This window comes from Aegilops tauschii, chromosome 5 (assembly GCF_002575655.3).
Source record: "Aegilops tauschii subsp. strangulata cultivar AL8/78 chromosome 5, Aet v6.0, whole genome shotgun sequence".
In the NCBI taxonomy this organism is placed as follows: domain Eukaryota; kingdom Viridiplantae; phylum Streptophyta; class Magnoliopsida; order Poales; family Poaceae; genus Aegilops; species Aegilops tauschii.
In genome coordinates this window covers 297,867,809-297,939,897 of record NC_053039.3, presented here as the reverse complement: position 1 = coordinate 297,939,897, position 72,089 = coordinate 297,867,809, and the positions used below count along the sequence as shown (strand labels likewise).

The 72,089-nt window shown below is 43.0% G+C and overlaps 1 protein-coding gene and 1 non-coding gene across 4 annotated transcripts; one reads left to right on the top strand and one right to left on the bottom strand.

The window, feature by feature from the left end:
- The first annotated feature begins 39,504 nt into the window (after positions 1-39,504).
- On the top strand, positions 39,505-45,011 carry LOC109779001 (E3 ubiquitin-protein ligase WAV3). Its single transcript, XR_005757197.3, has 3 exons — positions 39,505-39,812; positions 41,072-41,164; positions 43,317-45,011. It is a non-coding gene; the product is annotated as an E3 ubiquitin-protein ligase WAV3 (transcript).
- Positions 45,012-45,670: 659 nt separating this feature from the next.
- Positions 45,671-53,669, bottom strand: LOC109779000 (THO complex subunit 3). 3 transcript variants are annotated; one of them, XM_020337581.4, is made up of 11 exons: positions 53,428-53,669; positions 52,710-52,805; positions 51,578-51,707; positions 50,331-50,419; positions 49,526-49,594; positions 49,024-49,081; positions 48,770-48,869; positions 47,614-47,700; positions 46,877-46,955; positions 46,652-46,784; positions 45,671-46,102 (listed from the first exon to the last, which is right to left on the bottom strand). In XM_020337581.4, exons 1-11 carry the CDS (start codon positions 53,539-53,541, stop codon positions 46,068-46,070), a joined length of 990 nt encoding a protein of 329 aa, XP_020193170.1. In that variant the 5' UTR covers positions 53,542-53,669; the 3' UTR covers positions 45,671-46,067. The 3 variants fall into 3 exon arrangements, with proteins under 3 accessions (XP_020193170.1, XP_040246047.1, XP_020193169.1); XM_040390113.3 differs by having other exon boundaries at positions 50,310-50,419; positions 53,428-53,668; XM_020337580.4 differs by lacking the exon at positions 45,671-46,102 and having other exon boundaries at positions 46,459-46,784; positions 53,428-53,668.
- Positions 53,670-72,089: the final 18,420 nt, after the last annotated feature.

Below are 72,089 nucleotides of genomic sequence, written 5' to 3'. Positions count from 1 at the left end.
TTCTTGCTTGCAATGATAGGAGTGATCTTAAGAAATTAGTAGCTAAGCTGAAACAAAAAACTCTGAATGCTAGAATGAAATATGATCCTGCTTATGCTACTTCAACTATCTTTGTTACCGATAAGGATTATGAATTCTCTGTCGACCCTGATATAATTACTTTGGTTGAATCTGATCCTTTTTATGGCTATGAATCTGAAACTGTTGTGGCACATCTTACTAAATTAAATGATATAGCCACCCTGTTCACTAATGATGAGAAGTCTCGCTACTATTATATCCTTAAGATATTTCCGTTCTCATTAAAGGGTGATGCTAAGATATGGTTTAATTCTCTTGATCCTAGTTGTGTGCGTAGTCCCTAGGATATGATTTATTACTTCTCTGCTAAATATTTCCCTGCTCATAAGAAACAAGTTGCTTTAAGGGAAATATATAATTTTGTGCAAATTGAAGAAGAGAGTCTCCCACAAGCTTGGGGGAGGCTTCTCCAATTACTTAATGCTTTGCCTGATCATCCTCTCAAGAAAAATTAAATACTTGATATCTTTTATAATGGACTAACCGATGCTTCCAGAGACCACCTGGATAGTTGTGCTGGTTGTGTTTTCAGGGAAAGAACACCAGATGAAGCTGAAATTTTATTGAATAATATGTTGACCAAAGAAAATAATTGGACACTTCCTGAACCAACTCCTAAGCCAACTCTGAAGAAAAGGGGTGTTCTATTTCTCAGTCCTGAAGATATGCAAGAGGCAAAGAAATCTATGAAAGAAAAGGGTATTAAGGCTGAAGATGTTAAGAATTTACCGCCTGTTGAAGAAAGACATGATTTTAATTCATCACCTATTGAAGAAACACAAGGTCTTGATAACCCGACACGGGTAGTAAAGGTAAATTCTCTTTATAGATTTGATGAAGGTGATATTCCTCGTTATAAGTCTGCTAGCCAATGCTTAGATGAGTTTGATAATTTTATTGTCAAACAAGAAAACTTCAATGCTTATGTTGGTTGACAATTAAAACACAATGCTTATATGATAGAACACTTGAGTGATTATATGTCTAGAGTTAAAGGTGAACTTAAACTCATTAGTAAACATGCTTATATGGTTACCACTCAAGTAGAACAAGTACTTAAAGCTCAGAATGATTTTCTCAATGAATTAAATAGTAAGAATAATGATTTTGCTGTTAGAGTGGCTACTAGAACTGGTAAAATGACTCAAGAACCTTTGTATCCTGAAGGCCATCCTAAGAGAATTGAGCAAGATTCTCAGAGAAATAATTTAGATGCACCTAGTCCTTCTAAAAAGAAGAAAAAGAAAAATGATAGGACTTTGCATGCTTCTAGTGAACCTGTTGTAGACACACCTGAGAATCCCAATGATATTTCTATTTCTAATGCTGAAACACAATCTGGTGATGAACATGAACCTAGTAATAATGTTAATGACAATGTTCATGTTGATGCTCAACCTAGCAATGATAATGATTTAGAAATTGAACCTGCTGTTGATCTTGATAACCCACAATCAAAGAATCAACGTCATGATAAGAGAGACTTTGTTGCTAGGAAACACGGTAAAGAAAGGGAACCATGGGTTCAGAAACCCATGCCTTTTCCTCCTAAACCATCCAAGAAAAATGATGATGAGGATTTTGAGCGCTTTGCTGAAATGATTAGACCTATCTTTTTGCGTATGCATTTGACTGATATGCTCAAAATGAATCCTTATGCTAAGTATATGAAAGAAATTGTTACTAATAAAAGAAAGATACCGGAAGTTGAAATTTCCACCATGCTTGCTAATTATATTTTTAAGGGTGGAATACCAAAGAAGTTAGGAGATCCAGGAGTACCCACTATACCATGCTCCATTAAAAGAAACTATGTTAAAACTGCCTTATGTGATCTTGGAGCCGGTGTTATTGTTATGCCTCTCTCTTTATATCGTAGACTTGATTTGAATAAGTTGACACCTACTGAAATATCTTTGCAAATGGCTGATAAATCAACTGCTATACCTGTCGGCATTTCTGAGGATGTGCCTGTTGTGGCTGCAAATGTAACTATTTTAACGGACTTTGTTATTCTTGATATTCCCGAGGATGATAGTATGTCTATTATTCTTGGAAGACCCTTTTTGAATACTGCAGGGGCTGTTATTGATTGCAACAAAGGCAATGTCACTTTTCATGTTAATGGCAATGAGCATACGGTACACTTTCCGAGGAAACAACCTCAAGTTCATAGTATAAATTCTATTGGAAAAATTCCATCGATTATTTTTGGAGGTTTTGAATTTCCTCTACCTACTGTCAAGAAGAAATATGATATTCTTATTATTGGGGACGGGCATATCCCCGTTGAGGTAACATAGTGTTATTCAAAATTTCTCCGGTTCCATGTTATTCGGAATGAGTTTGTTAACAAGACCTGATCAACCTTGTTAATGGATTCCTTTTAATGAGCATGAGATGGATGAAGTTAGAAAGCACAACCTTTTGTACCCTCCTTTTACTTTCTGTTATTTAGAATAAATAAAGCAAAAATAGTATTTCCTGCTAGTTTTCTGAATTATCCGTGCAATAAAAAATACCCCGAAAATAAAAGTTCTCCAAATGCCCCGAAAATGATATCTGTTTTTTTCTAGAATATTTGAGAATATCTGGCACTGAGAACACATTAGGGGGAGCAAGCACCTGGGCACGAGGGTCCAGGGTGCACCCCCTGCCTCGTGGACCCATGGTGGCTCCCCTCCACTTATTCCTGCACCCACACACTCCTTCTTCCTCCCAAAAAAATCACCAACCAGCTCAAGCACGAGTTCTAGCTCATTTTGCTGCGATTTTCGATCTCCTTGCTCAAAGCACCTCTCACAAAACTGCTTTGGGGTATTGTTCCTTGGTATGTGACTCCTCCAATGGTCCAATTAGTTTTTGTTCTAGTGCTTTATTCATTGCAAATTTGTGCTGCCTAGGTGACCATGTTCTTGAGCTTGCATGTCAAATTTATATGGTTCCAAGTAGTTCTAATGCATGATATAGTCTCTAGGCACTTGTGGGAGTAGTTGCTATCAATTTTGTTGAGCTTGGTTCACTTTTATTTGAAGTTACTAAAATTTTCAGAAATTTTTCAGAGGAAGAAATATGTTTAGGAAAATGTACCAAGGTGGCCCTTCAAGAAAGCAAGGACCCAGGCTCGCAATGCGCGATGCCGACGATGAACCACCAAGGGAAGCCCTAGTGCGGGCTTGTGAATGGCCTTCGGAGGAATTTATGGATCGAGCAGGAATCAAGGAACGCATATGTGCGTAACGCTGATCTTGTGAGCTTCGAGGCAGAGAAATGCCATCAGTACCACTATCTCACCAATTCCTTTGTGAGGAGGTTTGAATTTTCATCGTCACACAATTCTCAAACTGTCCTGTTTGATCTTTATGAAAATTCTTATACTATGGACTTAGAGGATTTTAACACTGCTTGCACACTTCCACAATGGGGTAGTCCTAGTGAACCTCGCAAATCTGAATTTAGAGATTTTCTTGCTAGTATAACTGTGGGGGAATCTAGAGACATAGCACAAGCTACCATAGGGAGCATTCATTTTCCTGCTATACATTATTTTACTCTCTTCATAGGTAGGTGCATAAATGGTAAGGATGAAGCATGTCACATGTGTGTCCCCGACCTCAGTGTTCTCAGGAGTGCTGTATTAGGAGATAAACATTATAATTTGGGAGCCATTGTTGCACGTAGGTTGCATAATAATAGATTTAATGGAGATTTCTTTGGTGGAATTTATGCAACCCGTTTAGCTAATTTTCTTAATATACCCATACGGGAGTATGATGTTGAGTTGCCTCCTGTTTATTTAGATTATGAAGCTATGGTTCGTCATCAGTTTGTTGAGAGGAACGATCAGTTCCTCCAATATCGACTAATCTTTGACAGACGACGCACCTATCACGTTGCTCTCCCTGCACGTACTCTCTTTGACTTTCAGGCAAAGGGGAGATATTTTATAACCAGAGAGGAGGCGGACGAGTATAAGAGGAGGACGGAGACAGCCCGCCTCCAAGCTGCAGCCCACGACGCAATAGCCGCTGCATCTCAGTACGACCCTAGTTACAACTTCGGGTATCCGCCAGGCCAGCCGTGGCAATAGACCAACTTAGGCTAAAAGCCTAAGTTTGGGGGAGTACGTATCTCTCACCGACATTACATTCATGTTCACACACTCATGCTAGTTGTCGGTGCTCATACTTTTTCATTGTAATATCCATGCTAGTTTATTTTCCTTTTTATGCTTTCTTCTTGTGTGTTTGAAAAACCTTAAGAAAAACCCAAAAAAATAGTAGTAGCTTTTAGCTAGTTTAGTTTCTTGCTGTAGTAGTAATAATTAAAAGAAAGCCCAAAAATATTTCCTGTTCTTCTTTTGCTTGTTGGGAGCTTTCCCGTGTATATAGTTTTATTTCCTTTCTTTTCTTTGGGGGTCGATAGGAGAAGACCATAATAAAATTGTTGAAGTGGCTCTTATGTGCATTATTGTTTATTTAACCAAGAGCCCATATTGCCTTGTCTTCTCCTGTTTATTGAATGCCTACAGATTCTGGCTTAGTCCAATGCACGTGCACTATTATTATTATTCACATCGTTCAGTCGTGCAAGTGAAAGGCAATTATGACGATATATGATTGACTGATTGAGATGAGAGAAGCTGGTATGAACTCGACCTCTCTTGTTTTTGTAAATATGATTAGTTCATCGTTCCTGATTCAGCTTATTATGAATAAACATGTTTGCAATGACAATTAGAGATTATAGTTGCTTATGCCATGCTTAATTAGCTAGGAGTTTATAATGGTTTACCTTGCGTGCCAACATGATATTAAAATGGTTGTGATGTGGTATGATGGGGTGGTATCCTCCTTTGAATGATTCGAGTGACTTGACTTGGCACATGTTCACACATGTAGTTGAAACAAATAAACATAGCCTTCACGATATTTATGTTCATGGTGGATTATATCCTACTCATGCTTGCACTCAATGTTCATTAATTTTAATGCATGTTCATGACTGTTGTCGCTCTCTAGTTGGTCGCTTCCCAGTCTTTTGCTAGCCTTCACTTGTACTAAGCGGGAATAGTGCTTGTGCATCCAATCCCTTAAACCCCAAAGTTATTCCATATGAGTCCACTATGCCTTCCTATATGCGGTATCTACCTGCCGTTCCAAGGAAATTTGTATGTGCCAAACTCCAAACCTTCAAATGAAATTCTGTTTTGTATGCTCGAATAGCTCATGTATCAACTAGGGTTGTCCGTATCTTCCATGTTAGGTGGGTTATTCTCAAGAGGGGTGGACTCCACTCCTCACTCACGAGAAAATGGCTGGTCACCGGGATGCCCAGTCCCATGCTTCATGCAAATCAAATCAAAATAATTGCAAACAAAACTCCCCCGGGACTGTTGTTAGTTGGAGGCACTCGTTGTTTCGAGCAAGCCATGGATTGATGCTTGTTGGTGGAGGGGAGTAAAAACTTTACCATTCTGTTTGGGAACCGCCTATAATGTGTGTAGCATGGAAGATATCGCCATCTCTTGGTTGTTATGTTGACAATGAAAGTATACCGCTCAAAATATTATTTACCTCTGCTTTAAAACCGAGCTCTGGCACCTCTACAAATCCCTGCTTCCCTCTGCGAAGGGCCTATCTATTTACTTTTATGTTGAGTCATCACCCTCTTATTAAAAGGCACCAGCTGGAGAGCACTGTTGTCATTTACATCCATTACTGTTAATTTATATTGGGTATGACTATGGATGGATCTCTTTTACCATGAATTACAATGTCTAGTCAGTCCTTGATCTTTAATGGTGCTCTGCATTTATGTTTTGCGGTCTCAGAAAGGGCTAGCGAGATACCATCTTGTTATATCATATCATGATTGTCTTGAGAAAGTGTTGTCATCCGAGATTTATTATTATTGCTTGCTAGTTGATTATGCCATTGATATGAGTAAACATGAGACCTAAGAGTTATTGAGAATATGGTTAGTTCATAATCTTTGTTGAAAACATGAATGCTGGCTTTACATATTTACAACAACAAGAGCAAACAGAGTTTGTAAAAGTTTTTCTTTATCACTTTCAGTTTGTCAACTGAATTGCTTGAGGACAAGCAAAGGTTTAAGCTTGGGGGAGTTGATACGTCTCCGTCGTATCTACTTTTCCAAACACTTTTGCCCTTGTTTTGGACTCTAACTTGCATGATTTGAATGGAACTAACCCGGACTGGCGCTGTTTTCAGCAGAATTGCCATGGTGTTATTTTTGTGCAGAAACAGAATGACCTGAAAATCAACGGAGATTATTTTTGGAAAATATAAAAAATACTGGCGAAAGAATCAAGGCCAGGGGGCCCACACCCTTTCCACAAGGGTGGGGGGCGCGCCCCCTGCCTCGTGGGCCCCCTGGAGCTCCACCGACCTCAACTCCAACTTCATATATTGTGTTCGGGGAGAAAAAAATCAGAGAGAAAGATTCATCGCGTTTTACGATACGGAGCCGCCACCAAGCCCTAAACTCTCTCGGGAGGGCTGATCTGGAGTCCGTTCGGGGCTCCGGAGAGGGGAATCCGTCGCCGTCGTCATCATCAACCATCCTCCATCACCAATTTCATGATGCTCACCGCCGTGCGTGAGTAATTCCATCGTACGCTTGCTGGACGGTGATGGGTTGGATGAGATTTATCATGTAATCGAGTTAGTTTTGTTAGGGTTTGATCCCTAGTATCCACTATGTCGTTCTGAGATTGATGTTGCTATGACTTTGCTATGCTTAATGCTTGTCACTAGGGCCCGAGTGCCATGATTTCAAATCTGAACCTATTATGTTTTCATGAATATATGTGAGTTCTTGATCCTATCTTGCAAGTCTATAGTCACCTACTATGTGTTATGATCCGGCAACCCCGAAGTGACAATAATCGGGACCACTCCCGGTGATGACCGTAGTTTGAGGAGTTCATGTATTCACTATGTGTTAATGCTTTGGTCCGGTACTCTATTAAAAGGATGCCTTAATATCCCTTAGTTTCCATTAGGACCCCGCTGCCACGGGAGGATAGGACAAAAGATGTCATGCAAGTTCTTTTCCATAAGCACGTATGACTATATTCGGAATACATGCCTACATTACATTGATGAATTGGAGCTAGTTCTGTGTCACCCTATGTTATGATTGTTACATGATGAACATCATCCGGCATAATTCTCCATCACCGATCCAATGCCTACGAGCTTTTCCTATATTGTTCTTCGCTTATTTACTTTTCTGCTGCTATTGTTACAATCACTACAAAACCCAAAAATATTACTTTTGCTACCGTTACCGTTACTATCATATTACTTTGCTACTAAATACTTTGCTGCAGATACTAAGTTACCCAGGTGTGGTTGAATTGACAACTCAACTGCTAATACTTGAGAATATTCTTTGGCTCCCCTTGTGTTGAATCAATAAATTTGGGTTGAATACTCTACCCTCGAAAACTGTTGCGATCCCCTATACTTGTGGGTTATCAGCATGTATGTCTCATAAATCGGAAATGAGGGAGTAACACATATTTCGTTACTCCCTCCAGATGGGTATATAAATCTGGCATGAAAACTTAGGTCGTCAATCTAACTAGCAAAATATACATAATATGTGAAAATATGAGTTCAAAAACTACATTCGATGGTGAATCTAAAAATATAATTTTACAAACTTCATTCGACGATGAATCTAAAAATCTATTTTTTTATGACAAACAACACGCTAATCAAATCGAAGACCTAAAAACATGTGCCCGACTTATATTTCCATCTAGAGGGACCACTCAAAATGAAGACGTGAAAACTCGTGCCTGACTTATAACCCTGGATTGAGGTTTTGTTATAAAGTCAATGATTCATTTGATGTCGTGGGTTAAGAGCATCTCCAGCCGTTCGGCCCCCCAGGGGCTGGAAATAGCGCCGCCCTGGGGGTGAACCGGCGATAATTTGGGCGTGGGGGCGATCAGGTTCCCAGCCGCCGCCCCCAGGCGACGTTTTCTAAATGGTTTTAGAAACATACTCGGCCAAAATTCAGGAAAGCACGACATTGATTCAGCGATATTTAGGCGTTCCATCGTATTTATACATATTGAAAACATAATCTAAAAGAAAAAAAGAAAAAACTACTGTTGTCGCGCCGCCGCCGGCCGCGCGCTCCTATAGGCCGAAGAGCTTGCTGAAGGCATCGTAGTCGCCGCCATCGTCGTCCTCCTTCTCCTTCTTCACACCGCGACCGTCCTTGCTGGACCCCTGCCCGAGGTCGCCCTGGCGGACTGGTTTGGCCGGCGGCGGCGCGTCGTCATCGCTGTCCTCGAGGACGATGATGCCTCCCTCGTCGTGGCCACGGCGGCGAGCGGCGATCTCCTCTAGGGCGCGGTGCTGGTGCTCCATCTCCAACCGGGCCAATCCTCCTGCGCACACTTCATGGCAGCCTCATCATCGAGTGCGGCCATGTCATCGTGCTCGCTCTTCACGGCGGCGAGCCCCGGCTCCGTCTTAGTCTTGACGAGGCGAGAGGTAGGAGTCGAGGAGGCACGGCCGCCCTCGTTGATGACGAGGGCGGCGCCGGGGGTGCGCCGGCCGAGCGGCGTTTCCACGGGCTCGGCCTTGACGCTGACAAGCGCCGGCGACCCGGAGGAGTGGGAGGAGGAACTGGAAGAGGAGGAGGAGGAGGACCCGCCCAGCATGCGCTCGGCAGCCACGGGCCGCCACTCCGGCAGGGGGCCGGGGCCCGGGCCGCCGAGTACTCGAGCGGCGGATCGTTGCCACCCTCGAGGTACTCGAGGACGACGTGCAGCGTGCAGCCGGGGGCTGATACGTCTCCAATGTATCTATAATTTCTTATTGTTCCATGCTATTATATTATCTGTTTTGGATGTTTAGTGGGCTTTATTATGCACGTTTATATTATTTTTGGGACTAACCTACTAACCGGAGGCCCAGTGCAAATTGCTATTTTTTTTGCCTATTTCAGTGTTTCGCAGAAAAGGAATATCAAACGGAGTCCAAACGGAATGAAACCTTCGCGAGGATCGTTTTTGAAACAAATGCAATCTAGGAGACTTGGAGTGGACGTCAAGGAAGCAACGAGGCGGCCACGAGGTAGGACGGCGCGCCCAGGGGGGTAGGCGCGCCCCCCACCCTCGTGGCCCCTCGTGGCTCCACCAACCTACTTCCTTCGGCTATATATACTCTTATACCCTGAAAACATCCAGGAGCACCACAAAACCCTATTTCCACCGCCGCAACCTTCTGTACCTGTGAGATCCCATCTTGGGGCCTTTTCCGGCGCTCTGCTGGATGGGGAGTCGATCATAGAGGGCTTCTACATCAACACCATGGCCTCTCCGATGATGTGTGAGTAGTTTACCACAGACCTTCGGGTCCATAGTTATTAGCTAGATGGCTTCTTCTCTCTCTTTGGATCTCAATACAAAGTTCTCCTCGATTCTCTTGGAGATCTATTCAATGTAATTCTTTTTGCGGTGTGTTTGTCGAGATCCGATGAATTGTGGGTTTATGATCAAGATTATCTATGAACAATATTTGATTCTTCTCTGAATTCTTATATGCATTATTTAATAACTTTTCAAGTCTCTTCGAATTATCAGTTTGGTTTGGCCTACTATATTGATCTTTCTTGCAATGGGAGAAGTGCTTAGCTTTGGGTTCAATCTTGTGGTGTCCTTTCCCAGTGACAGTAGTGGTAGCAAGGCACGTATTGTATTGTTGCCATCGAGGATAAAAAGATGGGGTTTATATCATATTGCTTGAGTTTATCCCTCTACATCATGTCATCTTGCTTAATGCATTACTCTTTTCTTACTCTAGATGCATGATGTATAGCGGTCGATATGTGGAGTAATAGTAGTAGATGCAGAATCGTTTCGGTATACTTGTCACGGACGTGATGCCTATATTCATGATCATGCCTAGATATTGTCATAACTATGCACTTTTCTATCAATTGCTCGACAGTAATTCGTTCACCCACCGTAGAATTTGCTATCTTGAGAGAAGCCACTAGTGAAACCTATGGCCCCCGGGTCTATCTTCCATCATATTAATCTCCCGCCAACTAGCTATTTCTGTCGCCGTTTATTTTGCAATCTTTACTTTTCAATCTATACAACAAAAATACCAAAATTATTTATCTTATTATCTCTATCAGATCTCTTTTTGCAAGTGGCTGTGAAGGGATTGACAACCCCTTTATCGCGTTGGTTGAAAGGTTCTTAATTGTTTATGCAGGTACGAGGGATTTGCGTGTAGTCTCCTGCTGGATTGATACCTTGGTTCTCAGAAACTGAGGGAAATACTTACGCTACTTTGCTGCATCACCCTTTTCCCTTCAAGGGAAAACCAACGCATGCTCAAGAGGTAGCAAGAAGGATTTCTGGCGCCGTTGCCGGGGAGGTTTACGCCAAGTCAAGTCAAGATTTGATCTCCTGCCAACGTGCGGATTTCTGGCGCCGTTGCCGGGGGGATCTACGCACAAGTCAAGACATACCAAGTACCCATCACACACTCTTATCCCTCGCATTACATTTTTTGCCATTTGCCTCTCGTTTTCCTCTCCCCCACTCCACCCTTGCCGTTTTATTCGCCTTTTTCCGTTCATCTCTTTTCGCTTGCTTCTTGTGTGCTTGTGTGTTGGATTGTTTGTCACGATGGCTCAAGACAATACTAAATTGTGTGATTTTTTCAATACCAACAACAATGATTTTCGCACTCGGATTGCTCCTATTACCGATGCTGAATCTTGTGAAAATAATGCTGCTTTGTTGAATCTTGTCATGAAAGATCAATTCTCCGGCCTTCCTAGTGAAGATGCCGCTACCCATCTAAACAACTTTGTTGATTTGTGCGATATGCAAAAGAAGAAAGATGTGGATAATGATATTGTTAAATTGAAGCTATTTCCGTTTTCGCTTAGAGATCGTGCTAAAACTTGGTTTTCGTCTTTGCCTAAAAATAGTATTCATTCTTGGAATAAGTACAAAGATGCTTTTATCTCTAAGTATTTCCCTCCCGCTAAGATCATCTCTCTTAGAAACGATATTATGAATTTTAAGCAACTTGATCATGAGCATGTTGCACAAGCTTGGGAGAGGATGAAATTAATGATACGTAATTGCCCTACTCATGGTTTGAATTTATGGATGATTATACAAAAATATTATGCTGGATTGAATTTTTCTTCTAGAAATCTTTTAGATTTGGCCGCGGGAGGTAGTTTTATGGAAATCACTTTAGGAGAAGCTACTAAACTCCTAGATAATATTATGGTTAATTATTCTCAATGGCACACCGAAAGATCTACTAGTAAAAAGGTTCATGCAATTGAAGAGATTAATGTTTTGAGTGGAAAGATGGATGAACTTATGAAATTGTTTGATAATAAGAGTGTTTCTTCTGATCCTAATGATATGGCTTTGTCCACTTTGATTGAGAATAATAATGAATCTATGGATGTGAATTTTGTTGGTAGAAACAATTTTGGTAACAACACGTATAGTGGAAATTTTAATTCTAGGCCGTTCCCTAGTAATTCCTCTAACAATTATGGTAATTCCTACAACAACTCTTATGGAAATTTTAATAAGATGCCCTCTGATTTTGAGACTAGTGTTAAAGAATTTATGATCTCGCAAAAGAATTTCAATGCTTTGCTTGAAGAAAAATTGCCTAAGATTGATGAGTTGGCTAGGAATGTGGATAGAATTTCTCTTGATGTTGATTCTTTGAAACTTAGATCTATTCCACCTAAGCATGATATCAATGAGTCTCTCAAAGGCATGAGAATTTCCATTGATGAGTGCAAAGAAAGAACCGCTAGGATGCGTGCTAAAAAAGATTGCTTCATGAAAGCGTGTTCTTCTAGTTTTCATGATAATAATGATGAAGATCTAAAAGTGATTGATGTGTCTCCTATTAAATCCTTGTTTTTCAATATGAATCTTCATAAATATGGGACTGGAGATGAGTCAACTTTAGTTAAAAGGCGTCCCAATGATTCGGAGTTTTTAGATCTTGATGCAAAAATTAGTAAAAGTGGGATTGAAGAGGTCAAAATTTTACATAGCAATGAACCCACTATTTTGAATTTCAAGGAATTTAATTATGATAATTGCTCTTTGATATATTGTATTTCCTTGTTTCAATCCGTGTTCAATTCTCCGCATGCCTATAGTCAAAATAAAGCCTTTACCAAACATATCGTTGATGCCTTAATGAAGTCTTATGAAGAAAAACTTGAATTAGAAGTTTCTATCCCTAGAAAACTTTATGATGAGTGGGAACCTACTATTAAAATAAAGATTAAAGATCACGAATGCTATGCTTTGTGTGATTTGGGTGCTAGTGTTTCCACGATTCCTAAAACTTTGTGTGATGTGTTGGGTTTCCATAAATTTGATGATTGTTTCTTTAAATTTGCATCTTGCGGATTCCTCCATTAAGAAACCCATGGGAAGGATTAATGATGTTCTTATTGTTGCAAATAGGAATTATGTGCCCGTAGATTTCATTGTTCTTGATATAGATTGCAATCCTACATGTCCTATTATTCTTGGTAGACCTTTCCTTAGAACGATTGGTGCAATTATTGATATGAAAGAAGGAAATATTAGATTCCAATTTCCATTCAGGAAAGGCATGGAGCACTTTCCTAGGAATAAAATTAAATTACCTTATGAATCTATTATGTGGGCCACTTATGAATTGCATACCAAAGATGATAATACCTAGATCTATTCTTGTTTTTATGCCTAGCTAGGGGCGTTAAACGATAGCGCTTGTTGGGAGGCAACCCAATTTTATTTTTGTTCCTTGCTTTTTGTTCCTGTTTAGTAATAAATAATTCATCTAGCCGCTGGTTAGATGTGGTTTTATGTTTTAATTAGTGTTTGTGCCAAGTAAAGCCTATAGGATCTTCTTGGGTGATAATTATTTGATCTTGCTGAAAAAGACAGAAACTTTCTGCTCACGAAAACAATTGTTGAAAATCACAAGAATGTGATAAAATACTGATTCCAATTGCAGTAGATCAATAATAAAATTATCTGGGTCTTCCTATTTTGGTAGAATTTTTGGAGTTCCAGAAGTTTGTGTTTGATGCAGATTACTACAGACTGTTCTGTTTTTGACAGATTCTGTTTTTCGGGTGTTGTTTCCTTATTTTGATGAATCCATGGCTAGTATCGGGGGTATGAACCATAGAGAAGTTGGAATAAAGTAGGTTTAACACCAATATAAATAAAGAATGAGTTCATTACAGTACCTTAAAGTGGTGGTTTGTTTTATTTCGCTAACGGAGCTAATGAGATTTTTTGTTGAGTTTTGTGTTGTGAAGTTTTCAAGTTTTTGGGTAAGATTTGATGGATTTTGAAACAAGGAGTGGCAAGAGCCTAAGCTTGGGGATGCCCAAGGCATCCCAAGGTAAAATTCAAGGACAATCAAAAGCCTAAGCTTGGGTATGCCCCGGAAGGCATCCCCTCCTTCGTCTTCGTGTATCGGTAACTTTACTTGAGGCTATATTTTTATTCACCACATGATATGTGTTTTGCTTGGAGCGTCTTGTATGTTTTGAGTCTTTGATTTTTATTTTACCACAATCATCCTTGCTGAACACACCTTTTGTAGAGACACACATGAATCGGAATTTATTAGAATACTCTATGTGCTTCACTTATATCTTTTGAGCTAGATAATTTTGCTCTAGTGCTTCGCTTATATCTTTTTAGAGCACGGTGGTGGTTTATTTTATAGAAATTACTGATCTCTCATGCTTCACTTATATTATTTTGAGAGTCTTTTAGAACAGCATGGTAATTTTCTTTGGTTAAAAAAATTAGTCCTAATGTGATGAGCATCCAAGATAGGTATGATAAAAACTGTCATATAAAGTGCATTGAATACTATGAGAAGTTTGATTCTTTATGATTGTTTTGAGATATGAAGATGGTGATATTAGAGTCATGCTAGTTGAGTAGTTGTGAATTTGAGAAATACTTGTGCTAAAGTTCGTGATTCCCGTAGCATGCACGTATGGTGAACCGTTATGTGATGAAGTCGGAGCATGATTTATTTATTGATTGTCTTCCTTATGAGTGGCGGTCGGGGACGAGCGATGGTCTTTTCCTACCAATCTATCCCCCTAGGAGCACAAGCGTAGTACTTCGTTTCAATAACTAATAGATTTTTGCAATAAGTATGTGAGTTCTTTATGACTAATGTTGAGTCCATGGATTATATGCACTCTCATCCTTCCACCATTGCTAGCCTATCTAATACCGCGCACCTTTCGCTGGTATCATACACCCACCATATACCTTCCTCAAAACAGCCACCATACCTACCTATTATGGCATTTCCATAGCCATTCCGAGATATATAGCCATGCAACTTACCACCGTTCCGTTTAATATGACACGCTCCATCATTGTCATATTGCTTTGCATGATCATGTAGTTGACATCGTATTTGTGGCAAAGCCACCTTTATAATTCTTTCATACATGTCACTCTTGATTCATTGCATATCCCGGTACACCGCCGGAGGCATTCACATAGAGTCATACTTTGTTCTAATTCTTGAGTTGTAAGTAAATAAAAGTGTGATGATCATCATTGTTAGAGCATTATCCCAAGTGAGGAAAGGATGATGGAGACTATGATTCCCCCACAAGTCGGGATGAGACTCCGGACTAAAAATAAAAAATAAAAAAGAGGACATAAAAAAAGAGAGAGAAAGGCTCAAACAAAAAAATGAGAGAAAAAGAGCGAAGGGACAATGTTACTATCCTTTTACCACGCTTGTGCTTCAAAGTAGCACCGTGATCTTTATGATAGAGAGTCCCCTATGTTGTCACTTTCATATACTAGTGGGAATTTTTCATTATAGAACTTGGCTTGTATATTCCAATGATGGGCTTCCTCAAAATGCCCTAGGTCTTCGTGAGCAAGCGAGTTGGATGCACACCCACTTAGTTCCTTTTGTTGAGCTTTCATACACTTATAGCTCTAGTGCATCCGTTGCTTGGCAATCCCTACTCACTCACATTGATATCTATTGATGGGCATCTCCATAGCCCGTTGATACGCCTAGTTGATGTGAGACTATCTTCTCCTTTTTGTCTCTCCACAACCACCGTTCTATTCCACATATAGTGCTATGTCCATGGTTCACGCTCATGTATTGCATGAAGATTGAAAAAGTTTGAGAACATCAAAAGTATGAAACAATTGCTTGGCTTGTCATCGGGGTTGTGCATGATTAAATACTTTGTGTGGTGAAGATAGAGCATAGCCAGACTATATGATTTTGTAGGGATGAACTTTCTTTGGCCATGTTATTTTGAGAAGACATGATTGCTTAGTTAGTATGCTTGAAGTATTATTATTTTTTATGTCAACATTAAACTTTTATCTTGAATCTTTCGGATCTGAACATTCATACCACAATAAAGAAAATTACATTAAAGAATATGCTAGAAAGCATTCCACATCAAAAATTGTAACATCCCAAATTTCCAATTTGGAATGTTATACAATAGATCATCATTGCATAGCATATTTTATTGCATTTTGGCAAATCCTCGATAAATCCTAAGCAACTCAAGGACCCTCGGAGAGAGTTGGGGATTTTCCCGGTTTTTCGTATTTGATTTTTATCAAATAATAAAACGAGGATCTTTGGTTTTAATTATTTTCTCTCTGAAAAATATTTCATATTAAAATAAATGAGAGGAGAAAATATGACTTCTCCAAAACAATTGAAATATTGGAGGAAAAATATTAAAATCATATATTGGATTCTATTTGCAATTTTAAATGCAATAAAAAATTGCATGTTTTCAAAACTGCATTTTTGTGTCAAAAAATGTTCACCTTGTTCTAATTATTTTAATTAGACGGGGAAATTTTGTTTTGTCATTTTTGGATTTTTATTTATTTTTCTGCGATTTTTTTTAGATTCGGCGGAATATTTAAAAAAACACCGCGCCCGACCGGGCCGAGGCCCAGCCGAGCCGGACGGCCCAGCCCCGCCGTCTCCCTCGCGCGCACGGCCGCCGCCGCCGGTGTCCGGCTCGGACACGCCGTCGCCGCCGCCTTGCCCCCTCCTCCAAGGCAGCCCCCCCTCTCTTATATACCCCCCCCCCGCCGCCGCCCCTCCCTCACCCCGAGCCCCGCCCCAAGCCGCCGCCGCCAGAGCCCGCAGCGCCGCCGCCCGCAGCTCGCCGCCCGCTCGCCGCCGACGCCGCCCCTCGCCGTCCCGAGCCGCCGCCCGAGCCCCGCCGCCCTCGCCGAGCCCCGCCGGAGCCCCAAGACGCCCCGCCGGAGTCCGTCCCGACGAGGTACCGAGCCGCCGCCGCCCTTGCCGGTTTTCTAAAAAAAACGTTCGTTTTTTTTCTAAACCCTAGATCGGTTTATTTTTTCGGTTTTTTTTATTTAGTGAACGTTCACCGACCCGTTCATTTTAACGAACGTGTTCGTCAGATTTTCGCTGTTAACGAACGTCCGTTCTTTAACCGTTCGTCAGTTTTTCTTTTTCATTGATTTTCCGCGATTTTCCAGATCTCGATTTCAGATCAGATCTTCGTTTTCGTTTAACTTTTCGCTCGTTTATCGGAATCAGGCGATTCAAGCGCCTAGAGTTTCGTCTCAAAATTCTCTTTCCGTTTAACCTACTCAAACAAGTTTTTGCTACTGTAAAATTTGACCTAGATCTATATTAGTAAACGAAGCTTGTTTCTTTCGCCGTTTGACTTTCGTTGCTTCGTTCGATTTGATTCTTTTTGCAAACCGGAGTTCTTAAGCTGAACTTTCTGGTTGGATCTTTTATTCGAGTTTTACCTGTGCATTAGATGAGTACTTATTGTTTGCTTGTTTGTTTGCGATAGAGTACCCGGAGTGCGCCGCTTGTTACTTCGAATCTCTAGGTTTCGCGGATCATCAGCAAGGCAAGTAACACTTTGATCATACTTTTCCATACCCAGTTTTTATTGCATTAGATCAATCCTCAAACATTGCATGATTAGGATCTAATTAAATTGTGGGTATTGGGAAGTAGTTGAGGTAGTACCTATTACCTGTTGTATTATCAAACCCTTGGGAGTTACTTCTACGTTGCTATATTATATTGCTATGCTATGCTCGTAGACATGGATTGGGTTTGAGTGTATTCATGACAGATGTGAGATTGTTAATTAATGGTTTACTTAAGGTGGCAACTAAAACTCACATCTGGGTGGATTGAGGTACCTGGGTATTCCAGGATTGCCTGTTTTTCTTTTCGACCACCACCCAGGTTCAAAGGGATCATGAGATTATTCATGCTAGAAACTTCCGTGTGCAGCCGCAAGCTATTATGGGCTCTAGCATAGTTGATTAAGTTGTGTGAACTCTTACAGTGGTAGACTAGCAGATGTAGGGGATGTAGGTGGTACGGTCTATCACATCGTAAGGTGCAAACACTTCTGAAAGACTGTGTCTCGGTCATCCGTTTCTCAAACATCATGTAGTGCGAGAACCAAGCGGAGGCGATCGAGTCTTGTGGGAAAAGTGCACAAACCTCTGCAGAGTGTATAAACTAATCATGGTTAGCCGTGTCCCCGGTTATGGACAACTTGAGTATCTAGTACTTGGATTATCATGTGAATCTCATCATGTTACTTTAATTAATATTGTTGGGTTAATGATGATACTTAATTGGGATTGAGATGCCGTCAACCATCTCAATGTTTAACAACCACCATGATAGTTAAATAAAATTTATTCCTTTGTAGTAGGGAAAAATTGGCTTTTCGCAAAACTGTAACCATAGAGCTTTCCACCAGCCATATATGCATGTAGTATAGCATTATTATGTTCATTATTCTCTATGTGTTACTTTGCCAGCATATTCCATGTGCTGACCCGTTTTCGGGCTGCAACGTTTCATGTTGCAGACTTTTCACACGATGAGTAAGGTGCCTTAGGTCGTGGTCTTATACTCAGTGATGCCGTTGGAGTTGATGGACTCACTTATCTTCCAAGCCTTCCGCTGTTATCGTATTTAGATGGCCTTAAGCCATATTTATCATACTTATTCTCTTTTGAGATATTCGATGTAATAAGTGTGTGATTGCTACTCTGTTATAAATCCTCCATTTGTACTGTGCGTGTCAGCATTACTGATCCAGGGATGACACTGGTGCACAGCGGCACAGACTATTTGAGGTCTGGTCGCTACAAAGGTGGTATCAGAGCACACGCTGACTGTAGGACACGACCACTAAGCTTAAACCCTAGAACACTTCTCTCTTCTCATTTCTGACCCCTCTCCACCTTCTACTCTTTTAGGAATGGCGGATGCAAGGAGCAAGTTCATGCAACCAGATGAAGACACGCCTTTTGGACGACACTTGAAGGAAGTCACTAAGTACTTGAACATAGGAATACCAAGCATCACCGGAACCTACAACGCCACATTACCTGAAGAGGAGAGCTGGCAGATTCAAGTTCAAGTTCCAGGAAGGACGATTGCGCCAGTCACTGAGCCTATAAAATTGTCTTTTGAAGCACCAACCTGGAGTTTAGGGAAGAGCATGGCAGCCCACATCGCTATGGGACGCATTGGAGAAGTCTACCACAGGGAGCTTAAGGATACTATCTATCAGATTTGTGGACGCCGAGACGAGCAATGGGAGATGATCAGCACCAAGAAGGATGGATCAATTGCAGCTTTCATCCAGGAGCAAAACCAACACATCCGTCGCCAGGAGAACCAGATGTGCTCAGACAAGATAGATCTGAAGAAGGCGTTGACAAAGATCAAGGAGCTGGAAGAAGAACTCAAGGCTACACGCGAGGATTATTTGGAGGAAATCGCCGCGCTAGTAGGGAAGAATGGCGACCTGGACAAGAAGATTGGAGTATTCATGGGAAATCCAGTGCCAAAAGCAGAAGATGATGAATGCACTTGTCCGGATAACTACATCATCATCGACGACACCGACTCGGACCCCAGTGAAGATGACTTTGTTGATGAAGCTGCAGCAGATATCATGGAGTCTTCAACTGATCAGAATTTCTAGTAGACCACCATATCAGTAGTAGTTTTCCCCCATTTATATAGTATAGTTCGAGCACTTTTGTAACGCTAGATAGATCGATTGTATGCCTTGTTTGGATTGATTGAGTGATATTGATTGTATTTGTCTCATGAGCATATGGGTAGTGTTTTCCCTCTAGACCTCATTCTATTCTAAACTCTCATCTTTTCTAACCTATCAGATGCCTCTGAGACGCGACACCGGATTTGTTTTCCCACCGGAGATCACTCAGTTGATTCAGCAACAGAATGCCCTGATGCAAGTGTTAGTACAGAACCAAGGCAACAACAACAACAACCCACCACCACCACCTGTTGATCATTTAGCCCGTTTCTTGAGACTGAATCCGCCGGTGTTTTCCAGCAGCACCGAGCCGATTGTTGCAGATGATTGGCTCCGCAAAGTTGGAAGGGAGTTGGCCACTGCAGGATGCACAGATGCGGAAAGAGTGCGTTTTGCCGCACATCAGCTTGATGGACCCGTAGCATCATGGTGGGAGAATTACACAGCCACACACCCTATTGACACTGTCACATGGGACCAGTTTCAGCAAGCTTTCCGTACCGCCCATGTTTCAGCAGGAGCTATGGCTATGAAGAAGCGTGAGTTTCGCAACCTACGCCAAGGAGGACGCACCGTAGGCCAGTATGTGGAGGATTTCAGTAAGTTAGCACGTTATGCACCTGATGACATTGCTACGGATGCGGCCAAGCAGGAGAAGTTTCTCGAAGGACTGAATGATGAGCTGAGCATGCAGCTAATGGTGGCAACCTTCAACAACTACCAGGAGTTGGTAGATAGAGCACTCATGATTGAAGGGAAGCAGCAGCAGATTTTCGCTGTTAACGAACATCCGTTCTTTAACCGTTCGTCAGTTTTTCTTTTTCATTGATTTTCCGCGATTTTCCAGATCTCGATTTCAGATCAGATCTTCGTTTTCGTTTAACTTTTCGCTCGTTTATCGGAATCAGGCGATTCAAGCGCCTAGAGTTTCGTCTCGAAATTCTCTTTCCGTTTAACCTACTCAAACAAGTTTTTGCTACTGTAAAATTTGACCTAGATCCAGATTAGTAAACGAAGCTTGTTTCTTTCGCCGTTTGACTTTCGTTGCTTCGTTCGATTTGATTCTTTTTGCAAACCGGAGTTCTTAAGCTGAACTTTCTGGTTGGATATTTTATTCGAGTTTTACCTGTGCATTAGATGAGTACTTATTGTTTGCTTGTTTATTTGCGATAGAGTACCCGGAGTGCGCCGCTTGTTACTTCGAATCTCTAGGTTTCGCGGATCATCAGCAAGGCAAGTAACACTTTGATCATACTTTTCCATACCCAGTTTTTATTGCATTAGATCAATCCTCAAACATTGCATGATTAGGATCTAATTAAATTGTGGGTATTGGGAAGTAGTTGAGGTAGTACCTATTACCTGTTGTATTATCAAACCCTTGGGAGTTACTTCTACGTTGCTATATTATATTGCTATGCTATGCTCGTAGACATGGATTGGGTTCGAGTGTATTCATGACAGATGTGAGATTGTTAATTAATGGTTTACTTAAGGTGGCAACTAAAACTCACATCTGGGTGGATTGAGGTACCTGGGTATTCCAGGATTGCCTGTTTTTCTTTTCGACCACCACCCAGGTTCAAAGGGATCATGAGATTATTCATGCTAGAAACTTCCGTGTGCAGCCGCAAGCTATTATGGGCTCTAGCATAGTTGATTAAGTTGTGTGAACTCTTACAGTGGTAGACTAGCAGATGTAGGGGATGTAGGTGGTACGGTCTATCACATCGTAAGGTGCAAACACTTCTGAAAGACTGTGTCTCGATCATCCGTTTCTCAAACATCATGTAGTGCGAGAACCAAGCGGAGGCGATCGAGTCTTGTGGGAAAAGTGCACAAACCTCTGCAGAGTGTATAAACTAATCATGGTTAGCCGTGTCCCCGGTTATGGACAACTTGAGTATCTAGTACTTGGATTATCATGTGAATCTCATCATGTTACTTTAATTAATATTGTTGGGTTAATGATGATACTTAATTGGGATTGAGATGCCGTCAACCATCTCAATGTTTAACAACCACCATGATAGTTAAATAAAATTTATTCCTTTGTAGTAGGGGAAAATTGGCTTTTCGCAAAACTGTAACCATAGAGCTTTCCACCAGCCATATATGCATGTAGTATAGCATTATTATGTTCATTATTCTCTATGTGTTACTTTGCCAGCATATTCCATGTGCTGACCCGTTTTCGGGCTGCAACGTTTCATGTTGCAGACTTTTCACACGATGAGTAAGGTGCCTTAGGTCGTGGTCTTATACTCAGTGATGCCGTTGGAGTTGATGGACTCACTTATCTTCCAAGCCTTCCGCTGTTATCGTATTTAGATGGCCTTAAGCCATATTTATCATACTTATTCTCTTTTGAGATATTCGATGTAATAAGTGTGTGATTGCTACTCTGTTATAAATCCTCCATTTGTACTGTGCGTGTCAGCATTACTGATCCAGGGATGACACTGGTGCACAGCGGCACAGACTATTTGAGGTCTGGTCGCTACAAAGGTGGTATCAGAGCACACGCTGACTGTAGGACACGACCACTAAGCTTAAACCCTAGAACACTTCTCTCTTCTCATTTCTGACCCCTCTCCACCTTCTACTCTTTTAGGAATGGCGGATGCAAGGAGCAAGTTCATGCAACCAGATGAAGACACGCCTTTTGGACGACACTTGAAGGAAGTCACTAAGTACTTGAACATAGGAATACCAAGCATCACCGGAACCTACAACGCCACATTACCTGAAGAGGAGAGCTGGCAGATTCAAGTTCAAGTTCCAGGAAGGACGATTGCGCCAGTCACTGAGCCTATAAAATTGTCTTTTGAAGCACCAACCTGGAGTTTAGGGAAGAGCATGGCAGCCCACATCGCTATGGGACGCATTGGAGAAGTCTACCACAGGGAGCTTAAGGATATTATCTATCAGATTTGTGGACGCCGAGACGAGCAATGGGAGATGATCGGCACCAAGAAGGATGGATCAATTGCAGCTTTCATCCAGGAGCAAAACCAACACATTCGTCGCCAGGAGAACCAGATGTGCTCAGACAAGATAGATCTGAAGAAGGCGTTGACAAAGATCAAGGAGCTGGAAGAAGAACTCAAGGCTACACGCGAGGATTATTTGGAGGAAATCGTTGCGCTAGTAGGGAAGAATGACGACCTGGACAAGAAGATTGGAGTATTCATGGGAAATCCAGTGCCAAAAGCAGAAGATGATGAATGCACTTGTCCGGATAACTACATCATCATCGACGACACCGACTCGGACCCCAGTGAAGATGACTTTGTTGATGAAGCTGGAGCAGATATCATGGAGTCTTCAACTGATCAGAATTTCTAGTAGACCACCATATCAGTAGTAGTTTTCCCCCATTTATATAGTATAGTTCGAGCACTTTTGTAACGCTAGATAGATCGATTGTATGCCTTGTTTGGATTGATTGAGTGATATTGATTGTATTTGTCTCATGAGCATATGGGTAGTGCTTTCCCTCTAGACCTCATTCTATTCTAAACTCTCATCTTTTCTAACCTATCAGATGCCTCTGAGACGCGACACCGGATTTGTTTTCCCACCGGAGATCACTCAGTTGATTCAGCAACAGAATGCCCTGATGCAAGTGTTAGTACAGAACCAAGGCAACAACAACAACAACCCACCACCACCACCTGTTGATCATTTAGCCCGTTTCTTGAGGCTGAATCCGTCGGTGTTTTCCAGCAGCACCGAGCCGATTGTTGCAGATGATTGGATCCGCAAAGTTGGAAGGGAGTTGGCCACTGCAGGATGCACAGATGCGGAAAGAGTGCGTTTTGCCGCACATCAGCTTGATGGACCCGCAGCATCATGGTGGGAGAATTACACAGCCACACACCCTATTGACACTGTCACATGGGACCAGTTTCAGCAAGCTTTCCGTACCGCCCATGTTTCAGCAGGAGCTATGGCTATGAAGAAGCGTGAGTTTCGCAACCTACGCCAAGGAGGACGCACCGTAGGCCAGTATGTGGAGGATTTCAGTAAGTTAGCACGTTATGCACCTGATGACATTGCTACGGATGCGGCCAAGCAGGAGAAGTTTCTCGAAGGACTGAATGATGAGCTGAGCATGCAGCTAATGGTGGCAACCTTCAACAACTACCAGGAGTTGGTAGATAGAGCACTCATGATTGAAGGGAAGCAGCAGCAGATTGAGAACCGTAAGAGGAAGTATGGACAAGGGAAGTACAATTCTGGAGCTCAGCAGAAGCCACGTTTTGCCCCGAAATCGGGAGGACAGTTTCAGCATACCCATGGAGGAGGTAGTTCGCACAACCATAATGGCCCCAAGAATGGTAATGGGAACGGAGGAAGCAATGGACAGAACCGTACCAACCCTTCGACCCCAGCTAAGAGAGACCTGAGCCAAGTCACTTGCTTTAAGTGCCAGAAGACTGGACATTATGCCAACGAATGTCCTGAAGCCCAGAATGGAAATGGCAATGGAAGCTCTAGGAAGAAGCCGAACCCTTTCAACAAAGGACATGTGAACCACGTGAGCGTGGAAGAGGTTGAAGCACAGCCTAATGCAGTAATAGGTAAGTTTATGGTTAAGTCATTTACTGCACTCGTTCTTTTGATACTGGTGCATCGCATTCATACATATCAAGGGGATTTGTGGATAAGTATAAACTGCCAACCCAAGCCCTTAGGTCACCCATGTTAGTAACCTCGCCAGGAGCAGAGTATATGGCTAGTTTATGGTGTGATCGGTTACCATTAAGGATTGGCAACTACCTGTTTCCCTCGGACCTAATAATATTGGAATCGCAAGGTTTGGATGTGATATTAGGCATGGATTGGTTATCAAAGTATGGAGGGAACATTGATTGTGTCAGTAAGTCGATTTTGCTTACCACCCCAGAAGGAAGAAGGATTAAGTATGTATCCCGGCATATGCCGAAGAGGACTCAAGTGAATTCCTTATCAGGAGTTGTACAGGAGGAAGTGCCAGTGGTGAAGGATTACCCGGATGTATTTCCAGAAGAGTTGCCAGGCATGCCACCGGATAGAGACATTGAGTTTCTGATTGAACTTTTGCCAGGCACAGGGCCAATATCTAAGAGACCGTACAGGATGCCCGCAAAGGATTTGGAGGAAATTAAGAAGCAGATTAAGGAGTTATTGGATAAAGGTTATATTCGCCCAAGTTCGTCACCTTGGGGATCGCCCGTACTTCTAGTGGAGAAGAAAGATGGATCGTTGAGGATGGTTGTTGATTACCGTGGATTGAATGAAGTGACCATCAAGAACAAGTACCCACTGCCGATGATAAATGATTTGTTTGACTGCTTACAAGGAGCTAAGATATTTTCCAAGATCGATCTACGATCAGGATACCATCAGTTAAAGATTCGAGAGCAGGATATACCTAAGACGGCTTTTACCACCAGATATGGGCTATATGATACCGTTATGTCATTTGGTCTGACTAACGCACCTGCCTATTTCATGAACCTGATGAACAAGGTGTTTATGGAGTTTTTGGATAAGTTCGTCGTGGTGTTCATTGACGATATTTTAGTCTATTCCAAGAATGAAGAGGAGCATAAGGAGCACTTGCGTTTGGTACTTGAGAAGCTCAGAGAACATCAGTTATACGCCAAGTTCAGCAAATGTGAATTTTGGCTGAAGGAAGTTGGATTCCTCGGACATGTTATATCCGGAGAAGGAATAGCAGTAGACCCCGCCAAAGTTGACACAGTAACAAGTTGGGAATCACCCACGTCAGTTGGAGAGATTCGGAGTTTCCTTGGACTTGCAGGATACTACCGGAGGTTCATCGAGAATTTCTCAAAGATTGCAAAGCCCATGACTGAGTTATTAAAGAAGGACACCAAGTTCAATTGGACTGAGGAATGTGAAGCTAGTTTTCAAGAGTTGAAGAAACGATTGGTTACATCACCAGTGTTGATTCTGCCAGATCAACGCAAGGATTATGAAGTTTATTGCGACGCTTCTCATCGAGGACTTAGAGCAGTGCTTATGCAGGAAGGAAGAGTTGTGTCATATGCTTCACGACAACTTAAACCCCATGAGAAGAATTATGCCACGCATGATTTGGAATTAGCAGCCGTAGTGCATGCGTTGAAGACATGGAGACATTTTCTCATCGGAAACCATTGTGAGGTGTACACGGATCACAAGAGTTTGAAGTACATTTTCATGCAGAAGGAGTTAAATCTCAGGCAGAGGAGATGGTTGGAGCTTATTAAAGACTATGATATGCGATTGCATTATCACCCAGGGAAGGCTAACGTAGTAGCAGACGCGTTGAGCCGCAAGAGCCATGTCAACACCCTCATGACAGGAGAGTTACCTCAGGAGTTAGCCGAGGATCTTCGCGAGCTATGTTTGGAGATAGTTCCGAGAGGCTACTTAGCAACATTGGAGATTCAGTCTACCTTGATGGAAAAGATCAGAGAAGCTCAGAAGACAGACAAGGAGATTGACGAGATAAAGGAAAAGATGAGCAAAGGAAAAGCCAAGGGATTTCGTGAGGATGAGCACGATACCTTATGGTTTGAGGACCGCGTTTATGTGCCCAATAATCCGGAGATCGGGAAGTTGATTTTGCAAGAGGCCCATGATTCACCGTATTCGATTCACCCAGGAAATACCAAGATGTATTTGGATTTGAAGGACACTTTCTGGTGGACCGGAATGAAGAAGGATATTGCGGAGTATGTAGCAGTTTGTGATGTATGTCAGAGAGTGAAGGCAGAACATCAGAAGCCAGCAGGATTGCTACAACCATTGCCGATACCCGAATGGAAGTGGGATAAAATAGGCATGGACTTTATCACGGGATTGCCCATGACTCGTTCAGGCTATGACTCAATATGGGTTGTAGTCGACCGTTTGACGAAAGTAGCTCATTTCATTCCAGTGAAGACCACTTACACCAGTGCTAAGTTGGCAAAGATATACACGACCAGGATCGTATGTTTGCATGGAGTTCCGAGGACCATTGTATCAGATAGAGGAACCCAGTTTACCTCGAAGTTTTGGAAGCAGTTACATGAAACTTTGGGAACCAGGCTAGAATTCAGTACAGCCTTTCACCCACAGACAGATGGACAGACCGAGAGAGTCAATCAGATTTTGGAAGACATGTTGAGAGCTTGTGCGCTAGACTATGGATCTAGTTGGGACGACAATTTGCCATATGCAGAGTTCTCTTACAACAACAGTTATCAAACCAGTTTGAAGATGGCCCCTTTCGAAGCTTTGTACGGAAGGAGGTGTAGAACACCATTGTTATGGGACGAAGTTGGAGACCGTCAGTTGTTTGGACCAGATTTGATTAAGGAGTCTGGACAGAAAGTGAGGTTGATTCGCGATAGGCTCAAGGTAGCCCAGTCCAGGCAGAAGAGTTATGCGGATTCTAAACGTAAGGAGACAGTTCATGAAGTCGGAGACAGAGTTTATCTTCGAGTATCACCACTTCGAGGAGTGAAGCGCTTTGGAGTTAAGGGAAAGTTAGCGCCTCGTTTTATCGGACCATACAGAGTTTTGGAACGTATGGGAGAAGTTGCATACAAACTGGAATTGCCCGAAGGATTGTCAGGAGTTCATGACGTATTTCACGTTTCCCAGTTGAAGAAGTGCCACGCAGAGATGGCTGAGATACCACTGAGAGATACAGTGCCACTGGAAACGATTCAGCTGGGAAGTGATTTGACCTATGAGGAGAAACCAGTTAAGATTCTTGAGTATGCCAGCCGAGTTACCCGTAGTAAGGTTATCAAGTTTTGCAAAGTCCAGTGGAGTCACCACACGGAAGATGAAGCCACCTGGGAGCGAGAGGAAGATCTACGGAAGGACCACTCTCACCTATTTTCTAGCCAACCCGAATCTCGAGGGCGAGATTCATCTTAAGGGGGGTAGGTTTGTAACATCCCAAATTTCCAATTTGGAATGTTATACAATAGATCATCATTGCATAGCATATTTTATTGCATTTTGGCAAATCCTCGATAAATCCTAAGCAACTCAAGGACCCTCGGAGAGAGTTGGGGATTTTCCCGGTTTTTCGTATTTGATTTTTATCAAATAATTAAACGAGGATCTTTGGTTTTAATTATTTTCTCTCCAAAAAATATTTCATATTAAAATAAATGAGAGGAGAAAATATCACTTCTCCAAAACAATTGAAATATTGGAGGAAAAATATTAAAATCATATATTGGATTTTATTCGGATTTTATTTGCAATTTTAAATGCAATAAAAAATTACACGTTTTCAAAACTGCATTTTTGTGTCAAAACAATGTTCACCTTGTTCTAATTATTTTAATTAGACGGGGAAAATTTGTTTTGTCATTTTTGGATTTTTATTTATTTTTCTGTGATTTTTTTTAGATTCGGCGGAATATTTAAAAAAAACACCGCGCCCCACCGGGCCGAGGCCCAGCCGAGCCGGCCGGCCCAGCCCCGCCGTCTCCCTCGCGCACACGGCCGCCGCCGCCGGTGTCCGGCTCGGACACGCCGTCGCCGCCGCCTTGCCCCCTCCTCCAAGGCAGCCCCCCCTCTCTTATATACCCCCCCGCCGCCGCCCCTCCCTCACCCCGAGCCCCGTCCCAAGCCGCTGCCGCCGGAGCCCGTAGCGCCGCCGCCCGCAGCTCGCCGCCCCGAGCCGCCGCCCGAGCCCCGCCACCCCGCCGCCCTCGCCGAGCCCCGCCGGAGTCCGTCCCGACGAGGTACCGAGCCGCCGCCGCCCTTGCCGGTTTTCTAAAAAAAACGTTCTTTTTTTTTTCTAAACCCTAGATCGGTTTATTTTTTCGGTATTTTTTCTTTAGTGAACGTTCACCGACCCGTTCGTTTTAACGAACGTGTACGTCAGATTTTCGCTATTAACGAACGTCCGTTCTTTAACCGTTCGTCAGTTTTTCTTTTTCATCGATTTTCCGCGATTTTCCAGATCTCGATTTCAGATCAGATCTTCGTTTTCGTTTAACTTTTCGCTCGTTTATCGGAATCAGGCGATTCAAGCGCCTAGAGTTTCGTCTCGAAATTCTCTTTCCGTTTAACCTACTCAAACAAGTTTTTGCTACTGTAAAATTTGACCTAGATCTAGATTAGTAAACGAAGCTTGTTTCTTTCGCCGTTTGACTTTCATTGCTTCGTTCGATTTGATTCTTTTTGCAAACCGGAGTTCTTAAGCTGAACTTTTTGGTTGGATCTTTTATTCGAGTTTTACCTGTGCATTAGATGAGTACTTATTGTTTGCTTGTTTGTTTGCGATAGAGTACCCGGAGTGCGCCGCTTGTTACTTCGAATCTCTAGGTTTCGCGGATCATCAGCAAGGCAAGTAACACTTTGATCATACTTTTCCATACCCAGTTTTTATTGCATTAGATCAATCCTCAAACATTGCATGATTAGGATCTAATTAAATTGTGGGTATTGGGAAGTAGTTGAGGTAGTACCTATTACCTGTTGTATTATCAAACCCTTGGGAGTTACTTCTACGTTGCTATATTATATTGCTATGCTATGCTCGTAGACATGGATTGGGTTTGAGTGTATTCATGACAGATGTGAGATTGTTAATTAATGGTTTACTTAAGGTGGCAACTAAAACTCACATCTGGGTGGATTGAGGTACCTGGGTATTCCAGGATTGCCTGTTTTTCTTTTCGACCACCACCCAGGTTCAAAGGGATCATGAGATTATTCATGCTAGAAACTTCCGTGTGCAGCCGCAAGCTATTATGGGCTCTAGCATAGTTGATTAAGTTGTGTGAACTCTTACAGTGGTAGACTAGCAGATGTAGGGGATGTAGGTGGTACGGTCTATCACATCGTAAGGTGCAAACACTTCTGAAAGACTGTGTCTCGGTCATCCATTTCTCAAACATCATGTAGTGCGAGAACCAAGCGGAGGCGATCGAGTCTTGTGGGAAAAGTGCACAAACCTCTGCAGAGTGTATAAACTAATCATGGTTAGCCGTGTCCCCGGTTATGGACAACTTGAGTATCTAGTACTTGGATTATCATGTGAATCTCATCATGTTACTTTAATTAATATTGTTGGGTTAATGATGATACTTAATTGGGATTGAGATGCCGTCAACCATCTCAATGTTTAACAACCACCATGATAGTTAAATAAAATTTATTCCTTTGTAGTAGGGAAAAATTGGCTTTTCGCAAAACTGTAACCATAGAGCTTTCCACCAGCCATATATGCATGTAGTATAGCATTATTATGTTCATTATTCTCTATGTGTTACTTTGCCAGCATATTCCATGTGCTGACCCGTTTTCGGGCTGCAACGTTTCATGTTGCAGACTTTTCACACGATGAGTAAGGTGCCTTAGGTCGTGGTCTTATACTCAGTGATGCCGTTGGAGTTGATGGACTCACTTATCTTCCAAGCCTTCCGCTGTTATCGTATTTAGATGGCCTTAAGCCATATTTATCATACTTATTCTCTTTTGAGATATTCGATGTAATAAGTGTGTGATTGCTACTCTGTTATAAATCCTCCATTTGTACTGTGCGTGTCAGCATTACTGATCCAGGGATGACACTGGTGCACAGCGGCACAGACTATTTGAGGTCTGGTCGCTACAAAGGTGGTATCAGAGCACACGCTGACTGTAGGACACGACCACTAAGCTTAAACCCTAGAACACTTCTCTCTTCTCATTTCTGACCCCTCTCCACCTTCTACTCTTTTAGGAATGGCGGATGCAAGGAGCAAGTTCATGCAACCAGATGAAGACACGCCTTTTGGACGACACTTGAAGGAAGTCACTAAGTACTTGAACATAGGAATACCAAGCATCACCGGAACCTACAACGCCACATTACCTGAAGAGGAGAGCTGGCAGATTCAAGTTCAAGTTCCAGGAAGGACGATTGCGCCAGTCACTGAGCCTATAAAATTGTCTTTTGAAGCACCAACCTGGAGTTTAGGGAAGAGCATGGCAGCCCACATCGCTATGGGACGCATTGGAGAAGTCTACCACAGGGAGCTTAAGGATACTATCTATCAGATTTGTGGACGCCGAGACGAGCAATGGGAGATGATCAGCACCAAGAAGGATGGATCAATTGCAGCTTTCATCCAGGAGCAAAACCAACACATCCGTCGCCAGGAGAACCAGATGTGCTCAGACAAGATAGATCTGAAGAAGGCGTTGACAAAGATCAAGGAGCTGGAAGAAGAACTCAAGGCTACACGCGAGGATTATTTGGAGGAAATCGTCGCGCTAGTAGGGAAGAATGGCGACCTGGACAAGAAGATTGGAGTATTCATGGGAAATCCAGTGCCAAAAGCAGAAGATGATGAATGCACTTGTCCGGATAACTACATCATCATCGACGACACCGACTCGGACCCCAGTGAAGATGACTTTGTTGATGAAGCTGCAGCAGATATCATGGAGTCTTCAACTGATCAGAATTTCTAGTAGACCACCATATCAGTAGTAGTTTTCCCCCATTTATATAGTATAGTTCGAGCAGTTTTGTAACGCTAGATAGATCGATTGTATGCCTTGTTTGGATTGATTGAGTGATATTGATTGTATTTGTCTCATGAGCATATGGGTAGTGTTTTCCCTCTAGACCTCATTCTATTCTAAACTCTCATCTTTTCTAACCTATCAGATGCCTCTGAGACGCGACACCGGATTTGTTTTCCCACCGGAGATCACTCAGTTGATTCAGCAACAGAATGCCCTGATGCAAGTGTTAGTACAGAACCAAGGCAACAACAACAACAACCCACCACCACCACCTGTTGATCATTTAGCCCGTTTCTTGAGACTGAATCCGCCGGTGTTTTCCAGCAGCACCGAGCCGATTGTTGCAGATGATTGGCTCCGCAAAGTTGGAAGGGAGTTGGCCACTGCAGGATGCACAGATGCGGAAAGAGTGCGTTTTGCCGCACATCAGCTTGATGGACCCGCAGCATCATGGTGGGAGAATTACACAGCCACACACCCTATTGACACTGTCACATGGGACCAGTTTCAGCAAGCTTTCCGTACCGCCCATGTTTCAGCAGGAGCTATGGCTATGAAGAAGCGTGAGTTTCGCAACCTACGCCAAGGAGGACGCACCGTAGGCCAGTATGTGGAGGATTTCAGTAAGTTAGCACGTTATGCACCTGATGACATTGCTACGGATGCGGCCAAGCAGGAGAAGTTTCTCGAAGGACTGAATGATGAGCTGAGCATGCAGCTAATGGTGGCAACCTTCAACAACTACCAGGAGTTGGTAGATAGAGCACTCATGATTGAAGGGAAGCAGCAGCAGATTTTCGCGGTTAACGAACATCCGTTCTTTAACCGTTCGTCAGTTTTTCTTTTTCATTGATTTTCCGCGATTTTCCAGATCTCGATTTCAGATCAGATCTTCGTTTTCGTTTAACTTTTCGCTCGTTTATCGGAATCAGGCGATTCAAGCGCCTAGAGTTTCGTCTCGAAATTCTCTTTCCGTTTAACCTACTCAAACAAGTTTTTGCTACTGTAAAATTTGACCTAGATCCAGATTAGTAAACGAAGCTTGTTTCTTTCGCCGTTTGACTTTCGTTGCTTCGTTCGATTTGATTCTTTTTGCAAACCGGAGTTCTTAAGCTGAACTTTCTGGTTGGATATTTTATTCGAGTTTTACCTGTGCATTAGATGAGTACTTATTTTTTGCTTGTTTATTTGCGATAGAGTACCCGGAGTGCGCCGCTTGTTACTTCGAATCTTTAGGTTTCGCGGATCATCAGCAAGGCAAGTAACACTTTGATCATACTTTTCCATACCCAGTTTTTATTGCATTAGATCAATCCTCAAACATTGCATGATTAGGATCTAATTAAATTGTGGGTATTGGGAAGTAGTTGAGGTAGTACCTATTACCTGTTGTATTATCAAACCCTTGGGAGTTACTTCTACGTTGCTATATTATATTGCTATGCTATGCTCGTAGACATGGATTGGGTTCGAGTGTATTCATGACAGATGTGAGATTGTTAATTAATGGTTTACTTAAGGTGGCAACTAAAACTCACATCTGGGTGGATTGAGGTACCTGGGTATTCCAGGATTGCCTGTTTTTCTTTTCGACCACCACCCAGGTTCAAAGGGATCATGAGATTATTCATGCTAGAAACTTCCGTGTGCAGCCGCAAGCTATTATGGGCTCTAGCATAGTTGATTAAGTTGTGTGAACTCTTACAGTGGTAGACTAGCAGATGTAGGGGATGTAGGTGGTACGGTCTATCACATCGTAAGGTGCAAACACTTCTGAAAGACTGTGTCTCGGTCATCCGTTTCTCAAACATCATGTAGTGCGAGAACCAAGCGGAGGCGATCGAGTCTTGTGGGAAAAGTGCACAAACCTCTGCAGAGTGTATAAACTAATCATGGTTAGCCGTGTCCCCGGTTATGGACAACTTGAGTATCTAGTACTTGGATTATCATGTGAATCTCATCATGTTACTTTAATTAATATTGTTGGGTTAATGATGATACTTAATTGGGATTGAGATGCTGTCAACCATCTCAATGTTTAACAACCACCATGATAGTTAAATAAAATTTATTCCTTTATAGTAGGGAAAAATTGGCTTTTCGCAAAACTGTAACCATAGAGCTTTCCACCAGCCATATATGCATGTAGTATAGCATTATTATGTTCATTATTCTCTATGTGTTACTTTGCCAGCATATTCCATGTGCTGACCCGTTTTCGGGCTGCAACGTTTCATGTTGTAGACTTTTCAGACGACGAGTAAGGTGCCTTAGGTCGTGGTCTTATACTCAGTGATGCCGTTGGAGTTGATGGACTCACTTATCTTCCAAGCCTTCCGCTGTTATCGTATTTAGATGGCCTTAAGCCATATTTATCATACTTATTCTCTTTTGAGATATTCGATGTAATAAGTGTGTGATTGCTACTCTGTTATAATCCTTCATTTGTACTGTGCGTGTCAGCATTACTGATCCAGGGATGACACTGGTGCACAGCAGCACAGACTATTTGAGGTCTGGTCGCTACAAGTGCGTCCACCGGCGAGGGAGGGGATGGCTTTTATAGCGGCCGGGGGCGGCAAACATGTGTACGCGTGGCGGGAGAGGGCGCATCGCCGCACTGCGCCGCCCGTGAGGAATCAATGGGAAGGCTGACTGGCGGCAGCCTTGGCATTGATTCCTCGCGGGAAACCGAGACGATGAGGACGCGCGGGCTCGCTGACTAAGCGGGCGGGCTCGCTGACTCGGCGGGCCCGCCATTCTTTCGCTCCAAAAGCGGTTCCCCCGGCGCCCCCGGGCGCCCCCTAGCGAGCCGGGTTCAACCTGGGTTCGCCGGCGCCAGTTTCGGCCCTAACCGGCGAAAATTGGGCTCCTGTGAGCGCGACTGGGCCGTTTTTTCAGCGCCGGCGCTAAAAAAGGCATGGGGGGTCTGTTGGGGGCACGGCTGGAGATGCTCTAAAAATATGGACGTTGATTTAAAGAGATGTAGACATGTAGTACACTGCAAATTGTTAGGATTAATTATGGCCAACATTTCTTGATTATGCATACCGAAATTTGATTTACTGAAAAAGCTAGTATTTGATTATTTTTCCATATTATCGTGATATGCAAAAAAATGTATCAATCCATGCTTTGAGCTTGAAACTGTGAACTATTTCAATACTAATAAAAATGGTTCGTATTTGCCAAGTTTTTCACATGTTAAAAACCTACAAAAATATTGTTGGATGTTATGATATAAATATGAATTTCTAAAATTACTTGAAAAAAATGGAAAGTGTAGCGGGCGATCTGTGTTTCAAATGGTTCATATTTGCCGAATTTTGACATGCTAAAATCCACTAAATTGTATTGCAATGATGAGACATAAATATGAATTTTGAAAGTTAATAGGAAATATAAAATCAAACGAAACGTGTAGTGGATGGTTAATGTTTAAAATGGGTGCAAGCAATGTTTATTTGAGTTAAATGGTAATAAAAATGTATTATCGTGTGCAGACTATAGTTGAAGAACCGAAATTAAAATGCAATTGTGGGGAAAATGTCCACATGGTGTGTAGGTCCGGGTTATTAAGTTGGATGGCCCATGCCATCAATAATATGTTTGACGGAATATGGAACCGTATACAATCAATAATTCCCCCGCAAAAAGGTACACAATTAATAATTGAAATATAACAACAAAAATCCATCAACACTAGGAGTGAACACACGCCTTGTTGCATCGCTCTTCTTTTGGGGATTTTGCATTTATTGTTGGCCGACACTTGATCTTTGCTGGGAAGACACAATTTTGTGGTTTGTATCTTTTTTCTTTCTTTTTGAAAATTTGATGAGAGCATGACCGTTAGGAGCGCTATAGGGCCTACCTTTTCTGTTTATTGTTGGCTGACAATTGATCTTTTTTGGATTTTCTTCGGGTGCCTTAGTCGTGTCGAGCTAGGAGCATTTCACTTGGTATCATTGGTCTTTTCTCCGTGAAATTTGATGAAGAGAGTAGTGTTAGGAGTGTTATTTGGGCTATAGATATACGAAACTAACATGTCAAATATTTGATTGCAACATATCCCGGTATGCGCAGGCCATGAAAGAAACCATGTACCAAGGGCCGGTGAAACTCATGCCACACGCTAGTAGTGAAATGGGTCGAAGGCAAAAAAACATAGGCGGCGAAGTGGAGCCATCAGCCTTCCAAGCACAGAACAAGGGCAACACTGATAGATTTGTAAGAAAAGAATAACAGAATCTTGTCTGGTTGACGTTCGCTGGAAGAGAGTGGCATTTCGAACGTTTTTGCTTGACGAAATTGCCACCCCACACACAACTAAAACTGTATCAAAACGTTCAAAAATGGCACCCCTCCTGATAAACGTTCGCCATCTAACGAGGTCCAAGAATAATGAAACATAGGATGACAAAACGGACCCACCAACCTTTGCAACCAGGGAGCAAGGCATCACTTCCCTTTTAGGGAGCTTAATCTTTAAACATACCTCAATTTTGCACTTTCCACCTTGAGAGTAGATAATTGGCTAAGTAACAATTGAAGTACATTGATCCAACTTCACCTCTTCGCAATGGTACCGCAACGATTAATTGCAAACATGCATTGAAATTCGCGCATTTTCGCAACCGTGTGTCCATCGGGTTTTTTTTTCGTTTGAAATACACATTCGAGGTCAAGATCAAAATACGTGTGTACCAGAACATGTTAGCTAGAGTATTGCAAAAAGGCACACTCGATTGACTAATAAACCTAGCATCACCATTGTCCTCCATTTTCGATGTGGCTTCAACTACCGAACAACCACAACGGATCTTGTCTTGCAATAGTCCTGTGCATTCCTCTGTACTCAGCAGTGCGGAACATATACGCTGGTAGTAAAATTGTTGCAACAAATCCAACTACTCCACGCACACACGCACCGACATGTCCAATAACTACCACTGTTGCACCTGTTGCTGTTGCCTCTTTCCCCTGGCTATAGCTTGCACCACTCCCAGTGGAAGTTGTTGTGGTGAAATAGAAGAAAAGGGCTAACGAGAGAACCAGACAAGAGACGAGCTAAAGAAAGGAAAAGAAAAGGCTTCCACTGGACTTATTGGGCACTGCGCCACTCTGACCGGCTGCCTCACAGACTGTGCCGAACTTGAATGGCGGCCATGCTCCACAGCCCACTCTGCTCCACCTCCACTAGACTGCTACTCCTGCTAACAGCATCGTTAATAATACAGCCAACCGCCGCCTATACGCATGTCATCTATATATATCACTTGTACTCCTAGGGCATCTACAATGCTAGGAGCTTACATAGACGCTTATAGACAAAATAATAAATAAATAAAAATCTGAAACACACTTAAGCGCCTCATCCCTCAACGCTAGACGCTAATTAACTAAACAACGTGGACGCTAAGTACTGGAAGGAAAATGACCAAGCGCCGGGTGCATGGTTTGGCGTCGATGCCAGGGTTGACACCAGGATTACACCCGGCAACCGCTAATCTGCCGGGATTACGAACCTGGCGCCTGGCCTAAGCGCCCAGCAATGGAGATGCCCTTACAGTCACTCATACAACGAAGTTGGTCATCACTCATACAATAAAATTGCCTATAAAATTAATACTTTTTCTCATCTTCTCTTTATTTTTTTTTCACATTCGTATAGGCTCTTAGGGCATCTCCAACGGTAAATTTCCTTCCGCATCCGCCCACGGACAGAGAGTCAGTCCACGAACACGGATGCGGAAGGACGCCATCCAACACTAGCCACATATATTTCAACCCACATTTTAACAAACCAGACGAAATTCATGTAAACTGGTCGATATTCATCAAAATTTGGATAGAAAATAGCACAGATCATCCATGCATACCATGCAAATTAAGTCTAGTGCAACAAGGCTTCAAATTCGACTAGATCTTGGATGTCCAACAAGTTTTTCATAAACGGATCATGTCGTCCCGCACATACTCCCACTTCAACTTCATCCAACACTGTGTGCACGTAAATGTCCATCCCTCTATCCTGTGGTACACCACGACAGCGTGTCTGGGCTACATATAACGTGTAAACCAACATTGAGCGAATGAGTCAATCAACAAGTTGAGCAGGCGGAAGAAAAACTTACGATCTCGTCCTTTGCCACGTGTAGTGGCCACCTTGCCTCGAGTTAACGAACCACGTCGCGAAACTTGGATGACGCTGATCTGGATAGCGTGTCAGCGATACGACAACGACGTCATGTTGCGTGGGTGAATGGTGTACATGTCATAGGGCGCAATGTGCTTTCGTGCGTGAAACTTTTCATGCACTTGCTCCCATAAGGGCTCCCCTCCTGCCTACGAAACCCGCTGATACGGCCAGCCACGCATCGCACAAGAACTCATCCTCCATGGTCGAGTAGCTGGTCATCCTGCGTACTCTACAAAACGACATAGCATTTGCCATTTGAAAATAAGCTCAATGGCATTTGACCGAACATCTGCCGGTTGTGGTATATGCCATGGAGGTCGTCCACAGGGGCGGAGTGTACCTGGGTACAAACGGCTATAGGGTGGAAAGCTCCGTCGTAACGGCGTGAGGGCGCGTCGGTGCTCGTTGCGGACGTCCGGCAATGCCAGTGTGGCAGCCGGAGACGTACAGGAGCGCGCGGCAGAGGTGGAGGGTGCGGATGCAAAGCAAGGGGGAGAAGGGCGGGGTGGAAGAAAATGGGACCGGGAGGGGGGGGATTGGGTGGGCCGGGGGTGTCAGAGTCCTACGTTTCGGGTGTCCGAACTCCCGCAACCCCCCCCCCCCCCCCACTTTGTCTCCAACTAGTACATCACCTTATTGTACTTGCTCTAAGACCGGGGTAGATATCCTATGCTCCAACACATTAGGTGCTTCCATGCTACTACCATCTTTTTTACAGAAATTTAATGTTTTAAAAAATTGAAAAAAAAATGAGAGTGTTCAGAAGAGATGTGTTCACAATATGTAAAAAGTTCAAGTCAAAATTCAAAACCCACAATGAGAAATAAAAAGAAAAAAAATCAGCATCAACAGTGTCACGGAAAAACAAAAGTCAAAACGATAGTACTATTTACATTCAGATTTGTCTTTTTCTTTCATGATGTGTATTTTGGATTTTTATTTGAACTTTTTGCAAAGTGTAAACCTATGTCTTGTGAACACTCAAAATTTGTTTCAGAATTCTTGAAACGTTAAAATGTGTTTCTTAGAAAATGGTAGCACAGTAGCACCTGATACTTTCCAGCAAGATTAAGGAGTTGTCACGTTATTTATAGTCAATTTACTATGACGACTCTGCTAGAGTTGATTCTGGGGAGGTGATGATTATAGACATGTCCAAGTTCAGGTCTGAACTTACATTCATTTGGGAGGTATGAATACGAGTTCCTTAATGTATAATGATAATGTCGTGGTGAAATATTTGTTGATGAGTTTGTTTCTTCGGTAGCTCAAATTGAATATAAAGTTGGATTTTAAATTTCACATGTTTATGAAACATCACTGTAGTTAGATATTGTATTTCCATTAAAAAAGAAAAATAAACATGGTTTCCATGGTGTTCTCATTTTTACTTGGTTTCCACGTGATAATTTCTCATCTAAGAAAACATGTCACTTTATTTCTTCTTCCACATAATGTACTAAGTTGTTATTTGAGACTATTATATCTATTTTTTTAAACACGGTATAGACGCGCAGTCACCCTTTATGAATGCACACAGACATAGTATAGATGTAGGTACTTCCATGCACATGCATAGTCATCTCTCTGAATGCACGCATGCATAATCCATCTCTACACCTTCGAGAGACTAAGGCCTGTTTGGTTCGGCTGTGGATTTCTAAAAGTAGCTGTGAAAAATCTGCTGTGGAAAATCTGATATGAAAAAGATGTAGGTCATTTGGCAAACTAGCTGATACAGCTTTTTCAGATTTTGGCCCGCAGCGGAATTAGATTTTGGAAAAGCACTTCCTGGGCTGCTTCCGCTTTTGGTTCAGATTTTGGCAGCGGATTTCAGGAATCGGATTCTGCTGGGTTCGCCCTTTGGTTCAGATTCTGCTGCGCGACAACGGAATCCGTCGATAAAAGCTGAACCAAACAGGGCCTAAGCCGGTAGATCTTGAGATCGAAGAAGTTGTCGCAGATGCTTCGCAGTTGACGGTCATTCCACACCGCCAAAGGGTAAAAGGAGTTTTTTCTTCTTCAATTACAATCCTTTATTTAAGTTTCCTCCAAAATTCAAGCCTTTTGCTCCAAAATTGAAGCCTTTTGCTCCAAAATTGCCAGGGCTGCCAGGGTGAACCTCTGATAATCCAAGCTAGGCTAGTTTTCAAGAAAACCGATGATCCAAAGTCAGTACGCTACGCATGCGTTTTAAACTGTCCTTTCCGTGCCCAAGGAAAAAGGCAGACGCAGAGGTGGGACCACAGCGAGCAGCAGCTCAGCAAGCAAGGACGGTTTGCATAAAGGCGTTCAGATGATTTAGAATTCGGAACACACCCACCGCTAAAGCACTCTTCTTTTTTCATAAAGACCCTCGAGAGTAATCTGGACGCCGACGGATAAGGAGCAACGTGTCGGAGGCCATTCCTTTGTTTTCCAAGGGCTTAAAATCCAAACGGGGAAATGACAAGGGCCACACTGCAATTGTCAACTCTGCTCACTCACTAGGAGCTAGGAGACGGAGAGAGAGGGTATGACCATGATGACCCCATGACGGCATGACCTTTGGCCCCTTCGGTCCATGGAGTACAAGAACCACAAGGCAGCCAAAGCAGGGGCGTTTACACCACCACCTAGGACTAGGACAGCAAGAAACAGGGCAGGGCAGGGCCTATGGCGCTGTAGCTCAGGGGGGCAGCGAGCAATGGCGGGGGGATGCGGCGGCGAAGGCACTCTGGCCAGGTGGCGGCGGGCGGCGGCCAAGCGGATCGGCCTCTCCTGCGCCTCCTTCTTCTCCTCCCATGCCGCCTCTCCCTCCCCGCCGCCTCCCAAGACCGTAATACTCTCTCCCTCTCCCTCTCTTTTTCTACATTTCATCAGAGAAACTCTTTTTCTTCTTCCTCTGGGCTGGGGATAGATAAGTTTTGGTTTCTAGCCATCTCATCGGTTTGTGAGTTATGACCTGGTTTGGGGTGCTTTTTCGGTCTCTCTCTCTCTCTCTCTCTCTCTCTCTCTCTCTCTCTCTCTCTCACGTCAGTAAGCAGGCGGTTTCATGTTCCTTTCTTAATCTTGGTTCTGAAAACGATTTTTGGTGTCCTCCGTTCTTTCTCAAATCTCAACGGGAGGAGAGGATTGTTGCAAATGCCTCCCTTCCTAGCTGGTTTCGGTGATCTTCTCCTAGAGAATCTCTGACGAAGCTCGGTAAATTCCCAAGTTTTAACCAAGTCGAATCAACAGGAGCACGCCTGTTGCATTTTCTTCTCCTCCTATTCCAACAGTACCGCGTGCCCAGCCATGTGTTCTAGGTACTGTCCATTCATTTATGGAAATGATTGTTCTAGCCCTCTCCCATTCCATCTTCGTACTACTAGCACCTTGGGAAAAATTTGCGCATCCGACGTACCGTTCCTGTGGTCCATTTACACCCCCACCAAAAATAGATCTAGACGTCCCACTGAAATTTTGTAACTACGAAAAAAGTTGTATCTGAATTTGTTCTGTATCGAACGGCCATTTTGTTTTCCAGTTCTCTGAATCTTTGGTCCGTTGATGGTTTGCTGCAACCCGCACTGCACAAGACACGAAGACCATATTTTGTCTTCGCTGTTTTTTAATTCATTTTACCCATGTTTCTCTCTTCTTCCAACATGTTCTTTTTTCTGTGTGTGTGTGTGTGTGTGTGTGTGTGTGTGTGTGTGTGTGTTTTCTTGGAACTGAGCAATTGTCTTTAGCTATTATCCACTTTCTGGTGTATCTTTACACCAAACTGAAAATAAATAATGTTTCTCCAGTAACTTGACTGTTTGCGGTGCTAATGTTTCAGCATTGTACTTGTGTTTAGATACGATGTACTACATGGGTTGTTGGTGGCTATGCGTGTGTGTACAGTTTCTCTTTGAACCAACATTTTCTTCTATATCTGTCTGGATCTTAAATATTATTGATAGGTACATAGAAATTGAGGTGTAAAATACAGTATACAGAGTGGCTAACCTTTCCCCTCTTTATCTTTGCTCCAACAGTCAACAGTTTTGCTAAATACAGTAGAAATTTGTTATTTGCTATCAAGAATTGAGGCTTGTAATGCATATGCAGATCTCATGTTCAGCAGTGAATGCGCCCGCAGACAGCAGTGATGGAGAACAGGAAAAGCTGGAGGAGCCGACCAGCACTAGAATGGCTGACAAGGTACCACCAGCTCTATGCCCACTTACTACTACATCTTTCCTTTTCCTTTCTTTATTTTCTTGTTCCATTTGGACCACCGGCCCTCTTCTTAATTTCGGTAATGCAGCTTTTCTATTTTTATAGATATGTAGGAGCTGTCTGTTTTCTCTACTAAAGCATAGGTAGTTGTTTTTAGATGCATCCACCAATTTACCTGTGAAGAGATCAGGGACATGCTTACCTACTGTATCAGGTTGCAACAAACTGAGATAGCAAGAGACAAGTTAAAAGGAGAACTTAGGGTAGGAGATGGGATTGCGAACGGAAATCTTGACCTTGTGGGTTTCACTTCACTTAGTCCACCACAATAAGTTCTCACTTTCCTCCGGTAGAAAATCGTGATGTTAGGTGCGCAAGGGGTGGAATATCACCGAGATAAGCTATTTTCTCCTTTTGAAATGGAAAAATTCGAATGACGATCATTTTGACGATTTAGATTCTGGCGAACCGACTTATATCTGCCATTGATTCACGATGATCTAGACTTCTGAGGTTAGCTGTTGCGATCTCTACAGCCTTATGTCTTGCTTTGGAAAAAATTGACACTGTTTCAACTAAATAAAAAGTGCGATTGTAATTCCTTTAGTGCACATGGATGGGTCGCATGGTCCACAATATAATATCTATTGATAGACTTTTTGTTTTTGCGGTTCTACTGATAGACTATGTTAGTGTCCCTAACCTTTCTTTGGATGTGTTGGAGCCTTGGTACTTTTTTGTGGCTATCGATGAACAATCATATCGTCTCCCAGATGGCATGATACTTGTCTCCCTGATGGGCTAATGGTGCATAACAGTGCAAACAATAGCCTATGAATATCTATTATTGATACCTATGGTGAATTGACAATCAACAGAGCATATGTCGTTACTGTGCACATTTCTCAAAGACTAATGAATAATGCACTGTTTGAATAACAGAGACTATTGGTAAAGTTGTGACCATGCATATTACACATGTTGCCATCCAGGTTATTATACCATGATCTTGGTGTCTATCATGTCAAGATCCAATTGACCTTGGTGCTATATGGCGCTAGTGCTTATCCCTAACATCACTATGTTAACAACAATCAAGCTCTGCCAATATGATGTTCTAATTTTGCAAATTTCAACATTAACCACCAATAAATGGAATTTTCCTTCTGAACTGTCAGGGTCAACATAATAGCCCAATGTTTCTTAGCTGGCTTAAAGTCAGGGCCTGAATGGCGTTGCACAGCTCCCTGTGAGGCTTGAGCCTGAGCCCTCATCCCACCCCCTGGGATGCACTGTGGGTGATATCTCCTCTAGTTGGTATTCTGTAAGTAGTAGTTGAGTTGGTATCTAACAAGCACGGTCGATACTTAACACTGTTCTTCAGTACAAGCCTCGAAATGAATAGATTTTTCTCTCTCGAATTGTTTTGCGCAACTTTGTTGCAATCTCAACAGGCTGCAGGAACTTGGGAACCTTGATAACATTTAGCAGGATAGCTTGGAGGAACTTGTGTTTGAGCTAATTGTAACCAATATAGAGGCGACGACAATTGATAAGCCAAATAAATGTATATTTTTGCGAATAAGCCAAATAAATATATTACATGCCTAATCACCCTATGTACTGAGGCAGTGTTCTAAAGCAGGAACACTCAGGTTGCTTCATGTATATCAAAAATTGTTTTGGGCTTTTGGTTGGTTGAAACATTCGCTGGGCACATAATGCAGAATTCTTCATTTCATATTTTGGTTATCTAAACATATTCCAGCTTGCAACCTATGAACGGTTGCCAATTTGCCATGTATCAGACATACTATCTGATAGGGTGTTAATCAGGTCATGTTTGGATTTACGAAAATGGTATTTCCTCCATGTGTATGTCAATTGAAGCATCAAATGAAGCAGATATTATTTTCTGATCTTGCAAAATCCTTCTTTTAGCATATGCTCGACTTGTTCTAGAATGAATAGTTTACAGTGTTTTGTTTCCCACCAAATCCAAGCTGTAGCGATTCTCTTTATTGCTTACTTGTATGTACAGCAGGTTTACATTCTAATCCGATCCCACATTTTCTCAGATCTCGTATATTAACTATACTATTTTATACTATATTTATACTATATTTATATGCAGAACTTCTGTGCAATATGTTTGGAGACCCTCAGCACCAGCAGCAGTGGCATTGACAACTGTGACAGGCCAGCGATATTCACAGCCCAGTGTTCCCACTCTTTCCACTTCTTGTGCATTGCCTCCAACATCAGACATGGCAATGTTACATGCCCCATCTGCCGTGCGCAGTGGTCTCAGCTGCCACGTGACCTGAAGGTGCCGCCATTGCTGCACAACCAGTCAGATCCAATCCTTCGCATCCTTGATGACAACATTGCGACATCCCGCGTCAACCGAAGGTCCTCCATCCGTGCTACCCGCTACAACGATGATGACCCTGTTGAGCCATACACTCTGACTGAGCATGTTGATCCATGCCTGCGATTCGCCCTTATCCCGTCTCCGGTGGCAGCTCACCATCATGCCCTCGGACACTACCCTTGTGGACGCATGATGCCACCACAGCAGCACTGCCAGTACAGCTACAGCGGCTCCTCCATGGTTTCGCCGCCACAGATTGCTTCACCAAGTGTGCAAAGGCGTGCTTACCTCTCAGTCAGCCTAGCTCCACAGCCAGCCATGGACTTGGTCTTGGTTGCCAGCCCTAATGGGCCACACCTGAGGCTCTTGAAGCAGGCAGTGGCACTGGTTGTCTTCTCTATGCGCGCAATTGACCGGTTAGCCATTGTCACGAATGCCACCACTGCAACTCGTGCCTTCCCCTTGCGCCGGATGTCCTCCCATGGTAAACGAATGGCATTGCAGGTCATCGAACACCTCTGCTCTGTGGGTGGAATTGATCCGGTAGGAGCTTTGCAGAAGGGTCTGAAGATACTAGAGGACCGGGCACACCAGAACCCAAGCAACTGCATTCTTCACCTCTCTGATCATCCGATACGCAGCTATGCTGGGGTAGACATGAACCGTGCGAGCATCCCGGTTCACCAGTTCCATGTCGGGCTCGGGTTCGGGGTGCAGAACAGCTTCGTGATGCATGAATTCGAGGAGCTTCTTGCGCGGTTGCTCGGCGGTGTCATAGGCGACACCCACCTGAGGATAGGGGAGCATGGTGGAGTGGTGAGGCTAGGGGAGCTGAGGGGTGGTGAGGAGAGGAGGATCCCACTTGACCTTGTGGCAGACTGTGGCTTCATACTGGTTGGTTACAGCTACCTGGAGGGCGGAAGAGAGGACCGTTCAAGGACGGGCGAGGTCGCTGTCGGGTTCGAGGAGAAGAGCGACAGCAGGTACTGCGGGGGCAGAGACATGGGGACGAGCATCGGCGGCGAGAGGAGGAGCAGCTGCTGCGCCGAGAGCTGGGATCACCTTGACCCGTTCATGGCGCGGCGATGGGCGAAACATTTCAACGTGTACAGATCCTGAGAGTGAGTGATTGAAGAGGTGGAGGAGCTTGATGATCGGCTGAACACAAAGTCTGGTTACCAGTTTGACCAAAATGTGATTCTTGTTGGTTCTTTCTTTGCATTCTTGCAAGCATTTCAGGGAAGTGTTTGTTATTCTTTTTCTTGGCTTTTGTTGTGGGTTCAGAGTCCATCCATGTTGTCCAATATGTGTGCAGAGGCTTTTCTTTCTGCCCTTGTCCGGTGTGTTTTGCTTTTGTGTGTATGGATCAAATGAAAAAGCTCCAGGACGGAAGATTATGAATGTGAATGCCATCAAGTGGTGTGCCAAGCAATGCAATGTATCTTTGTTGTTGTATGTGCCAATCTCTTAATTCACGTTTGAGAACATGACATTCAGTGCCCCACCTGACATGCGCCCTTAGGCCGATGTTTCAGTGTGTCATATGAGCAACGTGCATGAAATTCAACTCGAGGGAGTTTCATAAACAATCATCTTTTATGCTCACAATTATTTGTTTTTTATACAAGTTTAGTGCCACTATTTTGAATTTTTGGCTCCAATTGTCTTCTGATGCCTTCCAGCTACAATCCTTGGGCAACAAGTGTTAAAGATGCACATTGTTCCGAAATCCAATTTGGCTCTAGGGAGCATATGCTCCTGCGCGCCCAAAAAGCATTTTACAAATGTCATTAAAAAAAAAAGATGATGTGTTCATTGTCACACCCACATTGTTTATTTATTTTGCAACTAAACTTCATCCCCTCTTTCTTATACTGATATATTACTATGCTATACCTTATTTTATTTTCTTATCTTGTACTCCCTCTGTTCCAAATTAGTTGAAGTTTTAGTTTTGTTCTCAGTCAAACTTCTCTATGTTTGACCAAATATACAAAAAAAATGCTAATATTTTACAGTATTATATATGTAAATATTTTTGTTGACAAATCTAATGTAACAAATTTGGTGTTGCAGACGTTATAATACACTTAGGAACGGAGGGAGTACAAACCTTGTACAAAATTTGATCTATTTTACTTTAATATGTTTCAGTAATGTTCTGTTGGATAAGATACAATGCCAAGTTGTTCTCTAGTAATCACATATGGTACAGTACAACAACACTGTTTGGTTCTGGGATGTTTGGTTTGAGAAAATCACCTTGACCAAAACAGCTCGGACCATCGCCGGATAATCTGTTAAATTTGGTCAAATTACCTAATCCATCATTTAGAACTAGCTGAGTGCATGCACAGTCTATACCTCAAACCAAACAGGGGTGCATTCATCATCCAGTCCCTCAAACCAAACACCTCATTCAAGCCGACAAAAAAATGGAGTTACATTTGTAAGGCCAGATAACTGAATCTACAGAGACAACTTGCTGGTGATAATCCGGTCCGCATCAGATTATGTGCTTTCAAAACCAAATATTCGGAAAACACCTGTAAAAATGAATGACGAGAAACGTGAGTGCCGCTACATTTCTACGTCGCCTTGTTTTTTTTAGATGAAGAATTGAACAATCACAAAGCTAAATTGTTATGAAGTGAAATAAATGCATCTGAAGGTAATACAGTTTTTTTTAAGTTCAGGAGTTAATGAAATCAACGGGGAGGAAATTTGCTCGATGGTTCCTGAAACATCGACATTCCCATGGACAACATTACAAACTTCCTCAAACACTGACAACATAGCATGCAGAAAATGGAATCTTAATTTTTCCCTTCATGTCCACTCATGTACTTGGATGCAGGATAGTAGAAGCAGCGGGAAACAACAGGCAACAGGAAAAAAGAAGTAACAGAGGGAAGAATATTAGTTTTACCATGACTGGATGTTCTTAACAGAAAAGATAATGGCAAAGATTCCGTTGTTTGGGATGTTATAACGTGGTTGTGGTTTTTCAGAAACTATTGAACAAGAGGTTCAAGCAAAATTATGCGTTTTATTTCATTCGACGGCACTAAAATGAGTAACTGCGACAACCATACCATCATCAGCCTGGTACTTATTCTTGTCATCTCCTGCATAAGCCAGGAGGTTGTATTTAGGATTCCATTCAACACTATTCATAGCTGCTTTACATGGAATCTGATGAATTGATCGTCCAGTCTGAATATTGGCCTGATGAAAGAAAAAAAATGTAAAATAATTAATCTTTCATAACAGTTAGTCTCGGATAGATAAGAAATTGCACTACGTTTGTGATCACTTACAATGTCAATGAAAGGATCTTCACTGGCATATGCAATAAATTCTCCAGTGTGATTGAAGCTAACTGTTCTGACAGGCCACCTGAAATTGGTACACAAGGTTACTCTGGTCGTACTCAGATTAACCTTTGAATGTTTTTTTTTTCAATGATCATTATTCAGCTAACCATGATTTAGTTCAATCACTCTTTCTAATTACGTTTGGAGGCAAAAGTCAGTGATATGAGATTAGTCAAGCCCATACCCTATTCTTAATAATTAACATTATGAGCTGTTTGTAGTCGTATTATCCAATATAAAATTAATTAAAATAGTAAATCAAAGTAACTGAAAAGATTACAAACGTCCTGAATGTCTACATTGCCGTTGCCAGCCGGGCTTTGGTGGGAAGGCCATGGGAGATGATAACTAGGGATGCAAGCGGGGCGGGCTAGCAGACAATACTATAGTACAAATAGTGTTAACTTTAGGCAAGTGATGAGCAAACTATGAACTAACCAATGAGTTTTGCACGATGAAGCGGGATGCCGCTTGCACCCCTAGAAATAACACAGATATGCACAAATTGTTTACTAATTTCAATGTGAACATCATGCCCATGGTGTATCAAATATGTGCTGTTACATTGAGGGAAAACTTGTTGGCCCTAACTGACGCTGATTCAAACAAAAATCATTTGAAGCTATTTCTATGATAGTAATGTAATCTAAAGAAGTTCAATATAGTAGATAAAGACGTACTCAAGTTTTGTGAAGGTTTTAATGCATAGCAGCTCTTTGACATTCCAAAGACTGACAAGTGAATCTGCACTTCCAACAGCAAAATACCTGACATCAAAACATTCTGTAAGTGTGACCATCAAAACAATTGTACTCTACCCGGATGTTGACATCAAAACATAACAACACTAATACAATTTGTACTTGTGGAGCACAACTTGCTACTTCTCCACATGATTAGTTTGTTCAGGTTCTTAATTTACAATCAGTTCCTTCCCGCAAAAAAAAAGTGAATTTGGACCATGTGGTGAATTTTCATTTTTTACATTAACTCTGAATTTGGCATTGTAGATATATATGGGAAGATAACCTATGAAACCCCTGAAAGGGCGGACATGTAGCAGGTTACCCCGTGGCCGGTTAGTATATCTTTGCCTAGTTATGACAAATAAGAGTGCCTAATTAACATCTTTTTGAGAGAAGCAACACATTCTGGGGAAGTTACCCGTGAGGAGAGCATACGATGAGTTCTGTGCAAAATTCCATGATAATGCATTTCCTCTCTTTTTAGTAATTGACCGAAGTGTGTGGAGAGGATCAACATCCTAATCATGGTTTTCATTCTTCCACTAAACCAATGGTTTCCATAGGCCATGGGATATATTCCCAGTATATATAAAGTTTACGACCTGGTTTACAAACGGCTATCCAATATTCGGGGGATCCCTTTCCTGAGCCCATATGTGTTTCCATAAACCAGTTTCTCAGAATACTCTTCATAAATCACCTATGGAGTTACCTATAAGTAAAAGGTATTTACTCAACTGCAGGTAGTTCGGATACGAATTTTGTCTAAAGATGAAGCTAGGATACAATTTCAGTAGCTCTTACAAAAAGTCAGAATATAGCTTTAGTGTTAACTCAAATAGCATATCTAGCAACCCAGTAACTAGTGTAAGGAACTAAAATACAACCAATCAACTAGATCCAGAGTAAAAACGGATCGCAAGCTCGAGCTTTTTTGTGTATTTTCTAGTAAATATGGTTGGTCCTCCGTAAGTAAATACTATATATTTGTAATTCAAATAATCCTTAGGGTTCTCCCCTACCGTTCCATGTTTAAAACATGTTCAGCGCAAATAACTGAAACAACAAACTGAACAAAGAATTTTCTCACCTATCAAGGGGATCCATTGCTATGCAATAGCACCCTGCTGTATGGGCATTTAATTTGCAGACAACATCAAGGGAAGGATAGTTGACCACCTCAACAAATCCTACATAAAGAACCAAACCAGGCAGCAGCATTAGCATCAACTTATGTGATCCTGACGCCTGACGTCTGACAACATCAAGGCTCCTTGTTCCATTTTCACAATTGAGGAGCTTAAATATTCATAATTAAGAGGAAAGTACATCTTAGCATCTTACCAAGCCCAGTAGTTATGAAGAATAAATCTCCAGTTTTATTCCATGCAATCTCATTAATCTGGGGGACAAATCAAGAGTTCACTTCAGACATTTAACAAGAAACACACACGCCAGAAGTCTCGAAAAACAAGAAATGCAGGAAATTGACAATATGAGGTTTAGCAAGGTGTGAACATCAGTAGTACAGTAAATGCATTATCTAGATTCAGCTGGTTGGTATCATATATCATTGTGCATTTAGAGTATCAGTAGGTATCCTTACTGTTTTCCCCCCGAAAAATAAACATCAGTGCACAACTTTTTGGTCTAAGACAAGACAAATGAACATGTGGCTCACCAGGCAGCAAGCCTGGTAAGCTATCTCAAAAAAAAAATGAACATGTGGCTCACTATATTTCTTATCGCATCGATATGCACGGGTACCCCAAAACATAGCTGGATTTAGAATAGAAAAAAACTGCTAAAGGGTGTTTCCAGTGTCCAAACTTCATTTGGTAAGTACCTCGTAAGGGAACTTCTGTTTGTGGACGGGTTTTAGCTTCCGAACATCCACTATGGTTAGCTCATCCTCCTACAGATCATTAGCAGCAGCTGTTATTATAGCTGAACGAACTAGTAACTCGTAAAGTAAATGCATATCGTGTACATTTTCAGGAAACATGCTAACTTACATGACACACAAAAAGAGTTTCATTTCGATACTACATGAACTTTACATATCACTTGTCATACTGAAGAAACTTAGCAAGAAAAATGCCAAGACTTCCATCTAATTGATAGATACTAACCAGATGCGTACATCTCCAGGTGCATTATTACCAACCTACATTGCATGAATACTGGTACACGATACGGTGATGTGGTATTTTCTCAAAAACACATATATGACAATACGGCCACATATTTCTATGCATGATATGATTTGATTTGTTGCATAGTGATTAGGTGAACAAAAGAACCCTAGCAAACTCACACAAGGTATAAACTGAAGGAAAAGAGTGCAGCAAAATAACAAAGCTAAACAGATAGCAAGGGTTATGTTAGCTGGGTCACACCATGATGATGCGTAACACAAACATATCAGGATATTTTTTTCTACTTTGAAATAAGGGCAATAAACCAATATGCTATCAGTAATTCAATATATTATCAGAAGAAAACCAAAGAAAATGAAGAAACACAAGCGTCATGAAGACAATGTTGAACATGAATGAATGTCCCATTCCTTCAAATCAATATGCTAGACAAACAGCTAGGCATCAAAAATATATTACAATCTAATGTACCCATGTTCTGTTATTGTAAACCTTATTTCCAACAGCTATGTGAGTGCCATCATGTTTGTATGTGATGTTGATGTTTTCTCCACTGAGTTCAACAACTTGGCATTTCCCACCTGAAAAGAAAAACATAAATAAACTAGTTACAGACAAATTGGATTAGTAAATAACCTGACGAAAAGGTAAACTACCACCATCACTGAACATGGTAAGAAGAGACTGAAACAAAATGTATCATTCTATGCAGAATACTGAGTACAATGATACTAACTTCCAGGTCAAATTCCCACATAAGAACTCTCATCTGATAACACCAAATTCATAACAAAATACGCAAAATTCATTAATGACATTTACGTTTCTGCTCGAACCCATAATCAGATATACCCCTAATTCTCGAGGCTGCTCAAATATGTCCTTCTTCCGTCAAGGCTCCTTGTATACTGTTCTGTGCCGTTTCCAGACAGCTCATAGCAGCGACAAGAGGCTAGAAGGCAAGGTCATGCATCATATCGAGGGCATTGGTTGTGGGAACGAGACACGACGGCCGCCAGCGGCATGAACCGGACATGGGAGCGCCAAGATGTGCTTGCAGGAGGCCACGCCCGTGCCGTTGTTGATGCCTCCCGGTATGCAGGAGACAGCAGCAACCGAAGGCGTACTTGAGGTGGATGCGGGATGGACGAGGCTGCGGGTTCACTATGTCGACGGCAAAGGGGGGAGGGGGGGGGGGGGGGGTTACTTGGGAGGAGGCAGAGGAGGGCAGGGCCTTGACGGAGACCCGAACTCAAACCGTCGATGGCCTACGCGCACCTGAGCGCCACACTCTGCTGCTACCGGCACCGCTGGGAGCTGACCACCACGACTGGAGCCGGCAGGAGCCATGGTGGTTCTGGACGAAGGGGGTCGGGTGGCTGGCCGAGCAGACGAAGGGGGATCCCCCCCCCCTTTTTTCCTTTTTCATGGGATGGGACCACTTGTAAGTGACTTATCCATAGAGAGCTCATCTGCTTGTAAGGAGGGGCAAAAATGACCAGGAAACGTCGTGTAAACGGTCAAGCCCCTTTGACAGGACGGAAACGACACGAAAGGGTATTTCTATAATGAGCCTTGATGGAAAAGGTGCAGATTTGAGCAGCCTCAAGAATTAGGGGTATATCTGAGTAGTGGGTTCGAGTTAAGGGCAGAAATGTAATGCCCCAAGTCATTAACAATGCTGCACTAGACTGACAGTTTCAGCACCTTCACCATCAAAGATGAAGTGTATTACTTACTTCGTGCATCCCAAAGGCGAATTGACTTGTCAGCAGCTGCAGTGGCAACTGTGTCAGGATGCTTTGGATCCCAGCATAACTGATCTACACTATCTGAGTGGCCTTTCAGTTCAATGTCTTTAACCTTGGACTGTGTACAATAAGAAGTGGTGTCAGCATTGTTTGCAGTCTGGAAGTTCCAATGAAACAAAATCTAATCTAATATGCACACCCTCCTACAAAAGAGCCAAATGTTCATTCTTAAGCAAGTAAAGCAATTTAGTGTAGCTAACAGTTCATTGATAAATACATAACTTGTTCCAAGTAATACCACTGTACAGAATAAAATTCACTACTCATTGACTCATGTTAATAAACTATGGCCACAGTGTTCTACAAACTGTAAACAATAATGAATTTGATTACAAGAGGTAACTAAGGAACCGAACAGACATAACGGAAATCCTTAAATGTGTTAGGGAAAGTGAATTTGGCAACTAGGTTCCACTACATCACATATTCCTCTCTTCTCTTTTCCGAGTTTCCAAAAAATAATTCATGGATTTTGTCCAAGAATATGGATATTTATGAACTAGATTAAAAAGAGAAGACCCTTAAGTAACATAGCCATTAATTTGTCTCTTTTGTAAATGTCACAGCAAGTCATATTTGCTGATGAATTTTGGCAGGTCCACTGCGCACATGGCATAGAATATTTACGCCAATGAATTATTTCACATTATTTAAAACTCAGAAAATGGCAACTATTGGCACAAAATTTGCTCTCGTTGAGGTGCCCCTATTGTGCACACAATCCTGCAAACAGGAATACAGAATGCCTGGTAAACTTCTGCAATTTCAAGATAATAGATAGCTTGGTAGATTGCAGTCATCCAATTATAATGACCCATCTTTGGTACACTAAGGGCCAGCATGAGCATGCCAAAGCAAATGTGCATGCTACAATATATTGTTGCTAAGATCATAACTTGGTACTAGCATTCTATGAAATGAAAGAGGTTCCCAATTACATAGATTTCACAAAAGAAAAGGTATAAAAAATTGGAGTGTTTGACAACAAAAAAGGGTTATCTAACTCTGTAACAGGCAGCGTTATTCTTGTAGCAATTAGAAAACAAGGAGAGGAAGTTACATGGCCATGGGGATCAATGCTCCAGACACGGGCAGTATGATCTATAGAGCCTGAAGCAAGCTTTGTGCCTATGCAGTTCCATGCCACAGAGTGCACCTAATAAAATACAAAAGATCAGTGGTCATACGAAAATCTGCATTGATAAGGAAGAACAAAGAGCACAAAAGTAACTACAATTTTATGAATGAGTATTGTGTATTATACATTTATACTAGAAGGAGTTCTTTTTAGCAAAACAAACAACATAAAGCAACCAAATGATCCTCACAAATACAATGTTTTTTTCTGAAAGGAAGATGGTTTCTCCCTCTTTTCCCAACAAACTTACGAAACTAAATAAGCGCCTGACTCGGAATTGGTTTTCTTTCTCAGCATGCTAATACCAATTTTCTTCATTATAATGGAAATGAACCACTCGACAAAGAAAGTATGATCGGTATACTTTTCTCCAAAAAAGAAAAACTGGTGACCTAACAATTAGCTCGAATCGAGGTTTCCCCGCAACTTTGCTCCCATGTAGAAAAAGAAACCGGACGACCCAAATATTGGAACTTTCATATCCTATATATCCTCCTTTTAGCTTGCGACGCTAGGGTTCGAGGGATTCACATCAAGGAAAGATCCGGCATTGGATAATTTCGGACTTCTTTCTCGCGGGACTTTGGGTTTTAGGGGCGCAGAGAGAGAATTCCCGTGCAGGGTGGGGCATGGACCGTACCTTCTTCTTGTGGCTGTAGTATTCCCTGGAGACCAGGTTCTTGAATCTCGTCCCCGGCGCTGAGCTGCCGGGAGCGGCGGCGCCGCCTTTCTTGTCGTCTTCTCTCCCCTCCATTATTCTCTCTCTACACACCGCCGCCGCCGCGTGTGGTTGTGGGGAAGGGGAAATTTGCACCAGTAGGTGGGCTTTGTTTGGGCCCCTATGGGCTTCAGATACAAAGCCTTTGCTCGCACCTCGCAGCCAGGGAGGGGGGGGGGGGGTGGGTTGGGGGGGCAAGGAAAAATAGGGGATGAAAAGTCGGCGAACTTGTAGCGGATCCGGGCAACCAGCGGCCAGACTTGTGGGGGAAAGACGACGGTCACCAGAACTTGTGAGCAGTCCGAGTCTTTGTCATCTTTTTTTCTCAAAGAAAAAGAAGTCTTGTTACCTTGTCTTTATGTTTTTTATGAAAGAATTACCTTTTAGAGATATATAAAACTTTTTTTTTATAAAAAGGGGGTAAAACCACATTATCTGCTATACCAAGCAAGCCGGGCTCCTCAAATGCCATGTCCGGGGAACGATCCGGCCAGTGACCGGTCACAAAAAGTAACTCAAACGGGCTTCTCAAACCGGCTCTATACGTCCAGACTGACCGACACCTCTCATATCCAACCCAAATTTAGGGCGGATATTAGGAGGCCCGAACGCGCATGGGCGCGTCTGCCACTTCGGGCTGACGTGTGGGGTCCATATGGACACCCGTAATTACCCGGCGGTCCGGTGAAAACGCCGCTCTAACGTGCCGCTTGATGGGCCAAATCTGGCTATTTAAATTGGACGACGACCCCCAAAACGCGCCACAGTCTCATTTCTCTCCCCTCTGTGCCGCCACCCACCACATCTACTCGCAAATCATCGTTCGCATGTAGCTCTGGCCCGGCAGCAGATCACCACGTAAGCGATGCCCACTTTGGAGCCCCGGTTCTCCTGGAGCAAATTCGGGCTCGGCGCGCCGCTTAGATTGCAACGGGCCTGCCTCCGGATTTCTCATGTTTTCCCGTGTGTTCATGTTTTTCCTCAAGTCCACCTCCAATTCGTGAAAATTGGGCCACCCATGGACTTTCCCCGTATCAAGAGTCAAGTATACAACCGCGACCAAGATCGACCTCGCACCCACGACAAAACAAGGAGTGGCCTCCCACAAAGCAAGTCCTACGTTAGTTAGGCGACCATCACCATCCATTGATCCATCATCTGACCATGTCAGGTGCAACTAGAAGTGGGCGACATACATTAGTAGAAGATCCCAGAGACCTATCGAGGATGCGACAAGGAGACTGCAAGTATCTACGTCAACCTTACTTGCGAACCAAGATCTATTACGAATACTGATGGGAGCTTGTCGATGATAAGTATAATTACCTATAGCATGCTGATAACTCACAAGTATAGGGGATCACAACAGTTTTCGAGGGTACAGTATTCAACCCAAATTTATTGATTCGACACAAGGGAAGCCAAAGAATATTCGCAAGTATTAGCAGCTAAGTTGTCAATTCAACCACACCTGGAGATTAATTATCTGCAGCAAAGTGATCAGTAGCAAAGTAGTATGATAAGTTTGATAGTGGTAGCAACAGCAATAGTAACGGTAACAATGATAACAATGATTTTGTAGCAAGTGTAACAGTAACAGTATCAGTAGTAACTTAACAAGAACAATATAAGAGAACTTCGTAGGCATTGGATCGGTGAATTCGTTGGATGATATTCATCATATAACAGACATAACCTAGGGCGATGCAGCTCTAGCTCCAGTTCATGAATATAATGTAGGCATGTATTCCGTAAATAGTCATACGTGCTTATGGAAAGAACTTACATGACATCTTTTGTCCTACCCTCCCGTGGCAGCGGGGTCCATATGGAAACTAAGGGATATTAAGGCATCCTTTTAACAAAGAACCGGAACAAAGCATTAACACATAGTGAATACATGAACTCCTCAAACTACGGTCATCACTGGAAAGTATCCCGACTATTGTCACTCCGGGGTTTACGGATCATAACACGTAATAGGTGAATATGACTTGCAAGATCGGATCTAGAACATAGATATAATGGTGATAACATAAACGGTTCAGATCTGAAATCATGGCACCCAGGCCCAAAGTGACAAGCATTAAGCATGGCAAAGTCATATCAACAACAATCTCAGAACATAGTGGATACTAGGGACCAAGCCCTAACAAAACTAACTCGATTACATGATGAATCTCATCTAACTCCTCACCGACCAGCGAGCCTACGAAGGAATTGCTCACTCCCGGTGGGGAGCATCAAGGAATTGGTGATGACGAAGATCGAAGATACCCCTCTCCGGAGCCCAAAACGGACTGCAGATCTGGCCTCCTGATGAAGAACAGGAGGTGGCAGCGGCTCCGTATCGCGAAACGAGATAATTCTTCCTCCCTGTTTTTTTTTGGAAAAATAGGATTTTATAGCATTGGAATCAGGGTCTGCGGGGCCACAAGGTGGGCACAACCCACCTGGGCACGCCCGAGGGGGGCGCCCTGGTGGGTTGTGCTCACCCAGGGGCCCACCTCCAGTGGTTCTTGGCTCCAGTATTTTTCTTTTATTATATAAAAATGAAGGAAATATGCCCTAGAGGCAATAATAAAGTTGTTATTTATATTTCCTTATATCATGATATATGTTTATTATTCATGCTAAAATTGTATTAACCGGAAACTTAGTACATGTGTGAATACATAGACAAACAGAGTGTCACTAGTATGCCTCTACTTGACTAGCTCGTTGAATCAAAGATGGTTAAGTTTCCTAGCCATAGACATGAGTTGTCATTTTATTAACGGGATCACATCATTAGAGAATGATGTGATTAACTTGACCCATTCTGTTAGCTTAGCACTTGATCGTTTAGTATGTTGCTATTGCTTTCTTCATGACTTATACATGTTCCTATGACTATGAGATTATGCAACTCCCGAATACTAGAGGAACACTTGGTGTGCTACCAAACGTCACAACGTAACTGGGTGATTATAAAGGTGCTCTACAGGTGTCTCCGATGGTACTTGTTGAGTTGGCATAGATCGAGATTAGGATTTGTCACTCCGATTGTCGGAGAGGTATCTCTGGGCCCTCTCGGTAATGCACATCACCATAAGCCTTGCAAGCAATGTGACTAATGAGTTTGTTGCGGAATGATGTGCTACCTCTTGAGCACTGCGTTGGTTTTCCCTTGAAGAGGAAAGGGTGATGCAGTAAAGTAGCGTAAGTATTTCCCTCAGTTTTTGAGAACCAAGGTATCAATCCAGTAGGAGACCACGCTCAAGTCCCACGCACCTACACAAAGAAATAAGAACCTTGCAACCAACACGATAAAGGGATTGTCAATCCCTTCACGGCCACTTGCAAAAGTGAGATCTGATAGAGATGATAAGATAATATTTTTGGTATTTTTATGATAAAGACTAAAAGTAAAGAAAGCAAAATAAACGGCGCCAGAAATAGCTAGTTGACGGGAGATTAATATGATAGAGAATAGACCCGGGGGCCATAGGTTTCACTAGTGGCTTCTCTCAAGAGCATAAGTATTACGGTGGTTAAACAAATTACTGTGATAGAATTGAGCATAGTTATGAGAATATCTAGGTATGATCATGTATATAGGCATCACGTCCGTGACAAGTAGACCGACTCCTGCCTGCATCTACTACTATTACTCCACACATCGACCGCTATCCAGCATGCATCTAGAGTATTAAGTTCATAAGAACGGAGTAATGCTTTAAGCAAGATGACATGATGTAGAGGGATAAACTCATGCAATATGATATAAACCCCATCTTTTTATCCTCGATGGTAACAATACAATATGTGTCGTTTCCCCTACTGTCACTGGGATCGAGCACCGCAAGATTGAACCCAAAGCTAAGCACTTCTCCCATTGCAAGAATGATCAATCTAGTAGGCCAAACCAAACTGATAATTCGAAGAGACTTGCAAAGATAACCAATCATACATAAAAGAATTCAGAGAAGATTCAAATATTGTTCATAGATAATCTTGATCATAAACCCACAATTCATCGGATCTCGACAAACACACCGCAAAAGAAGATTACATCGAATAGATCTCCAAGGGAATCGAGGAGAACTTTGTATTGAGATCCAAAGAGAGAGAAGAAGCCATCTAGCTAATAACTATGGACCCGAAGGTCTGAGGTAAACTACTCACACATCATCGGAGAGGCTATGGTGTTGATGTAGAAGCCCTTCGAGATCAATGCCCCCTCCGGCGGAGCGCCGGAAAAGGCCCCAAGATGGGATCTCACGGGTACAGAAGGTTGCGGCGGTGGAAATAGGGTTTTTGGCTCGTCCTCTGATGTTTTCGGGGTACGTAGGTATATATAGGAGGAAGAAGTAGGTCGGTGGAGCCACGAGGGGCCCACGAGGGTGGAGGGCGCACCCAGGGGGTAGGCGCGCCCTCGTGGCCTCCTCGTTGATTGCTTGACGTCCACTCCAAGTCCTCTGGATCACGTTTGTTCAGAAAATCACGTTCCCGAAGGATTCATTCTGTTTGGACTCCGTTTGATATTCCTTTCCTTCGAAACACTGAAATAGGCAAAAAAACAGCAATTTGGGCTGGGCCTCCGGTTAATAGGTTAGTCCCAAAAATAATAAAGCCCATTGAACATCCAAAACAGATAATATAATAGCATGGGACAATAAAAAAAGTATAGATACGTTGGAGACGTATCAAGCATCCCCAAGCTTAATTCCCGCTCGTCCTCGAGTAGGTAAATGATAAAAATAGAATTTTTGATATGGAATGCTTCTTAGCATAATTTTCAATGTAATTCTTTTTATTGCGGCATGAATATTTAGATCCAAAAGATTCAAGATAAAAGTTTAATGCTGACATAAAAACAATAATACTTCAAACATGCTAACCAAGCAATTATGTCTTATCAAAATAACATAGCCAAAGAAAGCTCATCCCTACAAAATCATATAGTTAGGCCATGCTTCAATTTCGTCACACAAAATGTTCTCATCATGCATAACCCCGATGACAAGCCGAGCAATTGGTTCATACTTTTTAACGTGCTTCAGCCTTTTCAACCCTTACGCAATACATGAGCGCAAGCCATGGATATAGCACTATGGGTGGAATAAAGTATAATGATGGAGGTTATGTGAGAAGACAAAAAGGTAGAAAGTCTCACACTGACACGGCTAATCAATAGGCTATGGAGATGCCCATCAATTGATGTCAATGAGAGGAGTAGCGATTGCCATGCAACGGATGCACTAGAGCTATAAATATATATGAAAGCTCAACAAAAGAAACTAAGTGGGTGTGCATCCAACTTGCTTGCTCACGAAAACCTAGGGCATTTTGAGGAAGCCCATCATTGGAATATACAAGCCAAGTTCTATAATGAAAAATTCCCACTAGTATATGGAACTGACAACATAGGAGACTCTCTATCATGAAGATCATGGTGCTACTTTGAAGCACAAGTGTGGAAAAAGGATAGTAACATTGTCCCTTCTCTCTTTTTCTCTCATTTTTTCTTTCTCTTTTTTTGGCCTCTTTTTTTTAGTCCGGAATCTCATCCCGACTTGTGGGGGAATCATAGTCTCCATCATCCTTTCCTCACATGGGACAATGCTCTAATAATGATGATCATCACACTTTTATTACTTACAACTCAATACTTAGAACCACTGTTCAAGATATCTTCTGATATTCCGATAAATCGGCCGATTTATCGCTTATCGCTATCTGACCGATAAGATAAATCGGTCGATAAATTAGCCGATATGGCGATAAATCGGCCGATATGCCCATAAACTGGCCGATTTACCCCTTATCATGGGTCGAGCGATAAGTTCCCGATAAGCGATATCCCCAACATTGCTTAGAACAAAATATGACTCTATGTGAATGCCTCCGGCGGTGTACCGGGATATGCAATGAATCAAGAGTGACATGTATAAAAAATTACGAAAGGTGGCTTTGCTACAAATACGATGTCAACTACATGATCATGCAAAGCAATATGACAATGATAGAGCGTGTCATAATAAACGGAACGGTGGTAAGTTGCATGGCAATATATCTCGGAATGGCTATGGAAATGCCATGATAGGTAGGTATGGTGGCTGTTTTGAGGAAGATATAAGGAGGTTTATGTGCGATAGAGCGTATCATATCACGGGGTTTGGATGCACCGGCGAAGTTTGCACCAACTCTCGAGGCGAGAAAGGGCAATGCACGGTACCGTAGAGGCTAGAAAATTGTGGAAGGTTGAGAGTGCGTATAATCCATGGACTCACATTAGTCATAAAGAACTCATATACTTATTGCAAAAGTTTATTAGCCCTCGAAGCAAAGTACTACTATGCATGCCCCTAGAGGGATAGATTGGTAGGAAAAGACCATCGCTCGTCCCCGACCGCCACTCATAAGGAAAGCAATAAAAGAACACCTTATGTGTCAAAATTGTCACACAACTTTTACCATACGTGCATGCTACGGGACTTGCCAACCTTAACACAAGTATTTCTCAATTTCACAATTACTCAACTAGCACACTCTAATATTACCACATTTATATCTCAAAACACTTATCAAGTATCAAACTTCTCATGATATTCAATGAACTCAATATGGAAGTTTTTATTATGCTCATCTTGGATGCCTATCACATTCGGATTAATTTCACAATTAAAGCAAATTACCATGCTGTTTAAGACTCTCAAAATAATATAAGTGAAGCATGAGAGATCCATAATTTCTATGAAATAAAACCACCACCGTGCTCTAAAAGATATAAGTGAAGCACTAGAGCAAAAACTATATAGCTCAAAAGATATAAGTGAAGCACATAGGGTATTCTAACAAATTCCAAATCATGTGTCTCTCTCTCAAAAGGTGTGTACAGAAAGGATGATTGTGGTAAACTAAAAATCAAAGACTCAAATCATACAAGACGCTCCAAGCAAAACACATATCATGTGGTGAATAAAAATATAGCCCCAAGTAAAGTTACCGATAGACGAAGACGAAAGAGGGGATGCCTTCCGGGGCATCCCCAAGCTTAAGCTTTTGGTTGTCCTTGAATTTTACCTTGGGGTGCCTTGGACATCCCCAAGCTTAGTCTCTTGCTAATACTTGTTCCATAATCCATCAAATCTTTACCCAAAACTTGAAAACTTCACAACACAAAACTTAACAGAAAATCTCGCGAGCTCCGTTAGCGGAAGAAAACAAAACACCACTTCAAGGTATTGTAATGAACTCATTATTTATTTATATTGGTGTTAAACCTACTGTATTCCAACTTCTCTATGGTTTATAAACTCTTTTACTAGCCATTGATTCATCAAAATAAGCAAACAACACACGAAAAACAGAATCTGTCAAAAACAGAACAGTCTGTAGTAATCTGTATCAAACGCAAACTTATGGAACTAAGAAAAATCTACCAAAATAGGACGACCTAGATAATTTTTTATTGATCTACTGCAATTAGAATCAGTATTTTATCACGTTCTGGTGATTTTAAACAATTGTTTTCGTGAACAGAAAGTTTCTGGAATTTTCAGCAAGATCAAATAACTATCATCCAAGAAGATCCTATAGGTTTAACTTGGCACAAACACAAATTAAAACATAAAAACACATCTAACCAGAGGCTAGATCAAATATTTATTGAATGACAACAAGTAAAAAAATTGGGTTGTCTACCAACAAGCGCTTTTCTTTAAAGCCCTTTAGCTAGGCATTTATAATTTTAATGACGCTCACATGAAAGACAAGAATTGAAGCGCAAAGAGAGCATCATAAAACCCTTGACAAACACATCTAAGTATAACATACTTCCTATGCATAGGTATAATATAAGCAAACAAATTTGCAAGGCAAGCAAAAACTAGCATATGCAAGGAAGAAGAAAGTGACGATAGCAATCTCAACATGAAGAGAGGTAATTTAGTAAGATGAAAATTTCTACAACCATATTTTCCTCTCTCATAATAATTACATGTAGGATCATAAGAAAATTCAACAAAATAGCTATCACATAACATATTCTCAATACGATCAGTATGCATGCGAAGTTGACACTCTTCCAAAATAGTGGGATTAACATTAGCTAGAGTCATGACCTCTCCAAACCCACTTTTATCAAAAATTTCATAAGATTGAACATTCTCCAAATATGTGGGATCTAAAGTTGACACTCTTCCAAACCCACTTTCAATAATATTGCAAACACTATTATCAATCTCATATTCATCATGGGGGTTAAATAAATTTTCAAGATCATAAGAAGAATCACCCCAATCATGATCATTGCAACAAGTAGTAGACATAGCAAAACTAGCATCCCCAAGCTTAGGGTTTTGCATATCATTAACACAATTGACATTAATAGAATTTATAATAACATCATTGCAATCATGCTTTTTATTCATAAGCACTTCATCACAATTTTCAGATTCACGGATTTCAAGCAAAACCTTATAAAGATAATCTAGAGCACCCAAATCACTAGGAATTGGTTCATCATAATTGGATCTCTTAAAAAGATTGGCAAGCGGATGAGGATCCATAGATCTTAGGTTTTCTGTTTAGCAATAAATACACAACTATTCCAACCAAAAGAGCAAACGAGCCAAGTAAGACATCAAGCAAACGAAAAGACGAACAGAATAAGGGCGAATAAAATGGCAAAGGTGAAGTGGGGGAGAGGAAAACGAGAGGCAAATGGCAAATAATGTAATGCGAGGGATAAGAGTTTGTGATGGGTACTTGGTATGTCTTGACTTGTGCGTAGACTCCCCAGCAACGGCGCCAGAAATGGCTCGTTGTCGGGAGAGCAAATCTTGACTTGACTTGGTGCACACCTCCCCGGCAACGGGGCCAGAAATCTTTCTAGCTACCTCTTGAGCACTGCATTGGTTAGAGGAAAGGGTGATGCAGTAAAGTAGCATAAGTATTTCCCTCAGTTTTTGAGAACCAAGGTATCAATCCAGTAGGAGACCACGCTCAAGTCCCACGCACCTACACAAACAAATAAGAACCTTGCAACCAACGCGATAAAGGGGTGGTCAATCCCTTCACGGCCACTTGCAAAAGTGAGATCTGATAGAGATGATAAGATAATATTTTTAGTATTTTTATGATAAAGACTAAAAGTAAAGAAAGCAAAATAAACGGTGCCAGAAATAGCTAGTTGACGGGAGATTAATATGATAGAGAATAGACCCGGGGGCCATAGGTTTCACTAGTGGCTTCTCTCAAGAGCATAAGTATTACGGTGGGTAAACAAATTACTGTCGAGCAATTGATAGAATTGAGCATAGTTATGAGAATATCTAGGTATGATCATGTATATAGGCATCACGCCCGTGACAAGTAGACCGACTCCTGCCTGCATCTACTACTATTACTCCACACATCGACCGCTATCCAGCATGCATCTAGAGTATTAAGTTCATAAGAACGGGGTAACGCTTTAAGCAAGATGACATGATGTAGAGGGATAAACTCATGCAATATGATATAAACCCCATATTTTTATCCTCAATGGCAACAATACAATACGTGTCGTTTCCCCTGCTGTCACTGGGATCGAGCACCGCAAGATTGAACCCAAAGCTAAGCACTTCTCCCATTGCAAGAAAGATCAATCTAGTAGGCCAAACCAAACTGATAATTCGAAGAGACTTGCAAAGATAACCAATCATACATAAAAGAACTCAGAGGAGATTCAAATATTATTCATAGATAATCCTGATCATAAACCCACAATTCATCGGATCTCGACAAACACACCGCAAAAAAAGATTACATCGAATAGATCTCCAAGGGAATCGAGGAGAACTTTGTACTGAGATCCAAAGAGAGAGAAGAAGCCATCTAGCTAATAACTATGGACCCGAAGGTCTGAGGTAAACTACTCACACATCATCGGAGAGGCTATGGTGTTGATGTAGAAGCCCTCTGTGATCAATGCCCCCTCCGGTGGAGCGCCGGAAAAGGCCCCAAGATGGGATCTCACGGGTACAGAAGGTTGCGGCGGTGGAAATAGGGTTTTTGGCTCCTCCTTTGATGTTTTCGGGGTACGTAGGTATATATAGGAGGAAGAAGTAGCTCGGCGGAGCCATGAGGGGCCCACGAGGGTGGAGGGCGTGCCCGGGGGGGTAGGCACGCCCCCTGCCTCGTGGCCTCCTCGTTGATTGCTTGACGTCCACTCCAAGTCCTCTAGATCAAGTTTGTTCAGAAATCACGTTCCCGAAGGTTTCATTCCGTCTGGACTCTGTTTGATATTCCTTTCCTTTGAAACACTGAAATAGGCAAAAAAACAGCAATTTGGGCTGGGCCTCCGGTTAATAGGTTAGTCCCAAAAATAATATAGAAGTGTATAATAAAGCCCATTGAACATCCAAAACAGATAATATAATAGCATGGAACAATCAAAAATTATAGATACGTTGGAGACGTATCATGATGCATTACGGAACGAGTAAAGAGACTTGCCGGTAACGAGATTGAAGTAGGTATTGAGATACCGACGATCGAATCTCGGGCAAGTAACATACCGATGACAAAGGGAGCAACTTATGTTGTTATGCGGTTTGACCGATAAAGATCTTCGTAGAATATGTAGGAGCCAATATGAGCATCCAGGTTCCGCTATTGGTTATTGACCGAAGACGAGTCTCAGTCATGTCTACATGGTTCTCGTACGGTCACTGCAGCTAGAATCGTTTATATTGACTAAGTTGACAAAGCCCTTGGTACGCGTCAACTTAGTAGGCCCATAGGTCAGCCTCCGAAACGGTGCGCCCCAGATGTCAGGGGGAGGAATCATTTTTTGGGCGGCCGAAGTAGAATATCCGAGATTGAAGAAGAAGCACGACATCCGTTGGATAGACATCCAACGGCCACTGCTGCTAGAACCGTGTGTTGACTATAATATGTTGACAAAGCCTTGCATACGCGTCAACTTCTTTTTTTAGGGGACGCGTCAACTTAGTAGGCCCACAAGTGTGTGGCAGAGAACTTATAGCCCATTTGCGATTTGTAAGAATGTACAACCCATTTTTGAATTCTAATAGAATTTACTACAACCCATTTACAGTTTGTTAAAAGTACAACCCATTTTCTAGCTAGGACAACGATTAATAATTTCAACCAACCGTTCAAGACAGAATTCAATAAAATTTTCCACATTTTGATGGGATCCGAAATATTTTTATCCTGAAATTTCTAGTCAGATTAAATATAATTTTGTATTACGTAAAAATCCAACGAAACATTGCGCACGCAACAATTAAAATTTAAGATTTTCAAAATCCATAAATAATATTTTATAAACTAATTTCGTGTTTGGTGCATTTTTTATAGTTACTGCCCAGTTTTTATAATTACATCCCATTTATTATTTTTTAAAGCCCATTTTCCTGTTAAGCCTAATACATCCCTCCTAGGAAAGATTTGCAGCCCAGCGGGGCGGAGAATAACAAGTTGACCTTGCCTGGGTATTCCTCAAAAAAAAAAACGTATAGCTGGGCTAGCTATTTTCATCTTGAAAAAAATTAATATCTGCGCTGGATATCTGTCCTGGGCTAGACAGGCCACAACGCGCCCAGTTAATACCCTGCTCTCCTCTGAACAACAACGAAAACATCACCAAGGAAAACTCTGCAGTGCTCACGCCTCAAAAACACAAATACTGCTCGAGCTGCTTGGTCCCAGCTATCGGCCGCACCTTGTGCAATTCTCTCGTTTATATTGACTACATAGGTTGACAATGGTATGGGACCGTGATGTCAGGAAACCAGGAGGAAGCAAAAAAAAATATAGCTGTACATAATAAGGAGGCACTTGCGAATGTACGGCAATGGCCCTAGTGGGTCCCTACTGTCATCCAGTCAAAATAAAGTCATCTCCTGAATCCTCATGTTCATTGACCATGTTAACAATGCTCGGCGCCACGGCGAGCGCAACAACTCGAAGGACGACGGAGAGGGCCTCGCGGGCCCTACGGATGGTCTGATACAGCGCCCGCTGCTCATTCAGGAAGCCAGGATCATCGGACACCTATGAGCACCTTCGAGAGACTGAGACAGCATGAAACGGTAAGGCCGCGCTTGGGAGCTCTGGTTTATTTCACACATGTATTAAGATACAAGTGTAATTTACTCGTCATCGGAAACAACGCATAAAATACAGGCGTAATGAAACTGAGGGTCCGAGGTCTGTAAGTAAAACCGGCGGGTTACGCGTGTAATTTGAGAGACCAGTGTATATTTTACTAGTCGAAATCGACCAACCAAGCGCTTCGCCCGAGACCATCTGCTTTTATTTAGAAGAGTCAGTCTTACAAGCGGTTTTGGTTGGAAAACGATGATCCAATCACAGCCTAAGATGATGAGTTGGTCGGAAGATCATATGGTTTCACGTCTAACCTACCCGACTTGTCGTATAGGCTAGGAATGAAACATAAGACGATGAACTTCTTAAGCACGGAAACAACAGAAGAGGATGATCTTCTTAACAAGCAAATCACTGGCATTAGATCGACATGCAAAACAATACGAAGCATTATTCTCAGGAGGCACGGTGAACAGCTCGTCATGCCGCATGCCACAACATTCCAAGCTCAACTTTGCAATCAAACACAAGGCCTGGCATTACATAGACAATATTCAGAACAAACTCTTAAAATATCTTACATAAGTCAACATTCATGTGACTATGCATCTCAGCAGAGTAAATATTTACTTCTGAACTGAAGGCAAGAATAGGAAAAAACGATCGACGTTGCTCACAGCAAAGGGCGTCCCACTCAAAAATATCAAACGCATGTCTTCTGGCTAACATCAATGTGCAAAAATTGACAAGGTTTTCCAATTCCAATATATTAAACTAATGTCAACTTTGACAAGCTTTTCCCATTCAAAATATGTAATGCCTATGATTGTGGAACGGGCAGGGTTTGTCATCCGATAGTCCGGTGGCTCAAGGTGACGACGAATGATTAGAGAACCATTCGATGTATTGTGCATGATAAAGTATTATGGAGGATAGGAACCATCTGAACATTTTGTGCAGTTCTACTAAAATCAAGCTGAGCATCAATGTGGATTTCGTATTTATATGCTGCCAGAAAACAAAGACACATCATCACACACATGAATATTGGCCCCAGCGTCAACCCACCAATCGGTGGACTAACAAACTGAAAGTACGGTAAACAGATTACCATACCCAGATGCCCCATCATTGTTGCTTAGAGTGACATTGACAGACTTGGAGTCCTGTCCTGGCTTCTTGGTACTTGTTACTTTGTTTTGGCAGTGGTACAAAATTAACAACGACATCTCAATTGTCAATAAGAATTATGAAAAGTACACCAACAAACAGAAGCATCATGATTATCTTGATGGGAACTAAACCAGGATACCCGAGAAAAAAGCATTTCTTCATTTAACCAGTTGATAGTATTAGATTAGCAGCAGCAATAGGAGCATATGGACAATGACCGGACAACCACCATGTACTTTTTGTCGAAACAACATGTATACCTCCACCGAGGCATAAACTAGGACAACTTTTCGAGTGGCATTTCCTCTATAATAGTAGGTGATGTTGGACCAGCCGACGAACCCTGGCTACTATACATGGGGAGCTGGGGAGTAGTCGCATAGAAGAAAACCCGCATGTAGCGACCTGGGGAGCTGGACCAGTACAAGAAGTTATACCTCAGGTGGGCAAGATGTCGCTTAGGCGGGCGGGCGGGATCTGCCCACACGACGGTAGCGAACAAGGGTGCGGAGGACCTTCGTCCGCGCCAGCGCCGGCTCCGAGAGGATGGTGCACATCGGCTTCCTCCATCGCCGAAGGCGACAACGTCAACGCTGCACCTCCTCACCTCCCGCAACGGACGGGATTTGGCCGGATCTGTGACCACCGGTGAGGAGAGAGATAGTGTGGACACTGTCATCTTGTTTTGATATGGAGAGGGTGAGAGAGCGAGACGCGAGAAACTCTATCAAATAAGAGGTTATAATGGAGTAAAAAAATCTCTGCATAACAGTGGTTTTAAATAGAATACACGCGTTCCCGGAAAAAAGAAACGAAAACTAGCGGACAATTTTTTAACATACCAAGAAAGAAAACTCGATCAAAAACACGCCCCCGCTTCCAGGTCGCGAGAGTCATCGCGCACACACACATAGACATAGACATGCATATCCGTGTTTACGTAAAATTCCATTTCCATCTCCATCTCCAATCATATTTGTCCAATTGGCACATTATTTACGTTGTTAATTATATACGCGGGAATATTAACGTACATCATCTCTTGTTTGCGGGCATCCGGACCGCTGCCACGGCCGCTCCTGACCAACCCGAACCCTCTTCATCACCCGTGCGTGCTTCCCACCCGAAACGTCAGTGCCGCATTCATGCCCGGCCAGAGCGGACGCGACCTCTCACTGGCGCCGGCATTGAAGCGGCGCGCCGGCCGGGAGAGCATCGCCCGCGCCGCTTCCTGGTGCATGCGACTGCTCCGCGTTCAAAGGTCGCAATAGCCGGCCACAACATGCATGTAAAAAGTTCTTGGGAGTCCGTGCTACAGCTAGCTGTCCTTCCCCAACTCGTCAATCTCTTCCAGTAGTACTAGTACTCCATGGCGCGATCCATCGACAAGCAGGCGGGAAAGTTATCGTATACTCGGTTCGCGGTGAGTGGCATGCCGAGCGACCATGTGGGGTCGAGCCGTGGAGGAGGGTGAGACACGAACGCGACATACGTGATTTTAACGTTGGTTTTGCTCGATGGCGCGATCCAACGAAACGAAACGTTGGTTTCTCTCCGTTTCCATTTTTTCTCCGGAAAAACGGAAACTTTCCACTCCATTTTCATTCCTACTCCAAGGTTGCCCCGTTACAACATTCCATCAAATACAAAGGAAAACTAACACGCATGCTGATGCATCTCAATGATTCACAGATCATAGCCAATATTTACTTCACAACTAAAGACAAAAGTTGTGAGAGCGTGTACGAAAGAAAAACTACTGATGGGGTCACTACGACTTAAACCCTAAACCCTAAACATGATTTAATTTCCTGGCCAGGTAGAACCCGTCGAAGGAAAGACGGCTGGCACCCTCGGATCATATGATGCTTTTGTGCAGTTCCACTAAAATCGAGCTGAGCATCCCTGATGACAAAGATATTGAAGAAGTGTGATTAGAATAATAGTACTGGCACTAGTTCATGAGACATAAAATCATCACAAGTAGAAGCGGGTAGAAGTAGAGAAAGATCTACATGGAGATGGAGCTACGTGGGGAGCTGCGGCAGTGGAGCAAGCCGGCTCCAAAAGGAAGATGGACTACCTGGGACGTCGGGCTGTAGCTAGAAGGGCGGTTGGGACGCGACATCGGCCCATACCGCGGTGACCCCCGATTGGGACGCACCGACTGTGGATTTTCTCCCTCGCCGATGTCGATCGCGTCTATGCATAACATTGTTTCCTTCCCCCAGCTGCGGGATCAGGCTGGATATGTGACCAGCGGTGTGGCCACCGTCGTTCTATGCTTGTGAAGAGAGCAACCCAAGCAAGCAGGCTTGTAGCTTAGGCTCCTGCTAGTGTATATATAGTGGTTTTCTTTTTCTCGCCATATCAACCATTTTATATTGCGTACGTGTCATTCAAGAGTGAAATGATGGTTGCTTCTTCCGACTAACTTACTGTGTGATTTGACTGCTCCTTTAGTGGCTCCTACACGTACTCCCCCCTACGTGTATGCAACAGTCACACGTACACATGGACGCAAAAACGCGCGCGACGCCCTAATGCATGCATGTCCGAGCACACGACGGAACACACACGGTCACGCTCAAGTGCTCAACCTACACGTGCATGCACACACATACTCAGCCAGGGTGAGCTAGTGACCGTATAAACACCGAAAAATGTATATATTGAGAGCAATGAGCGTATTATGAAGTCCACTGACCATATTTTTACAAATATACAGTGACAGACAGTGTATTTATCTCGTTTGAAATTAAGCCATATTAACCGGGTGGACTAGCATTACTTTGCCGTGTCCCGTCAACTTGCCGAACGAGGAGAAGCTTGCAGGACGGGAGAAGCTTGCGCGCGGTGGCTCGCATGACAACGAGAAACTTTTGACTAATGCAAGCTCTCCCTTGCTCAGGCGGTGGACGTGCAATAGTTAATTCGGTGTCAGATTGCCAGTAGCATACACTATACTAGTACTATTATTGTTCGACTTCTCGAAGAGGCGAACAGCCAAGCGCAAAGTTTACTAGTACTAGTACTACTACTATAGTATATAGAGGTATGTACTATACTAGTACTTACTAGGAACCGGATGGAGGAGCGTCTGCACTCTTATTATATTTTTAAAATGTGATAAAGCAATCTTCAACACATTTGGTTCTCTTCGAGGGTTCTCGCATGTGATAATGGAAGTTGATTGCATGGAACACTCGCCACAATTCTCGCTTAATTCTGGCTCATATCTTGTTACAAATAGGAGCGCTCGGTAATACTTCCTTTTTTTGTTATTCAACATGTAAACAGGTCAGCAAACCTTGAAGCGCATCTTTGTGCGAACCGTGCTTGCTGCACTTTGAATGTGGCTGAGAGCTGGCTTGATGAAACAGCTCGCTTCCTACTTCCTTTTTTGCGGGGGTACCTCGCTTCCTCGTGACCAGTGTCTTGGCTGATCGTCCTAAGAATGCTTATATAAGCTTCTCATTTACCCGCAAAAAAGATTAAGCCATATTAACCGGAAAGGAGGGAGTATGGGCTAGCACTACTTTTTGGTGTGTCCCGTCAACTCGCAAAACGAGGAGAAGCTTGCAGGACAAGGTGAAGCTCGCTTACGCCTTTTGACTAATGCAACCTACCCTCGCCCAGGCGGTGGACATGCATCAGTTCATTCGGTGTCAGATTGCCAGAGGCATACACTGTAGTACCGAACATGCGGAGTACCATCATTGTTCGACTTCACGAAGAGGCGACGAGCCAAGCGCAAGGTTTAGTAGTACGAGTAGTACTACTACTAGAACCGCATGGTGGAGCGTCTGTGTCGGGTGGTAGGTGCGACATATGCCAACGGGTGGCTTATCATTGTGGGAGCCAGTAATACATCGCCGGTGCCTGGAAACGGGATAAGGCGAAGACATGCACGCCGGCGAATCTTACCCAGGTTCAGGGATCTCCGTGGAGATAACACCCCTAGTCCTGCTCTGCGGGGTCTCCGCATGATCACTAGATCAGCACAAGTAGCTACAAGTGCTCCTTGAGCTGTTTGGCTAGAGGAGGAAGAAGGGCAAGGCTAGCTCTCCTCTTCTCTCTATGTGGTGTGTAAAACTATCTCATGGATCAACCCTTTTGCATGGGTGCCCTGGGGAGTTTATATAGGCCTACCCCCCAGGGATACAATGGTAATCCGGTCGGGCGTGGGTCCCAGCCATCAGTGTCTGTGTTCGCCGGCTTCTCCGCCGACTGGTGGGTCCCGCCGGCTGCCGGCCTCCTAGCCGACAGGCCGGCCCCACCGCTTGGGGGTCTTGTCGGTGGCTGGTTACTGTTGCCTCGCCCCTGATGACGAGGGCTTTGTCGAGGTAAGCATGGCTACAGTGCCGCCGCCTGGCGGGCTCTCACTGTAGCCTTACCTCGTCTTGTCTCCTTAATGATGCACATACTTCGAGGAAGGGAGGTAGCCGGCTATTGGGAGCCGGCTATGCCCCAGGTCGACTGGGGGAGGCTTGGCCGCCTTCGAGCGTCTCTCTAGCTGAAGGGGCCCGCTGCCCGCGGGCCGTACTGGCGCCTGTCGTGGGTGGCGTCATGGTCAACATGGCAACAGTGCCGCACCGGACGGGGGATGGCCGACCCGTACGGCGCACTGTGGCCATGCGTGCTCCGGGATTCGGGGGTGGCAGGCTGTACTGTGGCCACGCCCCGTCTCATCACCGCTATGTGGGTGCAACCCTTGAGGGTGCAGTCTTGGCCGGCTTCTGGGAGTCGGTCTTCTTGCGGCCGGCTTCTGGGAGTCTGTCTTCTTATGGCCGGCTTCTGGGAGTCGGCCATCTTATGGTTATCTTCGGGAAGGTTTTTGAGGTCGGGTCGCCTTCCGATAGTCGGCCTGTGAGATAGCCGACCAGGGGGAGGCGGCCCTGTGCTTTGGACGCTTGAAGGCTCGATCGGCCTGATAATTTTTCAAAGAGCCAGGGGGAGTCGGTTAGGCTACCCGTGGCCATTTACTCCGACAGTAGTCCCCGAAGCTGGTTGGGCTTGGAGGCTGAGAGGAGGTCGAGAAGCTCTATCAGCTTCCTATCTTGAAGAGCCAGCAGCTAGGAACCGGTTTCGGTTGGGTGCGCTGTTTTGGCGAGATTTTGAAGTCTGAAGGCGGGAGCCAGCCGGTGCACACGCCGGGTTGCGGGCCGGCCGCTTGCCGCCCGCGCGCCACGTGGTACCCTCCGGCTGAAAAAAGCCTGCCAGCCCACGCGCGACGGGACGTCGCCGCAGGCCGGGGCCCACCACTCCCACGCCTAGGCCCAGGCGCGGATTTTCTGTGGCCCAAA

Coding starts and splice junctions, on each gene's coding strand:
- LOC109779000 (XM_040390113.3), bottom strand. CDS start 53,541: ATGGAGGGGAGAGAAGACGACAAGAAAGGCGGCGCCGCCGCTCCCGGC. Junction 52,806..53,427: donor ACTACAGCCACAAGAAGAAG/GTACGGTCCATG, acceptor GTATTTTATTAG/GTGCACTCTGTGGCATGGAA. Junction 46,785..46,876: donor AAGATCCTTTCATTGACATT/GTAAGTGATCAC, acceptor TTCTTTCATCAG/GCCAATATTCAGACTGGACG.